At 44.7% G+C, this 72,089-nt stretch overlaps 2 protein-coding genes, 1 non-coding gene and 2 pseudogenes across 3 annotated transcripts; 3 read left to right on the forward strand and 2 right to left on the reverse strand.

The window, feature by feature from the left end:
* The first annotated feature begins 5,416 nt into the window (after positions 1-5,416).
* Positions 5,417-5,525, forward strand: LOC136530025 (small nucleolar RNA R71). Its single transcript, XR_010777535.1, has one exon. It is a non-coding gene; the product is annotated as a small nucleolar RNA R71 (small nucleolar RNA).
* An 8,835-nt stretch (positions 5,526-14,360) lies between these two features.
* LOC136528412 (putative wall-associated receptor kinase-like 16) lies at positions 14,361-23,680 on the reverse strand. Its single transcript, XM_066521367.1, has 4 exons — positions 23,217-23,680; positions 22,601-23,078; positions 22,366-22,476; positions 14,361-15,647 (listed from the first exon to the last, which is right to left on the reverse strand). The coding sequence occupies exons 1-4, from the start codon at positions 23,667-23,669 to the stop codon at positions 14,461-14,463; spliced, it is 2,229 nt and encodes a 742-aa protein (XP_066377464.1). The 5' UTR covers positions 23,670-23,680; the 3' UTR covers positions 14,361-14,460.
* On the forward strand, positions 20,268-21,511 carry LOC136527076 (uncharacterized; annotated as a pseudogene).
* A 4,063-nt stretch (positions 23,681-27,743) lies between the features above and the next one.
* LOC136525387 (zinc finger BED domain-containing protein RICESLEEPER 4-like) lies at positions 27,744-29,001 on the reverse strand. Its single transcript, XM_066518392.1, has 3 exons — positions 28,972-29,001; positions 28,482-28,821; positions 27,744-28,141 (listed from the first exon to the last, which is right to left on the reverse strand). The coding sequence occupies exons 1-3, from the start codon at positions 28,999-29,001 to the stop codon at positions 27,744-27,746; spliced, it is 768 nt and encodes a 255-aa protein (XP_066374489.1).
* Positions 29,002-38,882: 9,881 nt separating this feature from the next.
* On the forward strand, positions 38,883-46,359 carry LOC136525388 (wall-associated receptor kinase 5-like; annotated as a pseudogene).
* Positions 46,360-72,089: the final 25,730 nt, after the last annotated feature.

The following is a 72,089-nucleotide window of genomic DNA, read 5'->3' on the forward strand; positions in this document are numbered from 1 at the left end:
TCATTCTTAATTACAAGTCAAAGCATACATTTAATTAGTGCAATTACACCTAATAATCATTGCTAAGATCATCGTCATATCTACACATGAGGGATATTACTAAGGTAGATTGAGGGCAGAGATTGCACTACATCCGTAATCGGACCCTACATGTGCCTATATTTGAGGAGTGGACTACAAAGGACTCAACTTGAGTGTCACATCCGCGATCTACCACATAACCTAGAATATAGGGTGTATCCATAGGTAAACAATGTATAAGCACCACGCTTACGCAATGTCGACCACCCACCCATGGATCCTTAGAGTGAGCGCTATATGAACTTATGCATGAATATGATAATAACCTAACTATACTAAGCATATAATCAAAGTGGACATTAAATATCATAATGAAGAACATAAATAAGATGAATACTAATATTGTCAAAACAATTATAACTAGCATATAAAAATAATGGAGAAACAAGAGAGAGAGGGGTACAAAGTTTATACTAAACCACACTCTTAACAAGATCAAGAATCCAAGCGAAGTCCTGTTTGCCTCCCTCTAGATCTATCCTAACTAGCTATGCTATGGAGGAGGAGGAGCTTTGAGGAGATTAGGGTTTCTGTCTTCTCAAATAACTTGATGGCTTCTTAATTCCTAGGGGAGGCAAGGGCTGTATTATATAGCCTTGAGGGTCCATTGTGAGCCCTTGGATCAAACCAACTTAAGCAATGACTTAGATGCATCCTAGGAGGTGGTGGGAAACTGACATAGCAACAAGGCTGACAGGTGGGACCCATAGGGGCTAGGCGGCCCCACATGTCATCCTCTTGCTCTCTGCTTCAGTGACATGGCTTATGGATCCTTCTAGAGTCTACCCACGTAGGTACCGCAATGGAACTCCATATTTTCTTTTGACGATTAGGTCCTCCTTGGTGTTTTTCTGATTAAACCCTACTGGAAACACAGATTCACCAAAACTCATAGAATTTATAAGTTTAAACCCCTAATCCTTTATTGGTGATTATATTTATGCTCTTATGCATGTTTAATTGACGGTTTATAATGGTTATTAACTACCGTCAACAACTCCCCCAATCTTATCCTTTGCTAGTCCCTTAGCAAAGCTAAACTTAGTAAATGAATCTAGAGTTTAAGGATTTTGAAAATATTGTAGCAACTCCTCAAAAGTACACATTCGTTTGAACAAGAATTCTCCTCCAGATTAAAATAAACCGATCTTACTTTGAAACTAACCCATATTACCTTCAACCATGGGGCTTGTAGCCTTCACTTTGGTCTTGAGTAATTGAAAGACAGAATGATCAAGTCAAACACTATGTCTCAAGTTCTTCGCTCAACCATTATTCCGGAGTTTTTATAGATTTTCAAAATAAAACTCAGGGCCTCCATTGTATAACACTCCCAAATCTCTCAATATATGTGGTATTTGTGGATCCTTACTAAGGCAGTAGTGATGTTATGCCTAACCTCCTCCAACTAAAGCTTGTGTGGAGCTCATAGGAATGGTGAAAGAGCATACTTGCAATACATATATTGTAAAGTCAAACAACGAATCCAAAGAGAGTTAAGTCATACAATCAATTCAAGATGTGCATGTGTATGGATGTATGGTGGATATATATATTTGGTGGCTAACAAAATTCTACTATGCTTCTTGAAAACATACCTCTCTTTTGAAACTTAAAAACAACTTTGCAAGAAAACAGGGGCTATCTTATTCTCTTTCTTTTTTTTCTTTTTAGGCGGGTATCTGAGTACCCATTGTTTTGATACTTGGACACTCGTCCATTTTTTTCAACTCTCTTTTTTTCTTTCTCTCTTTTTTAAGATGAATAACTTTTGCATAGCCCTATGTTTCTTTTATGCAACAAAACTTTTGAAAGATAGTAATAAGAACTTGGAGCATTTATTTGGTGGATATCCTATAGGGCATATTTTTGGTGTTCACTCCTATTATAGGACTAAAACATTTTTAGGTGGATCTAGATAGAATGGCATGTTGTTGAGCCTACCCCAATGTAGAAGTAGTGCATATTTGGGTGGTGTGTACGTGATCTTGATTTTAAGAGCATGACAAACCTCTCATAAGACATCAACAAAGCTTGACTAAACTCAATGCAAAACAAGCAGCATATATGAGTGGAAGTTTTCCTAATCTAAATATCATATATGGCTCTGGTAGGAATTCAAGCTTTGTCATATAGGAGCTCATCATGTAAGATTTTCATGTTTTTTCAAAAGATAAATCTCTAGAACTTTAGTATCACTAGGAACAAGATAAACAGCAACTCGGACCTTCTCATATCACATCCATCAATTACCTACACTTAGAACAAGCATATGCTATCCACAGGTTTCATGTTCAGAATAAATTCTTATATCAAAACAGTCGCATCCAAAACTCGGGAGAATTCAAGGCTGAAAACTAGGTACCTAAAAGGAATTATGACAGAGCAACTATTCATTATTTCCATTGCAAGAGATTATCCTCAGAGTCTATTTATTTAGCTCCTAAAAATAGAAAACTAGACACACACTTTTTATTTTGTTTTCATTTTAAGATCACACCTTACTATTATATATATATGTAGCTAAGATAAATGTTTATTTTGTTTTTGTTTGTTGTGCATCTTTTTATGACCTTAGCAAATATGAAGCAAACTTAAAAATAGTAAAACCAAAAGAGAAAGAAATACTTAGCTAGATACATGGGGGATGCTCCTTCCTCCAAGCTGGATGTTGTCGTAGTCTTTCTTAAAATCTCTCTCATCCATCCAGAAGTTGTGTTCCTCGTGTAGCGGGTGTAGCAGCAGTTCAAAAGAATGTACTTCGGATGGATGGCTTTACTCTTGATCATCCTACAAAATACTCCAACAAAAACACCAAAACTCATGGCACAGATTAAGATAAGGGGTTAGAGGTCAGTCATTCAAAGATTTATTGTTCTTGGAGGTTTATACAGATTTTCTAATTGATAAAGTTCTAGCTGGATGTCTATTTAATATTTTTGGATTTTCTTATTTATATAAGGTCAAAAGAAAATATGTATGCATGTTTATTTTTATTTTTATGCCACCACGGTGAATATAACTACGGGCTTTTACACAGCATAGATTTATTCACATGGGGCTTTAGGCTTTATGATGCAATGATATAATAATGAAACTTTTTATTTTTCTTTTCTAAATGCAATGCTAATGCAGAAAAGTAAATATACTAGAGTGAAAAGTAATTCATGCAATGCGGAAAAATAAATATGGATAACTACTAATGTTACCTCATGGTCAGGGTTTGGATTTTTAAGTCCTCTGGACATGACTCTTTTCCTATCTTGTTCATTCCATGGGTGCATTAGTTGGTTCTGAGGATGGAGACCTTGATGGCTGCACCTCTTGTGACTCAGGTGACGATGCTATCTTTTCTTTTCATACCTGCTTGGTCTGTGGACTTGACTTTGGCAGAGTGGGTTCATCTTTTACAACTTCTTCAGGTTCCTTAACTTCCTCCCATTCATTCTTTGGAAATTGATTCTTCTGGTTTTGGGATGATCAACGTCTCCTCCTGGAGCGGGACTTCTTCGGCTGCTAATAAATGGTATAACTATTAAAATAACAGCGTACCTTTTCTCCAGGGAATTGGAAGTGGATTTGTCCAGATCCGACGTAGATGATCGCATTGGTGGTATTGAGGAACGGTCTTTCAAAAATGATGGGTGTATCATCTTCTTCTCCCCTGTCCAGAACCATGAAGTCGGTTGGGGCATAGTGATCATGTATTCCATAATATCTTTTGCTATCCCCTTCGGAAATTGGATTGATTGGTCCACCATCTGCAATTGCATATATGTCGGGAACAAAGGTTCATCACCAAATAAATATTCATATGTTACCTTGGACATTATGTTGACACCCGATCCAATGTCGCAGAAGGTCTTGTGGAAAATTCTTTGTCTAATGGTACACTCGATCGTTGGTACGCCTGGGTCATCCTTCTTAGAAAGGAATGGTGAAGCGAGGAGGTGGTCGTACTCTGATCGGAGTGTGTTGATCATGTTGACTGATTCTTCTTGTGGCTGCCTAGCCTTGTTCATCCTCCTTCTCCTATTATTCTTCTTCTTGGTCGTTGTTGTCTCTTCGGGTAGCTACGACGTCTACGGATGTCCGGGAGATTGCAAGATATGATTCTTGAACGAAAACTTCTTCTTTCTATCCTTGATTGTGAAACAGATCTTGGCACTGTCCGCGTATATGATGCCTTTTGCGGTGCTTAGGAAAGGTCGGCCCAAAATAATGGGTGCCCTTATATCTCCACCTGTTTCTAAAACCACAAAGTCTACGGGAACATATGATTGTCCCACTCAAATAATGGCATCTTCGTAAACTCCCTTAGGGTAATAGAGTGATTGATCTGCAAGCTGCAAACACATATTTGTGTACAAAAAGTGTCTCCATTAATTTGATCATAAATTACCTTAGGCATGATGTTGACACTAGCTCTGAAGTCACAAACATCTTCTTGAAAAATGTGCGGTCCAATAGCAATGGGAATGACAGGTCTTCCTAGGTAGCTCTTCTTTTCTGGTAAGGTATAATCTATCCACCTTCCTGTCGATGGCTCCGTGTAGTAATAAACTACATTGTGAATATCGACAAGATTTGTAGTTTCTAGATCTTCTGGTTATCCTAGAATCTTACCTTTGTCGGACAGACAAACAGCAGCCGCCAGCTAAGCTATTTGTGATTCTATCATTTTATTAATACTATGCTAGTTCTTAATGGCAAAAGCAAAGCTATCCATTCTATTATTTATGTTTTCTAGAATTTTATCATTGGAAGCTACCTTTCTAGATAATTCCTCCAAGATAATCCCTCCATAAGTTGGGATTGACCAGCAATTAATTCTCTCAAGGGTGGTTGATTAAAATTATTAAAATTATTACCTTGATAGTTACCTTGGTAGTTTGGCCTTTGTTGCTGGTTCCATCCTTGATTCTACTGAGGACAAAAGTAGTTGTTATTGTTGACAAGGTTCACATCCTCATGGGTCTTAGGATAGCTATTCCCTGAATGCCCAGTGTTTCCACACACTTCACATGTCATGCGAGAATCATGAATGTGCATGACTTCTTGCTTCTCATTGACTCGATCATCAAGCTTCTTCATCAGCAGGTCCATCTTGGCAAATAGCATGTCTACTTCCTTGAGTTGATGTATACCTCCACCTCTTTTGCGGGTTTGAACATGTTCTTCATTCCAACCTTGATTGGAGGCCATCTTCTCCATAAGAGTTGTTGCATCTGGTATGGTGAGTGACAAGGATGCACCTCCAGCAGCAGCATCCATAGCCTCACTGGTACTGTTGGTCAACCCATGGTAGAAAGTCTATATGAGTAGCCAATTCTCCATCCCATGATGGGGACATTCCGTAATGTAATCTTGGAAGCGTTCCCATGCCTTAGGGATAGATTCATCATGTTGTTGCTGAAAGCTTGAGATTCTTCCACGCAAAGCATTGGTCTTGCCTATTGGAAAGAACTTTGCTAGAAAGGCAGTGGAGCAATTATCCCATGTAGTATTTCTATCTTTATTGGCGTAGAACCATTGCTTTGCCCTCTCCAAAAGTGAGAATGGGAAGAGGCGAAGTAATATGGCATCCTGGGTTACTCCTTTGATGGTGAAGGTGCTATAGATCTCTAGGAAGTGTTGGAGATGTGCACTCGCATCTTCATGTGCCTTTCCACAATACTGGTTTGCTTGCACCATATTGATGAGAGCTGGCTTGAGCTCAAATCCATTGTCTCCAACATTGACTGGTGGTCCAATACGGATGTTGGCTGTAGTTGGAGCAGAGAATTGATGGAGAGTCATGTTAGCCATGGCTTCAAATTCTGGTGTGTAAGCTTCACCTTATATGGTTATCTTTCGACTCTAAAGCTAAGACTTTCTTGAGTTTGGCTCTAGTTCTCTTGATTAAAGCTTCTGGATCTTCAACATAGTTTGTCAAAAGGTCAAAACCGGTCATACATTCCCCTGTATAAGATACATGAGTAAACAAAACAATGGTAAGCCTGTTTGAGCAGAGGTCAATGGTTTTCCTCGATCACATCAATAAGTATAAGTTTATCAATACTTCCTTTGTCTAGTAACCTTCCCCGACAATGGCGCCAAAAATGCTTGTTGGTGTTTATTAATGTGGCACTTGTTTGAAGTACTTAGCCACCTATTATAAACCTATATCCCTAACTTTACTAGGTTGTCATCCCTAGTGATGATGCCAGAGATATGTGTTGGTACTATGTAGTATTACTACTAGAATAACACTAAGCAGTTCTTTATTAATGTATGTGACTAGAGAATATATATATATAAATCTATGAATGAAAAGTATCCATAAGTGCACAGATAATATACCATTGTAGCATTTTACCCGAGAGTATTCCAGGTATCGTTATTTATATTTTTACCACTAGAAAGGTCTAGCATGGACATGTATTGCTAACTTATACTATTGAAGGATAAGTAAGCCATAGCCAATATTCTACTCACAATAGGGATAAGTCATAGGATAAGAGATATATATAAGTAATGATAAATCACACAGAGCACTCCTTTCTATAGCATTAGCATGGTTAGGTAGAATATTAGAGGAATAATTCCTAAGTCATTCTTAATTACAAGTCAAAACATACATTTGATTAGTGCAATTACACCTAGTAATCATTGCTAAGATCATCGTCATATCTACACATGAGGGATATTACTAAGGTAGATTAAGGGCAGAGCTTGCACTACCTTCGTAATCGGACCCTACGTGCGCCTATATTCGGGGAGTGGACTACAAAGGACTCAACGGGAGTGTCATATCCATGATCTACTACATGAGCCAGAATATAGGGTGTATCCACAGGTAAACAACGTATAAGCACCACACTTACACAATATCGACCACCCACCCATGGATCCTTAGAGTGAACGCTATATGAACTTATGCATGAATATGATAATAATCTAACTATATTAAGCATATAATCAAAGTAGATGTTGAACATCATAATGAAGAACATGAATAAGATGAATACTAATATTATCATGACAATTGTAACTAGCATATAAAAATAATGGAGAAACAAGAGAGAGAGCGGTACAAAGTTTATACCATACCACACTCTTGACAAGATCGGGAATACAAGCGAAGTCCTGCTTGCCTCCCCTTAGATCTATCCTAACTAGCTATGCTATGGAGGAGGAGGAGGAGCTCTGAGGAGATTAGGGTTTCTGTCTTCTCAAATGACTTGATGACTTCTTAATTCTTGGGGGAGGAAGGGGCTAGATTATATAGCCCTGAGGGTCCAACGTGAGCCCTTGGATCAAGCCGACTTAAGCAACAGCTTATATGCATCCTAGGATGCAGTGGGAAACCGACATAGCGACGAGACTGATAGGTGGGACCCATAGGGGCTAGGGGGGCCACCTATAGGGCGAGCGGCCCCATATGTCATCCTCTTGCTCTCTGCTTCGATGACGTGGCTTCTGGATCCTTCTAGAGTCTTCCCACATAGGTACCATGACGAAACTCCATATTTTTTTGACGATTAGGTCCTCCTTGGTAGTTTTTTGATTAAACCCTGCTGGAAACATAGATTCACCAAAACTCATGGAATTTATTAGTTTAAACCCCTAATCCTTCATTGGTAATTATATTTATGCCCTTATGTATGTTTAATTGATGGTTTATAAAGGTTGTTAACTATCGTCAACAGTGGGCGCCCACGTTCTCCCCCTTCTGGCTCGACAGAGCGGGCCGGCGTTCAGTGGCAGAGCGTGACCCAATATTAAGGGGGGCTAATTCAATACTAAACACTACAGTATTGCCTACTCCTATGTCTCTTGCGAAGGCTTCATCAGCATGCTAAACTAGTCCTTCATGATTTTGCGAAGGCAAGCAGGGGCCGGAGCCCAGTTTCGCCTCTACTGAGCTCTATCCCTGCCAGCGTCGGCATACAGCCGCCATGCGGTGCACGTGGCCTGCCCATGGTCGGCCACGACTGCGCGGCAAAGGCCGGTTTCAGGCTTGATGCAGGTGTCTGAAACCTAATTTTCAACCCTCTAATACAACTGAACCGTGGTGCATTTTGGTAAACCAATTTCACCATTTTGTAGAGCTACACGAGTACTCCAAGTTTCCTTAAGGAAGTTTTGTTAAATTCCAAATTGTTATGATGTGCCTTGGTGAGGAATCATACACCATGGAGCGACTTTAGAGTACCATTTGAGGAGAAGTTTGAGCTATGTTTTCATTTGCAAAAATTATAAAAACTCCAAGTATGCTTGATGAAGAGATAGTGATGACTTGGTGTCAAAGCCGTTCCACTTTTCAACCGCTCAAGGCAACATGGTAGCCACATCAAAATCCACAGGTACGAGGAATGACATGGAATAGCTTTTATACTGGCATCATACCTTTTGAAGTCATGCCTCATAGTTACATTTACTTTTACATGAGGACGAGCAAAGAACAAGTGTGGGGGAGCTTGTTGACTTGCATTTGTTTTTAAAATCAATCATCAACATAGGTGTAGAGGATTAAACTAAGTATGTCCATGAGTTTTTGTGATTCTGTGAATGCAGGAGGGTTTATCTAGAAAATGGACCAAAGTGGGGCCATGCTATCACAACAAATCAAGTCCATTCGACACGAAACCGACTTCACTAGGCTCTAGTCCACCGACCAAGACAAATGACAAAAATCCATGTCGGATGGAGCTAGAAGTAGGGTCGGTCAACCCCACATGTAGGTCGGCTGACCTGCCCATGGACCCCACCAAGTTTCCATTCGACTCTATGACATGTGGGACATGTTCTAGAAGATAGAGGACGGCCTAGAGAGCCCCTGGACCCACCATTCGGTCTCAGATTTCTTCCACTGCCTTTAAGGATCAATCTCCACCATTTATTAAGGTCGGTTCGGATGGAGAGTCAAGATTAAGCCGTGCCACGGATTCATGGGCCCACAGGGTGGCTGGTGTCATAGAGTCAAGATTAAGTGGTATGTTCATTAGTAGATACTCCTTTGTTATTATTCAATACTCTTTATTACATTGTTTCTCTGTCGATAAATACGATAACTGGAATACTCCCGGTGAAGTGCTACAGCGGTATTCAGTGCACTTGCAGATTTATCTATGAACATAAGAAATACAAACAAGCATTTCTGATGCTGTTAGCGGGAAATAATTGGTGTAAAGATTTTGATTATTAACATTGGTTTCTACTAATTTAATTTACCGCTAGCTTTAGTGGGATTACACCTGTTCTGTTAAATTGTTGAACAGACAGGACAACAGACGTCGTTTTGACCTTCCGGTGAATTTCCACAAGAAAAAGAAGAAATATTGAAGAACCCAGGGTGCCTGAATGATCATGATCCATCAACACTGGAACTCTGCCATCTCACAGGTTTGTATAGACATATATATTACTCTAACCATGTGTAGATCGGAGAAAAGATCGCCATCACAAAAATTCAAATCTCATCCCATATGATGAATATAGACGCTGCACTACTCACAAATTCTATCTCAAATTGTGAGCCATGGTAAGTTTGATCAAGAAAGGTGAGATAGTCCTGCTCATGGACTCTAAACTTGATGAGCAATTATCTATTGACGATCGTTAACACCAATTATAAACCATAATTTTGATCTGCATTTATCCTTAAAATCAATCATCAACATAGGTGTAGAGGTTTAAACTAAGTACTTCCACGAGTTTTGGTGATTCTGTAAATGTAGGAGGGTTTATCCAAAACAATGTACCAAAGTGGGCCATGCTATCACAACAAATCAAGTCCATTCAACACAAAACCAACTTCACTGGTCTCTAATCCACCGTCCAAGACAAATGATAAAGATCCACATCGGATGGAGCCAAAAGTGGGGTCGACCGACCTACCCAAGGACCCACCAAGTTTCCATTTTGACTCTATGACAAGTGGGACACCTTCTAGAAGATAGAGGATGACCTAGAGAGCCTGAAGTGGGGTTGGCCGACCCCCTGGACCCACCATTCAGTCTCATATTTCATTCATCGCCTTTAAGGATCAATCTCCACCATTTATTAAGGTCAGTTCGGATGGAGAGTCAAGATTAAGCCATGCCACGGATTCATGGGCCCACAGGGTGGCTGGTGCCCCTATAAAAGGACCCCAGACCCCTCTAGAAAGGCATCCCATCCATTCGTATCCAGACACACCAGGGGAAATAAATCTAGAGCTCTCCAATGTAGTAGATTAGTAGCTCAGGAGTTGGGGTCGAGTTGGGCTCATGCTCAAGTTTCAGATCTAGTCTCGGAGGCTCGGTAAAGTCCTTGTATCCTAACTTTCATATTTTATGAGACTTCATTATTAATATATCATATTCTTATCTACATGGTTACATTTACTTTAATTATAAATCTTGCTTAGTTAAGGTTCTCTTTACTTTTATGCGTGGGTTCACATAGCGCTTGGCCTACTAGTTTATCAATCAGGCTAATTAGCCGAGCCTCGTGTAAGCGTGGTGCTTACACGTTGCTCTGCCTGTGAGTGCACCCTGCTCCCTAGTCGCGTGGTAGGTAGCGGGTGGTGACAGCCCCATCTATCCTTTGTAGTCCAACCCGTGTTGAGTAGGTTCTTAAATCTGTAGGACCGTAGTCACGTCGGCTGAGTTATCCCTTGCAATGCTTTACCTTCTAGCGGCGTCCTAAAATGCACAAGAGTAGAGTTAGCCTTAGGTATAGTCGAGTATATATATATATATATATATATATATATATATATATATATATATATATATATATATATATATATATATATATATATATATATATATATATATATATATATATATATATATATATATATATATATATATATGCTATGACCTTGCAATAAGAATATCATAGGAATCTACCTCACCCGTTGTTCTCCTGAGTTAACTAGTCTATCTTATCTTTATGGATATCTCCTCTGAGTGACATTAGATTATAATTCCTATTAGTACACTTACCCTTGCCCTAGCTATGTTGGTATGTTAATTAGTAGATACTCCTTTGTTATTATTCAACACTCTTTATTCCATTGTTTCACTGTGGATAAATACGATACTTGGAATACTCCCAGTGAAGTGCTACAGTGGTATTCCGTGCGCTTGTGGATTTATCTGTGAACGTAAGAAATACCAACAATATCCTAAAAGGAAACAATCAACTGCTTTAGGTCCAAGCTTGCATTTCTTATTAATTGGTACGCTAACGATGGCCAAACAACCCCACCTACGCATGTAATGATGTGTTGGTTCCCTTCCTTTCCATCCTTCATATGGAGTCATGTCACTATTTTTAGTGGGAACTCCATTCAGAACATGACATGCTGTCAAAACAGCCTCCCCCACCATGCCTTTGCCATACCAGACGTTCCTAACATGGCATTCACCTAGTCCATTAATGTCCGGTTCTTTCTTTCGGCAACCCCATTAGATTGAGGCGAATAGGGAGGTGTCCGTTCATGAATTATTCCATTCTCTGAACCAAAAAGATTAAACTCATTGGAAAAATACTCCCCGTCACGATGAGACCTAACACATTTTATTTTATTTTCTAATTGATTTTCCACCTTAGTTTTATGTCTTAAAACATTTTAGTGCCTCATCTTTAGTTTTTAGTAGAAGCACATAGCAGTACCTAGTTGCATCATCAATCAAAGTCATAAAGTATCTTTTTCGTCCTTTTGTCAACACACCATTCATCTCACAATTATCAGAATGCATGAGTTCTAATAATGTTGTGTGCCTCTCATCTGCAACCTTGTGTGGCTTACGAGGTTGCTTTGCTTGCACACATGCTTGACAATTAGAACCTTTGACAACAAAAAAAAGGAATTAAACTCATGTTGGATAGCCACAACATACAACCAAAATTAATGTGACACAAACGAGGATGCCATACATCAGCCACAGAATTATTTGAATCACAAACATGGGTCACTAATTTATTACAGAAATCAAAAAGTGAAAAGCGGAACAAACCTCCGCTATCATAGCCTTTGCCAATAAATTGGCCATACCTCGAAATGACTACTTTATTTGACTCAAAGACCAGCTTGAATCCATCTTGACATAAAAGGGATCCACTAATAAGGTTCTTCTTTATTGAGGGGCATGCTGCACGTTCTTGAGCCGTACGATCTTTCCCGAAATGAACTTCAGATCAACCGAACCAACACCAAGAACAGTAGCATGCGAGTCATTCCCCATCATGACGGTTGAACCTCGCGCGACCTGATGGAAACATGGAGATATTGGCTCCTGTATCTATCCACAAATCATCAGATTGACATACAGAAAATACTTTAGGTAAATTACCATACCCAGAGCCTCCACTAGGATTGCCAATAGTCACGTTGGCAGATTTCTGCCCCGGCTGATTCTTCTTGCCCTTGTGGTTTTTGCACTTCTCGGCAAAGTGCCCATTCTCACCGCAAATGAAGCAGATAACCTCGTCCATGTTCATCTTCATCTTCTTGAATTGAGTAGTCTGATTAGCCTTTTCTTTTTCCCTTCTGGTTCTTCTTCCTAGCTTGCTGCATCATGTTGGCGCTGGACTGCCCTTCGGGTGCTCTTGGTGGAGCATCCTTTGCCCGAGCCTTCTCTTCAACATCAAGACCTGCCAACAAATCTTCAACGGAGATTATCTATCTTTTATGTTTTAGAATTGTGGCAAAGTTCCTCCATGATAAAGGCAACTTGGCAATAATGCCACCCGCTCAAACTTATCAGGCAAGACGTGTCCAAGCTGTTCGAGCTCCTTCACAATGAGTTGGAACTCATGAGCCTGTTCCACGACAAAACGATTGTCAACCATTTTGAAGTCGTGGTACTGCTCCATCACATACAGCTCGTGCACAGCGTCTAAGGCAGAGAACTTGTGTTCAAGCGCCTCCCACAGTTCTGCAACACTTTTGATGTTCATATAAACATCACACACACAGAGAACGCTAAGGACGCATCCAACGAAAATCATTGTAGCCGCTGTAAATTCCTGCACCTCTTTCTCAGATCCGAGAGATAGTGCAGGAGGATTACTCATGACCCTAAACACACCCATAGCCGGGAGCCACAGCTGGGCTCTCGTCTGCCATCTCTTGAAATTCACACCAGTGAACTTCCCTTGTTTCATCGCATTAGAATAACCAGTCATCACTAAATGCCTATCAGGTTTTTGGATTATTGGAAATAATAGCAATTTAGTGACGAATAAATTAATTCAGGTACTGAGAAAAAGAATAGCAGCATGTATCATAGGTGTGCGATTCAACAAAATCAAACCTATCTCAGCTACATATTCTAGTAGATCATAAATCAAAGACACTAGCACTATGATCTGAGGCAAACTCAAACTCCCTAGTGCTAGTAACAGAAGGAACGCGAGAATGAACAACAGAGAAAGTATAGACATTCTTACAAAAGTAGACGAAGCAAACCGTCGATGGAGACCCACGAACACCGGCATAGAGGGAAGAAGACGTATGCCGCTACCCCTTGCAGGGACACAAAAGGAAGCCAAGCAAGAATTCACCGGACCATTCACGTCGCACGCCCCCACCCGGCGAGGCGAGCGCATGCGTGTGTTTCTTACTTTTCCTCTCCCCGATAGCTTCAACTAGTTGGAGACAACTCAGCTATTTAAGTTCGCTTCACTCCTCCTAGAGTAGCAGTGTGGGACTAAAGTCACTCACCGTACCATGCATGTGTGAGTGGGCCTTTGGAACTTATTGGAATTATTATTTGGGCCCGTCCAAATCTTCTAACAAAGAGTACAACACATATTCATACATATGTTATTGTAACATTATTTTTTCATGGTGCAACGGCACGGGCATTTATCTAGTTTTGGATCAAGGCTTCCCATGACCTCGAACTAGCTGCAGAGAGACAGGGACCATTCTTTTTATTGACAGGAGCTAGTGTATGTGCATGCTTTCATTCAATTCTTCAGCGCTAACGTTTGCTTGAAAACCATAAATCCGTTTTTTGCTTATGCCAGTGTCAATGCAGAGTTTCAATATACAGTTACCAATTTCCCCCTAGCAGGCACAACCGGTGGCCCACCAGCACCTTGCTACGACTCCACATCCTTCGGTCCTACAGAATTGATAATATAGATATTATCTGTCGCGTTCATCAGATTTCACCGTTCCAGGTCGGAGAGACTGGAAATGACGAGTGATGGAAAGAGGTCGCAAACCACAATAGTAAACACTGTGTCCATTAGTTCTACTCAAGTAAATTAGATAACCAAGTTCTCCCAAAGAAATGTAATTATGGAATATGTATATATTACGCTGAAACGAACAGACGTATGTACACATATACAAGACCATCACTATGAATATGTGGTACGATGGTGTCAAGTCTAACGCCCAGACTCCCACAGCCCTTGCACAATCTTCTTCTCCATGCTGAAATTTCCTGTGCCTATCATCTCTAAACTGACCATCGACGACTCCTCGAGCAGGCTCTCCATCTCTTCAGAATGATGTTGCGCAGGCACCCAAGGGTGCTGCATGACCTTGTTGAGCCTGTCCAGCTTCTCGGCCACATCGCTCATTGCCGGTCGCCTCTCGCCGACCATCTCTAGGCACTGACTTGCAAGCTCCGCGACTTCCTCGAGCAACCCCATGTCATTCTCATTTTTGATGCAGTTGTCAATGATGTCCATGAGTCTGCCTTCCTTCATAGCACATAAGAAACGTAGTGAAAGGCTTCTTTCATCTTCAGGCCCTTCAAGGTTGAAGGCCTTCTTGCCAGTGAGAAGCTCTAGGAGAACGACCCCGAAACTATAAACATCACTCTTATTCGTCAACTGGCACGTCAGCATATACTCAGGGTCTAAGTAACCGCAAGTCCCTTGCACAAGTGTGACAAATTGAGACTCATCAGTCGGTGCTACTATCGAGGCCCCAAAGTCAGATACCTTAGGTGCATAGTTCTCGTCAAGGAGTATATTGGCTGATTTGACATCACCATGAAGAATTCGAGGTGAAGCCCATGAATGTAGGTAAGCTAAGGCTACAGCAGACTCGAGGGCAATGTGTAAGCGAGTCGAGAAGGGGATGTTGTGGCAGCCATTGCTACCATGGATGAACTGAAATAGTGTGCCATTGGGGATGAACTCATAAACTAGCATTGGAACCTCTACCTCGAGGCAGCAGCCCAGTAGCTTAACGATGTTCTTGTGGTTGATCTGGGAAAGGATTAGCATCTCTTTGCCAAACTCCTTCTTTTGCTGCTCACTGGTCATTGATACACACCGTTTGACTGCGACCAGACTGCCTTCCTTAAGCATCCCCTTGTAGACAGTGCCATGGCCACCACGGCCAAGGATGTTCCTGTCATCGAATTTGTCCGTTGCATCAATGAGCTCTGCTTCTGTGAAGATGGTGAAAGCAGTTCCTTGCTTTAAGCTTATCTCCTGCAATAGAAGCATCCCGCCATGCTGTTGGAAATACTTCCGCTTGATTTTGGCCAACTTCTTCCTTTCATGGATCAAGTACGTGCAGGTCATGGTTATGACCACAATTGCAACCCCAATGCTTGAACCTGTGTGGGGTTTTCAGACAATTACTATCATTACAAATTTTAACAAGATAATCAACTTCTCCTACATGGGCTGGTTATATAAAAGACATACTCTCTCCGTCTCAAAACAAATGCATGTTAAACTTACCGAGGAGTCAAACTTTTTTAAATTTTACTAGTTATATAGAAAATAGTAGTATCTTTAAATAAGCTTAGTATTAAAATTAAAATATATTTCACGATCAATATAACGATGCTCATTACACATCATAAATATTAATACTTTTATGTATATGTTTGGTCAAATTTAAAAAGGTTTGATTCCTCGATAAGCAAGATGCGCACTTATTTTGGGATGAAGGGAGTAATGTTACAAGTTTACATATAAGTTTGAGGCCAATATACCTAATCAAAACTGTTTATCTTTTCTCTCTCGCTGTTCGTATTCTAACACAATACTCCGACATGTACATTTTTTTTATGGTTGTGATAGGTTTTAGTTACCCATTATTATATAGGCATTTGCATCTCGATTCATAGTTTTATCTTTGCATCGCACAACCTATGCCGTGCATGGTGACGGGGCATCATGCGATTTGAGATAGTTTTTTTTATATTAACAATGAAATTAGTGGGCAATCTAGAATCAAAGATAAACTACTTTTTAGGTAGTTTAGATGAAAATTTAGGCATTACTAGTTTAGATACAAATTTAGGGATACTTTAAATTAGATTGTATTTAATAATGACACATATATGTGGGTTATTTAGATGAAAGTTTATTGGATTACATAGCTTTAGGTGTTTTCCATAATGGAAGAGGTGAGAAATTTAGATATAAATTTAGATGAAAGTCTTATTGGATTACTTAGCTTTAGGTGTTTTTCATAATGGTAGAGGTTATTTGATAGTAGTATGTTCATGCTTCCATGGTAATTTTTATGATTTTTTAGTGTGTTTCATAAGAATTAATCTGGGGCTCCCTTCATCCTATCTACCCTACTAATGTACCATTGTTTTCATCACTAAGGCTACCCCATGAAACATCTGCCACTGAGATAGCCTCTCATCCAGTCACCCAAAAACTGTACCTAGAAAAAAAAAGAAACCAATCATCCAAATTACTTCTGAGTCTTCACTCTCATTACTCAAATCTAACTGACGTTATGGTCCTCCTTACTGAAATCTAACTGACCCTATGCCTGGAAATCATCTGGGCCTTGTTTAGATTGCCTCAAAATTCTAAGTTTTTTCACTCTCTCTTCATCACATCAATTTTTTGACGCATGCATGGAGCATTAAATATAGGTAAAAAAACAACTAATTACACAGTTTGGTTGTAAATCACGAGATGAATCTTTTGAGCCTAGTTAGTTCATGATCGGACAAAGTTTGTCAAATACAAATGAAACGTGCTACAGTGTCATTTTTGCAATCTAATCAAGGCCCTGGTCCGACCAATCAGACCGAAGCCTCCCGCCGACCAGGCAGCTAGCAAGCCTGCAGAACGAGCCCGGCCCACGTTCATTCGCTGGCCCACGTTCGGAGCAAGTCGCAGTTGTAGATCCTTCCCACGCATCCTTCCTGGCAACGCTCTTCCTCTCAGTATCTCCGTACAGGTATGACAACTTCTTTTTTCTTTCTTTCGTTGTTTGTATTCCTTTTTCCTTTTTTGTTTGTTGTGGAATCTTTCTTTTATTTATTTTTCTTCTTTTCTTTGTTTTAATTTCTTTTTCCACTTTTATTTCTTTTATTTGTTGTGGAATTTTCTTCTTTTATTTTTTTTCACTTTTCTTTCTTTCTTTTATTTTCCCACTGTTACTTGATTATTTTTTCCTTTCCTTTCTTTTCTTTCTTTTCATTTATTTTTTCTTCCTTTTCTATTAATTTTATTATTCTTTTATTGTCGTTTATTATTTTTGTTGATCTTATTCCATGGGATGTTCGTATATTTTATTTTAATTTTTCTTCCTTTCTCAATTCTTGTTTTTGTTTTTCTTTTATTTTTCTTATTTGTATTTTTTCCCTTTTTTCTAATATTCTTTTATCTAAATATATCAACATGGCATCTTCTTTTGACCTGGTCGTCGCACGCATCTATGTCGACCTGGTTGGCAACGCGCACGTAGAGCTACGATAGCGTACGTTTCTTTTTTTTTGTTTTCTTTCATTCATTGCTACTATTTTCTTTTCATGTTTCTTTTCTCTTTTGTTTCATGTGGCCTTCTTTTTATTCTTTTCATTTTATTATTTGTTTTTTCTCCGTGGAGTCTTATTCTTATTTTTCTTTCTTTTTCTTTTTATCTTTGTGTTTATTTTGCCGTAATTAAATATTTTGCACATGACATTCGTGTAGTATATATGTGATGTTCTACAATATGTTTTTGGACGTTTACATAGTATAAGCAAGGTGCTCCGTAATTATCTTTGAGTATTCACATAGTACTTATGAGATTTTCTGTGATATATTTATTCTTTGTTTTCCTCTATTACATATTTTTCTTTTTTATTATTTCCGTTTTCCCATATATCTTATTGTAACATTCGTATAATATATATGTTCTTTGATATATTTTGTTATGTTCATATAGTATAAATAGGATGTTCAACGATTATATTTGAGTGTTCATGTAGTGTTTGTGAGTTTTCTTATTTTTCTGTTACATTTCATATAATTGTTTCTTCTATCCATGATCATACCTTATTTATTTTTATATCTTGGCATGATGTTTTCGTTAGATATTCCACGGCTTATTATATGTTATTCACTTAGTATCATACTGTAGCAGGAGATTTAGTATTTTTTTTGTTTTTCTCTATTACATGGAATTTAAACCTCATTTATTGCGTGGCTTTTTTATTAAGTTTTGTCCTATATAATTATTAATCTTGTATTTCTATTTAACATTTTTATTTAATTATTCCTATATATTTCATAACATTTGTTATTTTTTTATTTTTCATGATATTATAATACAGTTCGCATAAACCTAGAATTATTTTATTCTAAATCTAGAATACCGTGCTCCTAATTCGAGAATATTATTTTTGAAAGTAGAACATTATTTCCTAAACCTAAAACATCGTCAATCTATTACGTGCCTTTTTTCTATTATTTATGTTTCGCTTATGTTTTATTCTATCTTTTAGTACTTTAATATTTTTATTTATGTTTTTATTATTTTATTGTTTCTATATATTTCAGAACATTTGTAATTTTTTTTCATTTTCACCGATAATACAATTCCATTCATATGAATATAATGTTTTATTTTACTAAATTTGGAATATTATTTTTCTGAACCTAGAACATTTTGTTTGTGAACACGGAACATTGTTTTCAAAAACTAGAACATCGTCTCTATTTCATAAAAGAAAAATATTCTATCTTTATGAGATAAATGTTTGTAAATAAAATTTTATCTAAACATACCCATGTGGGGTCTTTTTTTTAAGAATTTATTGTAAGAAACACAATGGTGCAATCAGAATTTTATTTAGATGCAAGGTTTAGTAGCTGTAACTTTTTTCAATTCTAAAAAATGAATGACATCAGCATGTCCATAAGCTCCATCACCATGCATGCAGTCTTCACGGAAGCCAACGCTGCTGCGGTGTCGTATTGCTATGTGCTGGGTGTGGCTTTACATGTGATGGCTCGGGTCCAATTAATAAACAAACAAAATTGGCCCGTTACTGCAGAGCGTGCGCATGATTTGAAAAAAAACAGGGTGATCAACGGTCGCCTCGCTGCCACCCTGGTCGGACCCTAGCCTCCACCTGCTCCACCTCCATCACCAACGCGCAACTCTCCGCCCCTAGGCCCCACGCCCCTAGCATTACGGCCACGGTTCGATCCCTCCTGATGGTAAAAAAAATGAAACACCATCTGCGCAGGGAGGGCCGCCGCTGGAGTGAGCTCACTCCTCCATGTCCGGCGGCGCTTCTTCCCCTCCTCCATGCCCAGCCGCTGCAGTCTAGAGTCGGCCCAACTCCCTCGCTCCCACACGGGGCAGTTTGGGTGTCACCCCCAAACCCTAGCAGCCGCCATATCCCCTCCGTCGCGTCACGGGCACGCGCGCGTGCCGTGCGGGCACGGGGGGATTCGTCGTGCGCGAGCACCAGGAGATAGAGAGAGAGAGAGGAGGGAGCCTTGGCCCGGCCCGCAAGCCCCTAGGCCGGCCACGCCCACGGCCATCACTCAGACCACCGCCGCGGCCACCTAGGCCACCGGACGATGAGGCGAATAGCCGGTCGCCCGTGCCGTCCAGGAGGTATGGCGTGCACTTCTCGGCGTCCAGCTTCATCAGGCGGCGCTCACCGCGCTGCTCGAGTACTCCGGCATGCTCCGTCCAGATCCCGGCGAGGCATAGATTTGTCTCACCGGCAGCGGTGCGGGGCGGACGCGGCGGCGCGACGACGCTGCGGCAGGGAAGCGGCGACGTGGTGCAGACGCAGCGCATCGTCGCTGCCGCCGTCTCGGGGGCAGTCAACGAGGCCAGGAGGCGTGGGGCGCCGCAAGAGGCCGGGGAGGACAGGAGGAAGAACACGGACATCGGCACACTCGGGAACCTCTGCGTTGACGTCGTGCTCAGCGTGCCCCAGCTCCCGCCCGAGCCGCGGGAGTAGCCAAAGGCCTACATGGAGCGCCTCGCCGACTCACCGCCCGATCAGTTACGGTCACCCTTCCCTAATCGTGTTGGCAAAACAGTGCTCCGGAGCTATTTGTTGTTTGGACATAGTGTGATGAACCAGAAATGTATGATCGTTGGCTGTGGGATTTTTTATTTGGTTATTACAAATTCCGTTGTTGACCTGAAGGCTTGCATTGTTTCCACTTTATGTCGTTTTTTAGCTGGGTGGAGGATAGGTCGAGCCTTAACAACATATGTTGATGGTTCAATATGGATAAGCTTGTAATCTGTAGCTGTTTTTGTGAGGCTAATCATGATTTCAGAAATGGAACGGCAAAAATGTAGTTGGTAGCTATATTTGTGGTTGCTACTTTCTGGAGAAATGTCAAGAACCAGATTGTATATCAGTATGTTTACTATTCTGTCATCTAAGAACTCCACGAGTGACTTATGTCTAACGCTTCATGAGCCCCACGTAATGCAATATCTGGTTTTTGTATGTTCTGAACATTTTGTATTCTATCACTTTAACAGAAATTTTGCGAGGCTGGTGGAAACTGCAATATAGCCTTTGCTGCAGCTAGGCTTGGCTTGGTTGTTCCACTCTGGGGCATGTAGGAGAGGAAATATATGGAAAATTTCTTCTTGATGTGCTTCAAGCAGAGGGCATTAGTGTTGTTGGGATGCTTGAAAATACCAATGCTACTGCATGCCGCCAGGTCTATGAAACACTTCTATGCTGGGTTCTTGTAGACCCATTTCAGAAACATGGTTTTTACTGGTTAGAACATGCTTTCTTGGAACAAAATTCTTATTCTTGTTTCAATTACCGTTACGAAATTCATGTCAGCCTAATCCTTTCTTTCTGGTTTAATGTGCTTGGTCATTTATCAGTGTTGCTTTCTTTGCAATGACAGCCGTGCAGACTTCAGTGAGGAGCAAGCTTTTCATCACTCCAAAATACTGTTTTGTAATGGCTACGCTTTTGATGAGTTCTTCCCTGATGTGATCGCATCCTCTATCGACTGTGCAATTGATTCGGGAACAGCAGTGTTTTTTGATCCTGGTCCCCGCGGGAAATTTCTCTTACATGGGACCTTGGATGAGCAGCGAGCACTTGAGCATGCGCTGAGGCTCAGTGATGTCCTCTTGACATCAGACGAGGTTTGTTGGCATACATGCTGTATTTTTATTTTACTACTCTACAGTAATTTACGCAGGTGCTCTTTATAGAGGAATAATCAATTGGTCATGAGCCTATGGAAATTGATGAACCTAACGGCCGTGAAATTGCGAGCACTTTTGAAGTGAATTTACCAAGTTTATTAACGGCATGCTAAATCCTCTTTTATCATTTTTTTCAGTATAATAATCGAGGGAGGATTACTGTGGGAGGAGCCCTGCAAGGGGCCGGAACCAGGATAGAAAACATGGACCGGGACAGAAAACATGAAAGACATTAGAGGTATGCTCGTCATCATGAACTGCACTATTTTCATTTACCGTGTTTATTGTTGAATTATTAAGAGTCTCTCTTCAACTGCATGTCTAGCATATATATTGCTTGTGTGAAAATAAGAATTGTATCATCAAGGTGAAAAGAATAGAGTTCATTCAGCCCAATCTATCAGTACACTTTTGATTTGTTGGTCTCTAAAATTTCAAGCCAACAATGACATTTTGCAGTATTGTCAAGATTTTTTCGATAATGATATTTCAGTTCTAATTTGCATATACCTGAATATTGCCGTAGCGTTAGCACGGGCAGTATACTAGTAATAAATAAGTTCTAAATTTTTTTAGATAGATTAAGGACGTTGCCAAACACACATGTACCCTCATCTTCTTTCCTTTCCCGGAGGATGTTTATTGGATTTGGTAGTTGTTGTTTGTATGCAACCATGATTAGCTTCCGCATTAAAAGGCAGTGTTCTATGTTTGTGTAGAATGTTATTTATTTTGGGACATTTTAAACCTTAGAAAGTTATTTAGTTTTGGACGGAGAGAGTAAGTCTCTAATTAATAAGTAATGGTATAATGGCATAAGACATGCAAAGTGAAAACACATTTTTTTTTCTTAAAGATTCAAGAGAAAGTGTGTTTACCCACAGCCAGTGCCACAACGTTCAAGGATCTCGGGGCTGGACAAGAGTAACCTCCAGATTTGTTCTTGCAGCCAGCGCATGGAGGTTGTTTGGCAGCACACTCATCAATATCTGCATACAGGGTATTGTACTTAGAGCTCAAGGATTGCATAAGTAAATATATTCTTTTGAGAAATTCTTTGTTGTACTTGTACGCATGAATCAAAAGGTATACTTGCAATACTGAGTTACTGACCATGGCATCCATCAGGAAGGTACGGATTGCCCTGATATCCTTCGGTGCAGTTGCAGAGGTAACCTGATCCACTGCCGGAATCAAGGCACATGCTATTCTTGCTAAGGCAAGCGTATGAATCATTCTTCATCCTCGCGACATCGCACGTCTCGTTACCCACCACCCAGTTCAAGATCGCTGGGACACGGCCATCGCTCTCATTTATCCCATGAAGAAAGGCTGTCGTGTTCAGATATGTTGTGTTGGACCCGAATGCTGCAGTCTCCATAATCACAGCATAGCCTTGGTACTCTGCCTTGTCTGTAGCGCTTTTGTTGGTATAGTAACCTGTAGTGTTGCGCAGACGATTGAAATACACATAATCGTCGGACATGTCTGCGGTTAGGGCAACCCGACAGTAGAAATCGCCGCTGCACATACCATCTTGTGCCTTGAGGTTTTTGTAGGGCGAGCACTTTGGCACACACCCAACCAGATACTGCATAAACATGAACGACCAATTTATTAGCAGCCTAAAAAGTACCTAGTCCATGGTACTGAGGAACTAAAACATATAGCTAGCAACATATAGCCGCTGTACATAGTAGTTCTTGTTGTACGTGAACCTAATACTTACAGTATTGTCCGTCATGCATGCTAGAGTGTTGACGCCGATAACCGTGAACATGTTGGACTTCCATGAATATGTAAATGGGGTGTTGGAGAGGTCCTGGCCCCAGTAGTCGGTGTCGACCTTCCTGCTGTTGAGGTGGTAAAATATGGTTGAGACGTGTTTCATGATTCGAAACTGGCCATTGAGCACCGATATGTTCAGCACTGGAATTTCGCCGAAGAACGTCAGGATGCTGCGGCCATCCTCAGTCTTGTTGCAATCGAGCTCAAATCCTTTCATTGCACAGCCATCGCCAATCCCAAATGGGTATACAATGTCAGCATTGCCACAATGCTTCGGGCAGCTTGAACCTGGCAAAGCCACCGTCTTCGCTTGGAACTGCAGCATAACTGTGAGACTGAAGAGTACAAGTAGAAGCATCGGTACTGTATCAGTGGCTCTCTTGTGGTAGTACATCCTTTCCTATGGCGTCTCACAATATTTGCTTGGATTCATGAGCACATATAACACATTAGTATCTCTCTATATACTAGTCTATTGATTGCCTAGTTGATCAGTCAGCTTTTCTAGTAATAGCTGATGGCGATTTTGTCCCCCACCCACCGCGTGATGTTGAACCCTATGACGGGGTCATGCATTGGCTCATGGCTGCTTCAGTCCAGAGGGGGGAAGCATCTTCCAAGTTCAACTTCCAAAGCGTGATGTTGAATCCTTTGACTGTGTCATGTCTATAGACTAGGCGTTTATTTTGTCAATCAGCCAGTCATTTTTGTATAAAATGAGATGATTGTTTTGTCCTCACCAAATATGTCACGACCCGGTCGTGACTATAGTGCACTTTCATTAGCATCATGAGCATCATCAACAATTTAAATTCAGTTTCAAAACTTGCATAGCATCATGGGCTCTGCTGTGCTCCCGCGGATAGTTCCAGAGAGTTAATGTCCCTGCGGACAGTTCGGTGTCCGTATGGACAGTCCGCCAGAACACAGCACGCACGAATTTGAGCTGTCCACATTTGGGCACTTGTGGCCCCCACTTGACAGGCCACCTGTCCCCATTTGCAAGAAGTGGAAGTCACCAGCAGCTCACTCTCACTCACTCCCTCACTCTCACACTCTCTCTCTCTCTAATCTCCCTCTCACTCTCACTCATGAACACACCAAGAACACAAAGGAGAAGGAGGAGGAGGATTTGGAGGAGGGGCAGCAAGGAAGGCCATGGAGGAGACCTAGGAGATCCACAAGTTGCTGCTGGGATTGAAGAGGGGGGAGCCCTCTCTCCCTAGCAAAAAGGAGCAAGGAGGAGATTTCAAGAGAAGCAAGAACAAGGGGGAGGAGCTCGAGCTAAGTCCTTTCCACACCACCAAGGGCTTGTGCTGCTACTCTAATCCCTTGGTAAGTTGGTGTGTGGGGGGGGTCTAACCCCAGGTACCCACGGCAATGGACATGGGCCGCGCCACCGGGGGCGGTCCGGCCCACAAGATGAAGACTTGCGGCACACGACACTGTTCGGTGTAGGCCACAAGGCATCCCAGCGATATCCTGAAGATGGCGACAGATCTATTAGGATATGTCGTATGTTAGTTTCCTTGTAACGATTGTATCTTAACCGATTGGACTTAGATCTGATTGGCATGTAACCCTACCCCCAGGATATATAAGGCGGGTAGGGGACCCCCTCAAAACACAAGAAATCATTATGATAGCCAATACAAACTAGCAGAACACAGGACTAGGGTTTTACATCATGCTGACGGTCTGAACCTGTCTAAACTCGTGTCTCTGTTTGCCATCTCCTTCTTGTTCACACGCACCCCTTCGTACAATCTACCATCATGGGCATACCCCTCGGTGGACTGCCGATGATATTCTATCGACAGTTGGCGCGCCAAGTAGGGGTGTGCGTGATGTTCCCATGACAAACCAGATGGTGCGTCTTCCAAGCTCTCCGTTCTCCCCCAGGCCTGGCCAAACTTTCACGGTCGGATCTATTTCCTGGGTCATCAACAACAATGGCGACGGGGAGATCATCTAGTCGGCGCAGGATAATCCTGCGCCGATTACGCTTACACCTGTGTCAGAAGATCTGATCCCGAAACCTATTTTGGGATCACCTTCCTCGCCGAGAGCTTGCCGCTCGGCGCCTCGCCGGCCGAGGAAGCCGATCGATCAAGACGACCTGATCACTTCCATAGATCGGGTCGATAGGGGCTTAGCCGAGTGCTTTGTCGCTCGTAGAGTTGGTCCTAGATCGTCCTCTTTTCGACGATGAGTCTCTGCCGCTCCAACACTCCCGAGCGCCCAGTGCTAAGCGCTTCACTCGGTCTCGCCGTCCTAGGTGGCAAGATGTAGATCTGATCATCAATGCAACTCCAGAAGACGTACTGTCCAGCTCCGACCACTCTCTAGATCTGATCTGCCTTAGGCCGATCAGGAAGCCTCGATGAAGTTCAGCGCCGAGGCCCAGCCTTTTGGGATAGTTAACATGGCCGTTGTTTATCAGGAGGCCATGCGAGATCCCACACCTTGCAAACCGGTCGAAACCTGCATTGACTGAGTTTGTTTCGTGTCATCCCATCCCGTGCGGTGGCTTGCGGCCAGGTCTTCTCTGGCGCCGGCGGGCCTTCCGAGGCGAAAGCTCTCGCGGCCGCGAGTCCGCACAGGAGGTGCCCACAGGTGGCGGACCCACGTGACTCCAAGCCTGTGGCCGGCGGTGATGTTCTGCGTCCACCCCCTGCGACGGTGGCTGAGCATGGCCTTGGCCTGGCATCCGCAGCCTCAGTGCTCGGCCCGCTCCTTTTCCCTTCCGCAGAGCAGATCCAAGCAGCCGTATCTTGTTTGATGCCTGTGAGTGTCAGCCTGGGCGTTCAGTTTTAACCGACGGTTCGGTTCGGTTTTTCTTCGGTTTTCCAAAATTTCGGTTTCCAGAAAATGACCCCCGATCGGTTTGCTAAAATTCCAAAAACCGACCAATTTCGATTCAGTTTTTCGGTTAAAACCGAATAAACCGATGCAAGAAAACATCAGACAGGATTTAGAACTGACAGCACAGCACAGTACAAACTTGCACAACACAGTATATTATTTGAAGACTCAAGACTGTTACAAACTTAACAATTCAATGCTCAAATCAAATATTACAAATTTGCAGTTCATTCTTGATAATAAACCACCATACTCCATCAGTTTTGATAAACAACAGGAAAAAAAACAGGTTCCAGCCAGCAGGCATCAAGAACAGCAAGAGAACAATGCTCTATGGCGCCACCAGGATGTGTCCAGGCGTCCAGCCAACCAACTTACCATTATCAAGATACAGTAGCAGTAGTGCTATCCTTAGAAATGGCCAGGGCACCAATTTCTATAATAAGTGATTATGTTTTAGTTAGTACTCAGTGTAGTCATGTTACTGCAATAAGCTATCAAGATAAACAATAGAAATGATAACAACTTTGACTTAGCATTAAAAATTACCTTCCTCAAGCTTGGCCAATGCTTCTGTGTCCTCTTCTACACTGATGTAGTTGTTTCCACGAAGCCAATCATTTGTACAAACGAGCCGCTCAACCATTGTTGGTGTGAGTGATGTCCTAAAATCATCAAGTGTTCTTCCACCTGAACTGAAGGCTGACTCGGAGGCTACTGTTGAGATAGGAATTGCCAGAAGATCATGGGCCATACAAGACATTATGGAAAATCTAGTAGCATTGTTCTTCCACCATTTCATAATGTCAAAACTTTTACTAAGCTCCTCATTATCTTCTGAAAGGTACTTGTCTAGTTCAGACTTCACAGTGGTATTGGTACTCCCCTTATTGCTCATCTGTTGTGCAATTATGGAGCTCATCAATCCAGAACAAAATTCTGGTGTTTCTTGAGTTTCAGCAGGCACCTTGTCACTTGGAGATGGAGCATATAGTTCTCTGTACTCCTCAAACAAAGCACGAAAATAAGTGTTGACTGTTGCCCACAGTTTCTGACCTATTTCATCACCAAACATCACCATAGTTGCCATCTTGACATAGTTAGAAAGTTTGAACCGAGGATCAATACCAACATAGAAAAAAATAACAATGTTAAGCAATTGATCCCCCTTGTGTTTCTCTCATCTCTTCTCTCTATCCCCCGGCCTTTCTCCATACTTCTCTCCCCAATATTTGTAATATTTTACTAACATTTTCTGGCCCATTTCCTTACATAATGTATCTTCACTGTGACACCATTGTCTCAGCAGAACCAAAACATCAGCAATCTCATGAAAGTATGTGTGAGATGTTGGGCAACTTGTGGCAGAGACACGGAGGGTCAGCTCATAGAAGTATTTAAGAAATTGAGCCATTTTCCTCGCCTTTTCCCAATCTGATTTGATTGGAACTCCTGGTGCTTTCTCACTCTCTAACTCTAGACTATAGTATGGGTCTTCATCACTATACCTTTCATAGGCCTTTTTATACTTTTGTGCAGTTTGTAGCATCAGGTAAGTTGAATTCCACCTAGTGCAGACGTCTGGGTTGAAAAATGCTTTGGTCTAAACCTTTGCTAACTCGGCACATTTCTTGAACTTTACCAACCTAGATGGTCCACTCCTAACATACTTAACAGCAGCCCGAACACGAGCGATTGATCTATCAAATTCTTTCAACCCATCACCTACTATCAGGTTGATAATATGTGCAAAACACCTCATATGAAAGTACTCTCCTTCAGCAACGCAGCCTTTTGATTCATTCAGGACCCTCTGCATGTACTTAATTCCAATGTTGTTTGCACTAGCATTGTCTACTGCTATTGTAAAAACATTTTCAATTCCCCAGTCAGCCAAGCAATTCTCTAAAGATTTTCCAATGTCCTCCCCCCTATGGCCCTTAACCAAGAAAAAACCAATATTTTTTTTGTGCAAATTCCACTCATTGTCAATAAAATGTGCTGTAACACACATGTAATTATGACTGTTATTAGCCATCCATGTGTCTGTTGTCAGGCTAACTCTTTCATAGTTGTCTTTCAAAAATTTCCTAAGCTTTTCTCTCATCATCAAACACTTTCACACAGGCTCTAGTGATTGTTCTTCTAGATGGCAAAACAAAACGTGGGCATGCTTTTGACATAAACTTTCTAAGGCCAGAACGTTCAGATAACACAAAAGGTTGCTCATCTTCTATTATCATCTCAGCAAAACTCCTCTTTAACTCCTCATGATCAAATTTCCAAGTAGATAGAGTACCAACACTACTATTGTTAGGGCTAGGTTGTAGTTGTAAAGTACCTTGATTATCGACTACAGGTTTGTGAGGATTCTTCTTGCAGATTTTCAAATGAGCCTTCATGGAGGACGTACCATTTAACTTTGTGTCACAGCGGAGTTGCTTGCCACAGTACTTGCACTTGGCTCTCTCCTCCCCATTATCAAGTTTGATCTTGCTGAAGTGTTCCCAAACATCTGATCTTAGAACCATGGGCTTCCTTTTCTTGCTTTCCTCATCTCCCACTTCCTCTCCATCCTTGGACTGCTGCTGCTCATCCTGCTTGTCATTCTCCCCATTTACAACTTCATTCTCATTCACTTGAACATTCAGATGCACCACTGTTTCTTCAGTGTCCCCCATCTACAAGACATCAAAACAAAAAACCAGCCATCTAGGTACTTAGTCAGGGTACAAACTAACTAACTAATCAACTCGCATTGTCACAAAGCAACCAATAGGCATATGGATCTATTAGGCATTAAGCAAGAACAAGAAGAACTAAAGACTTACATTGGAGGACTGCTCTGTTCTTGCAGCCATGGTTGAGGAGCTTGACGACGGTCGACGGTGGCGCCGCCGCTGCTGGCCGCCTGGTGCCCTGGCCTGCTGGGTGCGCCGCCAGCCGCCTGCCGCGCCTCCGAAGGGTTAGGGTTAGGAGCGAGAGTGCGTGGCTCTACGTGCGGACGTGCGGTGCGACTCGATTCGATGCGGAGAAGTGAAGTGGTGCGGGTGCGGGGTGCCGTGGTGGACTAGCGGTGGTGGGCAGTGGGCCGGTGCCTGGTGGGCTGGCGCTCAGCGCTCACGGCCTTAGCCTGCCTTACGAGAGTTTCTCGGTTTCTCAGTACTTCGGTTTGGTATGGCATAGAAACCGAAGCCGAAGCCGAAGCCGAACACCGAATTTCACAGAACTGGAAACCGAAACCGAACGGAAAAACCGAACTACCGACTATTCGGTTCGGTGTTCGGTTTTCGGTGAAAAAGTGCCCAGGGTGATGTGAGTGGTTGATTTCCATGTGTAGGGATGTACAAGTTCCTCCTGTATGCCGATTCTTGCCAATGCTATGCTTAATTTTGTCCTCCTGTACATTTTGTCGTTGCGCCAAATTTCTGCAAGTCGTATTCTGTACCGGACTTGCTGAGAAGAGGAACAGTTTCATTCTCTGTGAACCTGCTCGTTTCTGTACAGGGCTTGCTGTGATGAAATTCAGCTGCATGCACGGTGTGCTCTGTTTTTGTCACTGACCGAGAGAGGAGATGAAACTGAGGCACAACAGCAATTTGATATAGTGCAGTCGAAAGGAATAAATCTGAATATTTAACTGAATATGTGCTGATTCCATAGTGTTACCTGAATCTGAATGCTCGGCTAACTGACTGTGTTTTATTCTTCCTTGCAAGAGCTTATTAGATTGACTTACGTTGCATTTCATTTCATTTTAATATGCACATATTCTAAATTGTTTGAGAATTTCAGGGGTTACCCACCAGGTTATCTAAGTTTTTTCAAATGGCTACAGAGTTCACTTGGCATATTTGATCACAACAAAACACAAGAATTAAATGCTACAACAAGTCTATGAAACTGCAAAATAAAACTATATATTGAAAGAGGTTGTTTCATATCCCAGTTTTCAAGACTGAAAGTATTGGAAACAGTGATATGAAACGTTGTGTTGAGACTGGCCTTAGGTGGTGTGAAATTTGATTAAATTCCACACAACTCTACAACACATTTGGATTAAGATAGATATACATGCATCCAAATAAGATCTAACTATATCATCGAGGCTGGGAGTGATGGGCTGGGATTGGAGTTTGAGGAGGACATGAAGCACTCCATTGGCTAGCAGCACACTGCCCCACTTATGCGCTCAACTTGGATGCGATAAACGATGTCAACTAGTCTTCTTCAACCCATTTTGGTGAGTTGTCCATGTCCCTCCACCTCCTAGGGTTAGTTCGATTTAGGTTGAATCTGCTGGATAATAATGCAGAATGATGGTTCGATTTGATGCCTTTTTGTTACTTCATTCGTTCTAAATTATAAGACATTTTAGTTCTTTTTTTAGATACGTTGCATTTACTATGCACATAGATATACACTAGACAAGTCAAGGTATATAGTAAAAGTAATATATTTATAAAAACTAAAACGTCTTATAATTTAGAACGGATTGAGTAGTTTAAATCTGAAATTGATGTCCCTCCTTACCAAGTCGGATTGGGCCATTATTAGTTAAGCAATGGTGCTGCGCCGTAGGCATAATGCTACTGCAAGGCCTAAGGAGTGTTGGGGTCTAAAAAACACGAGTAGAAGGTTCTTTGGCTGCGCGCAAGAGGTCAATGATCCGTTCTTCGTTTTGTACGTCATGGTATTGATGCTATTGTCGTCATTCTGCCTTCATTGATTGCTTTACTTTTGATAACGACAGGATGAAGATGAAACATATGACTTTGTCATGTGGGTTGACGATGCTTGGCCGAGGAAGATCCATATTGTCGTCAATGATCCGTTCTTCGTTTTGTACGTCATGGTATTGATGCAATCTCTCAGCAATTTGATATATGTAATTTTTTAGTTGTAGGTACTAAACATGAACACCTAATGTTTATGGTTTTCAAAATTCAAGTCCATACCGAAGCACGGGTTGATTTGATTGACTAATACTTATAGCGTGAGGTACAAGAGGAAAACAGGATGGAAAGCAAATGAAAGCTTGATGGAAACCATCCTAGTAGTGTCCATTTTTGAAGTCACAGGGAAATGGACTAGTTAGACTAGTCTATACGCGCTGCTAACTTTCGATCCTGGACTGGAGAGCAGTCACGTTCGCGAGAATAAGCGAGAGCAGTCGTCACATCGACCATCTAGCTATCAACTCGAAGACGAAGCATTAGTTCTAGATAAAAAAAAGATGTTTGGTCTTTAGTCGTTATTTAATCGTTCTTAAAATTTATGTCACATCGAATATTCGAATGTTAATTAGAAGGACTAAACATGAGCTAATTATAAAACTAATTACATAAATAGAGGCTAATTCACGAGACGAATCTATTAAGCCTAATTAATCTATCATTAGCACATGTTCACTGTAGCATCATATTGTCAAATCGTGGACTAATTAGGCTTAATAGATTCGTCTCGCAAATTAGCCTCCATCTATGTGATTGGTTTTGTAATTAATCTATATTTAATGTTCCTTATTAGTATCTAAACATTCGATGTGACATGAATTTTAAGAGCCGCCGACAAACCAAACAGGGCCTAATAACAAAGAAAAAACTGGCGTCCAAGGGTTGACACCTGCCAACAGAAAAAGACCCAGTAAAATGTTAAAGGTCACCCTTTTTTACTTTTCCATTACTTGAGCGCGCGAATAGTCTTCACCCTCTTCCCGCCGATTGAGCATAAAGTTACACCTTTCAAAAAATTAAAAAAGGGTTACATCAGCTGTGCATTCGTCATTCGCCATAGGATGCAGGTTATTTGTTCTTGTAGCTACGAAGGGATGCAGGTGTGTTTCTCGCGAACCCGCAGGATGTAAATATATGTGTTTTTAAAAAACCAGTTAAGAGTAGAGAAGTTTAATTTAGGACAAAATCAAAATAAACTTTATATTTTGTAATGGAGGCCGGTGGGAGCAGCTATAATGCTTATATATTACTACCTCTGTCCCCAGAAGAATGTAATTGTGGGAACCGAGCCGGTTAAAGCTGACTTATGTTTGACCAACTTTATACTAAATAGTATTAACATTTATGTCTCTAAATAATTTTACTATAAAAATATATTTTATAACTAATATAATGATACTTATTTTATATCATGACTGTTTGTACTTTTTTATGCAAATTTAGTCAAAGTTCAAACTGTTTGGCTTCTCGAAAAACAAGAATTGCATTATCTATCTTAGACTCCAATTGAAACGTGATATATTTTTCTTGTTAAAATGTATCGATTTCTACAAAAATTTCCTATATAATTGCTGCGTAACTCTTGTGTTTTAGAGTGGGCGTTAGCTAAAGGTAAAAGAAATCATGCCTATGCATGAACAATCTGACTTCTACGGGTTGGTGCGTTTTTTTTGCCGGTTTCAAATAATTTCATATTAATTGATTTATTTATCCCCTATCTTGTACCTCCTGGCCACCAGTTGCAGCACACTTAGGGGGTGTTTAGTTACCCAAATTCCAAACTTTGGCACTATGCAAAAAGAAGATTCTCCGTCATATCAAATTTACGGTACATGCATGGAGTACTAAATGTTAACGAAATCAAAAACTAATTGCACAGTTTGGTTGTACTCTGCGAGACGAACGTTTTGAGCCTAATTAATCAACGTTTGAACAATTATTACCAAATACAAACGAATGCTACCGTAACTTTGCCGGCGCCGAATTCGGGCCGAACTAAACGAGGGCTTAACGGGAAGTTTCTGGCTTTTACGCCGAAGCATCCTGAACCCCTGTGCCGTGTACAGTTCCCCGGCGTTGGCGACTCCGACGTGGGCCATGTTTAGGTAAACGAATTCAGCGCCGCCGGATTACTGTGCAACACTGTAGCATACTGCAGCATTTCGTTTGTATTTGGTAATAATTGTCCAAACATTGACTAATTAGGCTTAAAACGTTCGTTTCGCAAAGTACAACCAAACTGTACAATTAGTTTTTGATTTCATCAACATTTAGTACTCCATGCATGTATCGCAAGTTTAATATGACGGGAAATCTTCTTTTTGCATAGTGCCAAAGTTTTGGTGGAACTAAATAGGGCCGTGCCTGAAGACGGTAGGTGGATGCTTAAATAATCTCGTTGCAGTAGCGGGCGATTTGGGAGCACAAAAGCTATCGTGTGTGAAAGAGTCAAACCTTAGATAGTAAGATTATAGTTTATAAAGCAGCCAAAACGTCACTTTCTCATTCTCAGGTCTCAGCTGGAGTCTAAAAACAATTATCTTTTCTAACTGGAGGGGTGTACATACATATATAATGGTGCTGATACTTCCTTTCCTGAGGCATGGAGGCCCGCGGTCTGTGAAACTAGAACTCTATGATAAATAGCAAATAGTGGCCATGTGAGGCGTGGAGGCCCACGGGTCTGCGAAACTAGAACTCTATGATAAATAGCAAATAGTGGCTCTGTTCGTTTGTCTTATAATTCATACTTTTTCAGCGAACGAACAATATTTTTCTCTCATAACAAATCAGCCAACGGTACTTTCAGTCATGGCTTATCAGCCAAGCGAACGGGATCAGTATCATCCATTTCTTCTTGTATACAACTATTACAAATACCATATTTATAGGAAAGCGAATAGTCCCTATTGTACCTAATACATTATTCCCAGCATATTTGGGAGTGTAAGGACCGAATGGCTCCAGAAAGGAAATGAATTGAGGCTCTAAAAAATTGAAGTGACAAAACCTTAGCCTATGCAAAACTATCAACCCCATTGGTGGTTCTTTCACAAGGACTCAAAAGATTCACACTAATATCAGGTCCTTATAACAAAGGGCACACTAAGATATTGACCTTAGTTGTGGAATTAAGCCACGTAGCTAAGCTAAGCACACTCTAGCATGCAATCCTAGTTGTCACACACAAAGTTCTTGCACACAAACTAGCACTAACTTATAAGCTAGAACAAATAAGTAAGCAAGACATAAAGAAGGCAAAGAGGAAACCGGATTTATCTCGTAGTATTGATCGCCAAAACGCAACCCCTAGCTACGTTGGAGTTCCATCGAGGTATGCTCCCGGACACCATGTCTCTTCCGCTCATGATGTTTGCTACCAACTAAAGGCAATGGAGTCACACAGTCTCCCTACTCCACTCGTTTGTTTCGATCTTGGTGTTGGATTCCACCCAATCAAAGACACCGTTGAGAATCATAGAGTCTCACCATTGACACCACTATCATCCAAAATGGTTATGGTGTTGGATGACAAATCAAAGGAGGCTCGAGTCACTAAGTCTCACTTCCAACCAACACCCGGTTTTCGGTCACCTTGGCCCCCACACACCGATACATTGCCTCTGCACATTGTAAGGAAAATAGACCCTTGGCCCATTTAGTTTGGATTTAGGTGTTTGATGATCAACATGACCATTTGGACTAATGTTGGTTGCTAGTGTTTTTGGATATAGTTCAAAAGATGCAAAATGGACTTTGACTTAGGCGACGTGGTGATCCGGATGATCAACACCTCAAGTATAACATTAGAAGACATGTTAAAGACCTACAAGTACAAGTAAGAGTCCAAGACACAAGGTGTAAAGAAACCCGAACGATGACTTGCGAAGAATCTATGTGTAGCTGCAACTGCAGCATCGGACATGTTCGGTGTATGCGTAGGGGACACACTGGACGCCTATGACGTCTACGATGAAGCACCGTATGGGTGCACCGGATTAGGGTTCTAGAGAGGTTGCAAAGTGATTTGTAGACCGTATGCGTACACCGGATGTGTCTGATATAGACCGTATGCATACACCGAATGTCTACAGTACTCCAACAGTGACATAGCTTCACCGAACGTGTCCGGTGTATACGTAGAGGCTGAAGTTCAGCCTTCAATGTCTAGTTTCAAGATGGGGCTATATATATGACCCCCAACTGGCCATTTGAGGTGTGGATGAGTGAGAAAACATATCAAGGGTGTTGCTACACCATTTTAGTGCTCTCCACACGCATAGTGCTTAGTGAACCACTCGGTGATTAGTGTAGGTGCTTTGCGAAGTGCTTATGCTAGTTAGACCACCGCTTATGCGCTTGCTTTATGTTTAGGCCTAGTGTTTAGTGAGGTTTGCATACCTCTTACCACTCGGTTCTTGCGCGCACCATTGTTCTACACCGAAGAGGCTAGTAGTCTTATGAGACCACACCAACCACGTTTGTGGTGTGGGCGCCACCGTGTACCGAAGGGAACAAGGCCCGCGGCGGTTCGGTCAAAAGCTTGATAGTGAAGACAGTGAGGAGCGATCCGAAAAGAGGCATTTCAGAGATGCACTTGCACGTGGGGAAGGCCCAGCGCTATCCACCGAGTTACACGACCAGGAGCTTGGCCCTTGCAAGGGGCTCCAACGAGGACTAGGGGTAAGCTTGCATGCTTCTCGATACCTCGATAAAAATACTGGCATCATCAAATGGGAGTTTGCATCTCTATGGCCCTTTACATTGTGTACATTGGTTGTATGCTTTACCTTCCTAGCTTAGTTGATATGATTGGAACTTAGGTTGCATAGCTCTTTTGCGGTAGAGATAGCAACATACCTAGCAAAACCTTAGTTGCACATCTAGATAGTTTATTTATTGCATATGTTTTGCTTAGGTTGAAATTAGAGGCCATAGTTTAAAAATAAAATTTTAAGTTGCCTAATTCACCCCCTCTTAAGCGTCATGGTCCTTTCACTTATCACCCTTTCGAGGGTCGCCACCATGAAAACACTACCTTCACCAGAATATCACACATGGTCTCAAGCTCTCTAGCTCACGAACCTTAGCTCTCATGGCTGCCTCACACCTCCAAATAGGAAGATCGGTCTCGTATGTGTGTCTCTCATGCCAACACATGACCCGAACACACTACATCGCATACTTGATCCTCACATATACTCCTTTCCCTAAACTCCATAGTCCCCTCTACTAAACTCATGGCCAAAAGGCACCAGGAAGATCCCTTGGGGAGTGGGGTATTTATAGCCCAAACTTTGGGAGAGAACCGTTAGCAAACAATGCCAAAAGTGCTCTAACAATCACCCGAGGAATACATAGATCGGATAGTCCGCAAGCCTTGGTCGGATAGTCCAGTGCATTCATTTGCACAACACACCTCCAATGGCTAGTTCTGACACTTCAATGGCTAGCTGACATCATCATCGTGACATTATCTAGTGTTCACATTCTTCTCTTGGCCAGACTGTCCCTTGAACATACTTCTACATAGCAAGTCTTCAATAGTCAAACACCTCTCTAGTCTCTGCCAATAGTCCGGCACTCATAATTCACCCAGCCAGACTGACTGATCAAGTCACTTTTATCAGTGCCAGCAAACCCTAGCTCCTGTCATTGTGACCATGATTGTTTCGTGCACTCAATTTGTCCTGGCCGGACTGTCCGGTGCATTCATTTACACAATTCCTTTTACAGACAGACATTGGTCAGACTCCACTGTCCAATGCCCCGATGCTTGTAATTTCTTCGCCGTTGGATTGTCTACTAAAAGCACTCTATTTTGCTTTAAAATCTAACTTCTTCATTTGAACTCTGATTGAGGCGAAACTTGTTTTGTTGGATTTTTTTATTGCACAACCAAGCTCTCTGGACCATTTCTTGTTCAAGATTTCACCACCATGCACATTGAACACTTGGTCGAGCTTTTGCATACTCGAATCCCCTTCTTATTGGTGATCCTAACTCTTGAAAAGTCTTTAACCTTGAGTTTTCACTTGGAATACTTGACTCTTCCATGATCCACTTGATCTTGAGTCCTCGATTGCTTTGCTTGACTCTTGATTGCTCTTCATCTTTAATCCTGAGTTCTTGATCATCTTATCATCAACACTTGGGGATGTCTTCACCTTCATACATTGTGGCTCAACGCATTAACACTTGAATCTCCAATCCATTTGCTAGCCACACATGACAAGTTGTGCTCAATTTGCTTCTTCATTAATGCTTAAGGACACTTCTTCATCTTCATGCTATGTGACATGACAGTAACATGTTTCTCCAAAACACACGTTAGTCACCAAATCATAGTTGTTATTAACCATCAAAACCACTTACTTGAGGGGCCTAGATGCTCACAAGGGGCACAATGATCTTCTGCTCGAATTAGCGGGCTCCGTGGTGCCCACTCGCTTTGCTCTTCATGTCTTTAGTCCGTGGTGTGTCTTGAGCCTTTGGGGAAAACTGAAAGTTCCTCTCTCCATGCTTGCCGTGTATCTTCGGGGCCTTCACGGGAACCTTTGAATCTCGTGTAGAATTCTTCAGGGGATTTCCATCATCATGCCATTCCAGAATGACCCTTCGCTTTCTCTCCTGTACTCCTTTTACTCCACGAAGCTCCGCGTTACCTGTAAGGATGTTGAACACAATGTACCTTTGTGGATGAAATGGAATGAGGCAATGAACGAAGCGGGTGGCATCTCTGAAGGTCTCAGCCCCAGTAGGTGCATTCTTCGTTTTTAAGGTAAAATTTGATCAAAATAAAGATAGTTGTTTCTTAGATAATGGTCTCTCTCTTGCCTCTTACTTTTTCTCCGTAGCAACAAAATCTGATGGCAATACTATAAGACGACTAGCCTGGATCATTATAAATGACCTTAGGGCGATGCCATTTTCATATTGTAAATAGAAAAAATACCAATATATAGATTTTTTTAAGTCTCCATTACGTCAATACCCAAGTAGCCGTCATTGGGTCACGATCGATGAATATTTGTGCCGGGTAGGAGGAAAAAAGTATTAAGCTTGCAAACTTGCAATGCAAAATTCACTGACCGAAAATGACACTATGCTTCCGGTCAACCTCCACAATACAAATACGGCCAAAGTTACAATCTACAGTCTAGCGTGGAACCTTTTTTTGGTTGAAATGTCAACATTTTGTAAAAATTTGCCCATTATTATTAATTAGGGTGTACCATGGAATATATTTTAGTTCACACCTCGACCTTTTGATTTGAAAAGTTGGAACATCTGTTGCGATGTTTGTTAGGAAAAACAGAAAAGTGATGCATAAGAAAATTTCCGTCTCTCATAAACTGGAGTTCGGAAAGCCACGTGATGTAGGAGAGCATAGCTCAGCTGGCTATGTTCTTTATTGTGGAATTTGCCTATCATCCCTTCCGAGTTAAAATTCTTGACTTGGTACTTGCATTTTTTCTAAATTTATTTAAGGATTTAGCACTGTTTTTATTTTAGTGGTAAGCGACGTGTTCGTTAACATTTAATAACAACAGTTAGTGAGGCGTATGTGATGATTTCATAAACTTGGTGATTTGCCGACTTAGTCTTTCGCAGATTTACCATGTGATTCGCAAAAATAAGTGTAGGAGCATATCTGACCGTGTCATGCTGACGCCCTAAAGTTGGAAAGGGCAAGTATACAGTGGCTTCTCTTGAGGGGGGGGGGGGGGGGGGGGGGGGGGGTGTCACTATCCGATGACTTCAATTCTTCGTATAGCAGTTGCGTGGACTTGCGAAGTTGAGCTCGAAGCCAGTCTCCCCCTCTCTAGACACGATAATTATAGGCTGCTGCTCCTAAGGATCTGTTCGCTTAAACTTATCAGCTAGAATCTATAGTATTTTTCTCTCACAATAAAACGGTTTCAGCCAACTTTAATACCAGCCGAACAGGCCCTAAAAGGGCAAGGGCTGACTCATGGCTCCTCCCGGCAAGCAACAGCTAGACCAAAATTAGTGACGGCTCAGCTCTGTCTTCTCAAACGTACATGTATACCGTCTACAGAAATACGCAGGCAGGTGTAGAATAGGAAATGCATACAATGGGATACATGGCGTCACCGTTATGTGCAGGTAAGAGTTTCTTGCTACTCCCTCACAAGACCACATCGATCTGTAGTCGTCTCTGAACGAAGTTAACATTGCCTATTATTCATATCTTCACTACTCTAGTTTTCATGCATTTCTTTTTGTAATTCAAGTATCATAAGCGCAATTGAAGTCCTTTAGTTGTGCACTCAAGGACTAAACATATTCATTGTTCTCTAGGACTTGAATTTATTAATTAGTTACGTCTTTGTCCGTGTGGAGAGTAGAAACAACACACTGACGATGTCAGTCCGAGAGAAAAAAAAACAGGAATTTGTGGAGTTTAATTTGAATAATATGTACTTCCTCCGTATCAAATTATAAGGCGTTTTGACATTTCTAGATTTATAGCTTTTGCTATGTATCCAGATATAACATATATTTAGGCGCGTAGCAAAAACTATGAACCTAGAAAAGCCAAAACGTCTTACAATTTAGAACAGAAGAAGTATCTCTTTTAGATAGTGCCCTAGCCCCTAAAATATCTTTTTTTCTGGTGTATCTATAATGGATCTTGTGAATACCTCTCCGTTAGCTGTGAATACCAAATACATGTTTTTAAAGTTGCCCGCCACCACGAGCCATGCCACAAGTAAAGCTGCCACACCTATCAAATCTGCTGTTTGGTTGATTAGTAAAGCTTGGTAGGCCATAATTTTTGTACTAATCCGTAGTAGCAATTTTCGCCACAATTGCCGCCATAGCTCTGTGGCAGAGGTTTTTGCCGCCACAGCTCTGTGGCAGTCATAGACTTGGCGTGGCAGACAAAGGCTGTGAACTAAACAGCCCCTATATACTTATGGCCAGCATGCCAACACAAAGTGCTCCTTCATTATATACTAGAAAATATAACGTGCATTACTACAGACGAAAGCCATATACGTATATTTTGCATTTAATCCATGACCAACTAAAAACAGTACTTAATTGAGATGATTAACCATTTGTTTAAATACATTTAGAAAAATAATTGCCAAATTAACAATAATAACATCTTTTGCAAAATAAGAATATACACAAGCATATACTTAATAATCCATTAAAACATAGTCCAAAATGCACAATATACAATACAGATACATAAAACATCATTAGCCAAACATGGTATAAACACAAGCATGTTGATGCTAAACTATATATTAAAATACTACTCCCTCCATCTTAAATTATAAGATATTTTGGCTTTTCTAGATATATTGCTTTTACTATGTATCTATGTATCTAGATATGGAGGAGTAAGTAACTTAGAGGTTAAAAAGTAAAATAGTCATCAAAAGACAAAAGTTAATAAAGAATAAAAGATAACACACCGTTGGGCCAAGACAATCTCAGCTTTAGCCTGTAGCTGGTTCAGGTCCATTTAGCCCATGCGGACCAGGGCTGCCTCAACTTGGGACTTGGTTCCAATTTGGCCTAGGTGAAAAGCATTTCCATGTGTTATGACTTCATGACTCTAGATTTTGGATTTTTAATTTTGATATTGAGTTGCACTATAGTATATATATTTTACCTCTTATTCAAAACTCTCTTTTTTCAACTATATAAATTTTAAGTTCTGAATTATACTGTTTGTTATGTAAATTGCAAGAACGGGTATTTCAGCTTGTATCACAACACTCAAGGTCTTGAATTTCTTTTATTCAAAAATTATGAGCATAGTAGTATACTCTTGCTTACAAGTGAACTATTAGTGTGGATATGTTATACTCCATCTATTTCAAAATGTAAGTCAGGTTTGTTCCAAGTCAAATGTTTTAACTTTAATCAAATTTATACTAAAATATATTAACATTTACGGTACCAAATAAATGCACCATCAAGACATAGTTTAAAGTGGATTCAATCAAACTAATTTAACATTATTGTAGATGTGGAGTGCATATTTTATAAACTTGCTTAATCGGAGAATGGTGACTTATCATAAAACTAAAATGACCAACATTTTCAAACAAAGGAACTAACATTTCTAGTCATGTACAAATTATCTAAAATAGCTACTAATATTTTATTTTCATTGAGTATCATTATCATTTAAAATGAATTATTGGTACACGATTCGTTAAAAACATTTTCTTTCTAAACAATGGAAACATACACTTATTGCTCATTCATGCATGTATACATCATGTTGCATGCATGGTAGCACAGAGTATGTGCGTTTACTTTGATGAGTTAGTTTTTTATTTATATTAATCGTCGTAGAATTGGGCACTTTAAGCATATAACGAGGCACTATATGGTAATTTTTCATAATAGCATATGTGAGCAATTGAGATGTAGATGGAGGGTTAGTTTAGTTTATTTTAATAAGTTCATGATTTATACCTAAAATAAGGGTAACCTTTATATTATCTTTTACAAGGGCATGTGAAGGGACCATGATGCCTAAAAGGGGATGATTAAATTAGATAATTTAAAAAAAACTATGGCCAATTAAAACCTACTTATCAAAACCTAAATAAGTCTATCTAGATGTGCACTAAGATTTTGCTTAGTGCTGCTACCTCTAATATAAAAAGAGTTTTGCACCCTAGGTTCTAATCCTATCAACAAACCCAGTAAGCTAGACTAGGAAAGGTAAGTACACATCAACGAATGCAAAGTAAATGCGAAAATGTAAATGAGTTAGAGAATGCAAACTCCCGTATTGATTTTTTTCCTGAGGTATCGAGAAGATTGCGCTTTTCCAAGTCTTTGTTGGAGCCCCTCATAAGGCCCATTCTCCCGGTTAGGAAACTCCATGGATCGTCCATAGGCCTTCCCCACTCACAAACGGGTGTCCGTGTGACCTTCTCCCAGATCACTCCCCGCCATCTTCACTATCAAGGTTTTAGGCCAAAATGCCAAGGGCCTCATGTCCCCGAGGACAACAACGGGAGACACTCCATGAGTTGGGGGTCTCACAAGGCTACAAGACCCGAGTGTACAACACTTGTTGTGTGCAAGCACCAAAAGCTTATGCAAACCTCACTAAATACTAGGCCTAAACCTAGAGCAAGTGCTAAAGCAACCTTTAACTAGCCTAAGCACTACACATAGTACTTTTGCCACTCGCCTAATCTTCTCTTAAGCACTTTTGATGGCTAGAGCACTATGGATGAGACTCAACTCAACAACGACTTCCCTGAGCTCCAAACACATTCAAATGACCGGGTATGGGGGTATATATAACCCCAATGCATCAAACTAGTTGTGCAACTTGGGTTGGCTGAAACAACACTCACCAGAAAGCTCCTCCAGTGACCCCGTCTGGAAGTTCCAGTGATGCCACATAGACTAACCGTCGCAGCCGATCGTCGAAGATTTAAGCTTCAATAGGGAGCTCCGGTGAGTGTTAACTCCACCACCAATTTCTCCAACACTCTCATTGTGACTAACCTCCGGTGCACCTCTCTGGTGACCCACCAAAACATAAGGTGAGGATCTTCACTTCTTCAGGACCAGGCCTGACTAGGAAGCTCCGGTGCTTTATGAGCTTCATTTCTTCGCGTCTTTTCATCCAAGCTTATTCTACTTGATGTCTTTAGCTTCTTGTTTATCTTCTAGGGTCTTCATGATAGCTTTTTGACCTTTGTTTGATGTGTTGATCACTTGATCTCCTATGTATAGCATTGCTCAAGTCCATCCTTGCATCCATAGAACTAAAACCTTGTATATAGCAAATAACATTAGTCCCAATGATGATATTGTCATGGCAAAATCACTAATGGCCCTTGCTAGGTGCCATTTTCCTTACGACAGGAATAAGTAATTTAGATATAAGTTTAGAGATTTTTAGTTATTTTTTATAATGGCATAGGTGATAAGTTAGGTTTAGATTTAGTGGTTTGCTCTACTTTTTTTTGTGTTATGACACAAGCAGTTAATATAATAAAAATATAGATAATGTATATTAGTGGCAAAAAATTATGATTAAACACATGCACTGTATACTATTAATTCGTTGTCCCAGAGGGTAGACCTAGAACTCTATAGTAGTCTATACTCTATAGTAGAAGGGACTCAAGTCATATCTTTATTAATAACGTTTATTACAACTCCTTTCTCTCTTCTGTGCAGTGGCGGATCCAGGATGAGCATCTCAGGGGGGGCTAATCAATAGAGATTTAGAACAAATATCGAAGATTAATGATGAAATCACATTTTTTCTACAGTAATTCTACAGTAATATCAATGCAAAATCACTCTCCCGGGGGGGGGGGGGGGGGCTGCAGCCCCCCCAGCCCCCCTGGATCCGCCAATGCTTCCGTGTCTATAAGAATTATGATGAACTCATGGGGGCTCTATTGTGGTGAAGATGGTAGTAGGGAGCCTCTGCCCTACCATATCTATAAGAATTATGAGGGACTCATAGAGGCTCTATTGTCGTGAAGATGGTAGTAGGGAGCCTCTGCCCTACCGTTAGATCCGCCCCAGCATTGCTGAATTAACGAGCAAATTAAATAAACCAAGTAGAAAAAAAAAGATAAAACTGAAACTACCGCTGTATGTCTTTTCTGATACAGGCTTGGAGCACACTTATTACAGGCAAGAAGAAATTGCTGCTAGCTGTAGCGGCCACACTAATCTTGCAATTTAGTACTGCAACTGATGGGGCTGGTACCAGCCTAGCGAGAAACGGTTGCCCTGACAAATGCGGCAACGTCAGCATCCCCTATCCGTTCGGCATGGGGAAAGCAGTCTGCTTCTTGGAAGGCTTTGAAGTCAGCTGCACCTCAGATAATGTCCCAGTATTAAACTCTACAGGCACACGACTATTGGAAATCAATTTAACATCTGGCGAGGCTCGCGTTGAAAATAAAAACATATAGTGGCCTGTAATCTCAGTCACGAAGAATCAAGTAGCGGTCCATTCCTTCCAATTGGCCGTTCTTTCATGGTTTCCAGAACCAAGAACATATTCACAGCAGTTGGCTGTTCTACCATTGCACTCATCGCGGGGGATATACTGACACCCATTATGGAGGATAGTACGGAGGAGTACACTCACCGTAGGTTCTACAGGGTCAGCGCATGTGGAGTATTCTGCTTTGATGATAGCAGCTCTAGTAAGACGGATTGTTCTGGCAGAGGTTGTTGTCAGTCCGAAATTCCAACAAACCTGAGATCGTTCTACCCCTGGTTCGACAATTACGACAACGCTATAGGTGGTCAGAATTTCACTAACTGCAGCTACGCATTTGTCGCCGAGTCAGACTGGTTTCAATTTGATCCTAACTACGTCAAACCACATGTCTTTGAGAAGGAAAAGTTAAGTGGACAAAGGCCCCCCTTGGTTCTCGATTGGGTTGTTGACAATACAACCTGTGACGCCGCCACCAAGATGAGATCATCATTATGCGCTGACACAAACAGCGTGTGCGTCAATGTGACCAGTGGGCATCGCTGCATCTGCCCTACAGGTTACGAGGGTGTCAATAGGGCCCGTTTAGTTCTCAAAATTTTTTACGCAGTATCTATCACATCGAATCTTGCGGCATATGCATGGAGTACTAAATGTAGACGAAAAAAATTAATTGCACAGTTGGGTGAGAAATCGTGAGACGAAACTTTCGAACCTAATTAGTCTATAATTAGACACTAATTGCCAAATACAAATGAAAGTGCTACAGTAGCCAAAGCCTAAAAATTTTTGCATCTAAACACGCCCTTAGCATACATATATCTCCGTAATCATTTCTTGTCCTCTCTTGTACTGATTCGCTTCATTAATTATGCTTTATAATTATCTTCTCCACCCATCACATAATGTTGATTTCACTCACTTATATGTTTGACAGACATCAATGAGTGCCATTACCCGTCCCTGTATCCTTGCATGAACAATGGTACCTGCACCAACACCATTGGGGGCTACAACTGCTCATGCCCAGAGGGAACTCAGAGCGACGATCCCAAGAAAATGCCCTGCACTCCAATTTCTAAGAAGCAGACTCCAATGAAGGTGTTCATAGGTATATTCTGCAGATTTTGATTTCTAAATGGGGAGGCATGAAAGTGAATAAAAGAGATAAGTTGCAATTAACTGATAAAAAGGATGGAAATGACCCTCTTTCTTTTTAATTTCAAAATGTGTCCAATGGCCGTGCAACGAGTTGAACCAATGACAAGTTGATAACAATATATTTTCAGGTATTTCTATCGGGATCCTGTTCGTCATCGTCTGTGTCTTTTCTCTGCTGATTGAGTATCAAAAAAGAAGACTGGCAGAAGAGAAGGAGAGGTTCTTCAAACAAAATGGCGGTCCTATACTATACCAGAACATACTCTAGAAAAATTGATACAGTGATAATATTCTCGATAGAAGATTTGAAGAAGGCAACAAACAATTTTGATATAAGCAGAGAACTAGGTACAGGAGGCCATGGTACTGTCTACAAGGGCATTCTAGGGGATAACAAGGAAGTAGCTGTGAAGCGCTCGAAGATTGTGAGTCTGATCCACACTGAAGAATTTGTGCAGGAGATTATTATACTTTCACAGATCAACCATAAGAACGTAATCAGGCTTCTCGGCTGCTGCTTGGAAGTTGAAGTACCGATATTAGTGTACGAATTCATCCCAAATGGAACTCTCTTTCAGTTGATCCATGATAACCACCACACACCAATTTCTTTAGAAGATCGCCTCAGGATCGCTCAAGAATCTGCTGAAGCATTGGAGTATCTACATCTTTCCATCAACCACCCTATTGTTCATGGAGATGTAAAATCTCTTAACATTCTTTTGGACGACAATTACGAGGCAAAAGTGACTGACTTTGGAGCCTCGAGGATGCTCCCTAGGGATGCAGTCCAGTTCATGACAATGGTGCAAGGAACTCTAGGTTACCTAGACCCCGAGTACTTGCAAGAGCGAAAACTAACAGTAACAGAGAAAAGCGATGTTTATAGCTTTGGAGTCGTGCTTCTAGAGTTGATCACAAGGAAGACGGCAATATATTTTCAAGGCCATGAGGAAGGAATAAATCTTGCAACATCGTTCCTGCAAGCGCTTAAGGATAACAGAGTGCAAAGTATGTTAGACGCTAGCATAACGTATCATGGAACAGAGGAATTGTTTCAGGAGGTTGCTGAGCTTGCTAGCCAGTGCTTGAGTATGAAAGGGAGCGAGAGGCCTTCCATGACCCAAGTGGCTGACAAACTGAAGGCTATACGAAGTACATGTAGTGGTATACTGTTGCTGAAGCACGAAGAAACTCAGCGCCTTGCTGAGCAGCGGGGCACAGATTCAGTTGGTGACCTATCCCCAAGCATGTACTGGACGGCACGAAATATGGGGTTGGATATTGAGACACCACATGTAGATCATGCTGGTACTACTACCAACATGCTATAGCTAGGAATAATACTGAGAAACCACTCTGGAGTGTTACAAACATGGATCTTATGTACATGTAGTCATTTTGATCACACCAGGTTTAGCATGTAGGCGTCACATAGTCTTCTTCTTGTAGATATAATCGGTGGGGTAAAGCAGAGGTAGAGGCAATTACTGTAAGTGCATCTAACCCTGGATTTTGGATGATTGAATGGCAACATGATTAAAAGACTAACAAGTTTGCTAAGTGTTGAACAGATAATTTAATTATTATGGCCCTGTTCGCTTGTTTTATAATCCGTACTTTTCGGCTTGTCTTTTCAGCCGGAACAATGTTTTTCTCTCACAACAAATCAGCCGGAACAGTGTTTCAGCTTGTTTTTTCAGCGAAACGAACGTGCCTATATGCAAACTTGATGATGTTCCATATTGTGTTGAAATGTAAAGCCAAAATGATGTGTTGATTGTTAAGACAATCTAGTTCTAGAACAAGACAACAATACAAATGAACTTCAAGTAATGGCTTATATATATTGAGGCATCTACTGTTCATATGAAAGCAAGTATATTTAAATTGTTATATTAGACATGAAGTCTTGCATATGGAATGGTCTCATTTAAAGAGCTTGCTATGATACTCAATTTTGATGAAGATGTTTTCACTTCATGGAATTCAATGTATGCTTATTGTTGATTCAAATCATGGTATGAGTTGAATTGGCTTGTGAGGGTGAAGATAGCAAGAAAAAGGCTTCGAAGGGTCAAGCGTAGGTGAAGGGCAAGTGACGGCTTAGGCACCAAAGGACCATGGCTGTGGTGAAGAAGACACTGCTTGCATTCTAGGGCATAACAAGGAGGCCACGACACTGTCTACAAGGGCATTCTAGGGGAAAACAAGGAAGTAGCCGTGAAGTGAAGCGCTCAAAGAACGTGAATCTAATGCAAACCGAAGAATTTGTGTAGGAGATTATTATACTTTTACGGGTCAACCATAAAAACGTAATCAGGCTTCTAGGTTGCTACTTGGATTACAGGTCAACCATAAAAACGTAATCAGGCTTCTAGGTTGCTACTTGGAAGTTGAAGTGCCCATCCTGGTGTATGAATTCATCCCAAATGGATCTCTCATTCAATTGATCCATGAGAACCAGCAACATGTTTCGTTAGAAGACCGTCTCAGGATCGCTCAAGAATCTACTGAAGCATTGGAGTATCTACATCTTTCCATCAACCTTCCTATTGTTCATGGAGATGTGAAGTCTCTCGACATTCTTTTAGACAACAATAAAAATATGCATTAGTCCTATTGACTATACATTGTGCACCAATAGTCTTATTAATTAAAAATACAACAAGCCCTATACATCGTTAAATAGTTTAAGCAGTTAAATAATTATCATTAGAAATAGAAATAATTTCACTACAGTTAATCATTAGTCACATATATAAGGGTGTGGGTGATTTTATACCTGATGGTGGGGGCGGGTGTGGATGTAAGCCCCCACCGGGTTTCGTACTTGTTGGTAATTCTTACGTTCACACATAAATCCGCAAGAGCAAGGAATAGTGCTGTAGTATTTCACCGGGAGTATTCCAGGTATTGTATTTAACCACAGGAAAGCAATGGAATAATGAGTATTGAATATTAACAAAGAAGTATCTACTAATTAACATGCCAGCATAACTAGAGCAGGGGTAAATGTAATGATAGGAATTATGATCTAATGACACGTAGAGGAGACATCCATAAAGAAAAATAAACTAGTTAACTCAGGAGAACAACGGGTGAGGTAGATTCCTATGATATTCTTATTATAAAGTCATAGAATACCATTATATATATACTTGATTATAGTTAAGACTAACTCTACTCTTGTGCACTTCGGGATGCCGCTAGTAGGTAGAGCATCACAGAAGATAACTCAGCCGACGCGACTATGGTCCTACAGATTTAAGAACCTGCTCAACACAGGTTGGACTACAAAGGATAGACAGGGCTATCACCACCCGCTACCTACCACGCGACCAGGGAGCAGGGTGCAATCATAGGCAGAACAACGTGTAAGCACCACGCTTATACGAGGCTCGACTACTCAGTTCGATCGATCAACTAGGAGACCAAGCGCTCTGTGAACCCGTGCACAAACGTAAAGAATCTTAACTAAGCAAGATATATAATCAAAGTAAATACAACCATGTAAATAAGAATATGATATATTAATAATGAAGTCTCACAAGATATCAAAGTGAAGATATAAGGGCTTTACCGAGCCTCCGAGACTAGATCCAGAACTTGAGCACGAGCTTGACTCGACCCTAACTCCCGAGCTACTAATCTACTATATTGGAAAGCTCTAGACTTGTTCCTCGTAGTGTGTATGTGGTTCTCTTCTGAACGCCCTTCTAGAGGGGTCTGGGGTCTTTTTATAGGGGTCTTCCGGCACTCTGTGGGCCCATGAATCCTTGGCACGGCTCCATCTCGATTCTCCATTCCAAACCGACTTGAATGCATGGTGGTGATTGATCCTTGGTGGCTGTGGAGGATCCCCGTATCATGGCCTGGCAAGTGGTGGGACCAGGGGGTTGGATGACCTATAGGTGGGGTAGGCCGAGCCCCCCTTGGCTCCTCCTCCGTCAATCTTCGTCAGAAACTCTTAAACGGTGGATTAGAGTCCAGTGGAGTCGGTTTCATTGTGGATAAACTTGATTTGTTGAGATAGCATGGCCCACTTGGTCCGTTTTCTGGATAAATCCTCCTGCATTCATAGAATTACCAAAACTCATGGAAATACTTAGTTTAAACCACTACATCTTTGTTGGTGGTTGATTTAAAGGATAAATACAGGTTATATTGACGGTTTATGATTGACGTTAACAACCATCAACAGTACCCGTTGCCATCTCTAAGCTGCACTGCTGCTACATAGATGAACATTCAAGAGAGTAAAGTCAAGCATAGAGGCCACTTTGAATATAAATGATGTCAATATCCATCCATACATTTGTATCACATATGGGTCTGAATTTGGATATTGAAAAATGATGAAAACCTGAATTCAAGTGCACCTGTATTATTATTTATTTTAGAGTCATATAATTGATGCCGAGATGGAACCTGGATCACACACCAATGAGGGCTAGCATGCTCGCGGTTGCAATCAACCGTGATCGCAGCGAGAACGCAAACCGCTGTGCGCGTAGAGCTTTGCGTTGAGGATGAAAAGGACCACCAGAAGCAGCAGAACAAAAGAGGGACAAGGGAGTGATCTCCTAAACAGGAGTATCAGCTGTTGAGGTGTGTCTCTGACTAAGGACCAGTTACTAGTAACGGGCACAGGTTAAGAGTCATCAATCTGTGTCATCAATCGCTAGTAACTGTCCCAGAAATAATTGCATTAAACAGCAAAACATTTCATCTCATTGGAGCACGTCCTGCCGGCCATGGCCACGGCCACAGCCACAGCGTGAGCGAGCGCGCGTGTGTGGCAAACTAATCTCCTTTTACTAGCTTCACAAACGGTGTACAAACAGTCCACCAAATAAGTTGGTTAGGATTCTCCTCAGTCCTCAACTACCCATGTGGGATTTAAATGGTCTGTAACTCCCTAGCATTAACTAGTGAGCCTTTTAATTCTTATTTGATTAATTGAAATACATGGGCCTAGCCCAATTAATCCAACACTCTCTTCGTCTCTACATCGACTTAGACGTTCTAAGTGGCCTTAACAAGCCTAGGACAACCCTAGGTGTTCTCGCCCTGACAGGTTCCCTCCTGGACGAGGGTTCTTAGGTTTCTACACCGAGCTAGCAGAAACCAATTTTGGTCTATGTGATGCGCAGATCAGCGCTCCAACAATCCTGTGCGATCATGCATTTGTGTAGCGGTGCATTATATTTCGGTGCCAACAGATACCAGAATACACTCTATGTAGAGCTTCTGTAAGTGGGTTTTAATTTGGTGCAGTGGTGGTAGAAGAAGAGCCATGCATGGTAAGGTAAATCAATGACAAAGCCAGAATGATACAATGGTACATGGACACTTATATTTTCTGACAGATACAACACAGTAGGAAGATGATCGCCTTGCACGCTACACAATGACACAGCGCATGGAGCTCAGCTACCAGGTGTTGGTAGGAAAGGGCCTAGATGGTACATTAGAAGGAGAACATGCATGATGAACTGTCCCCCGTTGCTTAGATGCTCGTAGTGGAAAGCACCCCCGCAGCGAGGCGCGATGTAGTAAAGCATCTCTGACCACACCGAGGCGATGAGGCCCAAGCGCTCAGTTTCATTCTCGATACCAATGAGCACCTGGTCCACTTCACGTGCACGTGGCAGCACTGGAGAATAAAGAGCTTCCTCAATGCTCCGCAGGAGCTGGTGATCACGTTCTTGTGTGAACACACAGGAAGGGAAGACGGCAGGGACAGACGCAGAAGTCAGTCCTACTATGTTATCTAGTCACTGTTGCAGCAGGGCAGCTGTACCAGGACTAGATGAGTAGAGTTGTATATATAGTTTGTCACTGCAACTCAACAAAGAGAGTTCAGATTTGCCATCTCCTATACAGAGCTCTGGCCAACGCTGGTGTCTCTGTTGTGTGTGTATGCTCTGTTCTCCCTCTTCTTCTACCTCTGACCATAGTGTGTGGTCGGACAGCGTCTGTCGTGCTCGGCCGTAGCCGGCAAGACTGGTGAGTGGTTGACTCACCTGAGCCGGTGATCCTATGGGCTAACAAGTGGTATCAGAGCCGTACAAGCGCCGTCGCCGGACTAACCGCTAGCGATGATAGACGGTTCGGAGATAGGCGATAGTAGTGGCACTGCTGTGGCTGTTCAGCCACGATAGGAGGTCGTTGTTCGCACGGTGCGGAAGGTCAGTGGCACCAGTTGGCCGACGCTGACTCGCACCAACTATGAAGAGTGGTCGGTGACCATGAAGGTCAAGCTCAGAGCCCGACGGCTCTAGAATGCTGTTGATAAAGGCACCGACAATGAGAAAGATGACATATCAGCGTTGGAGGCTATCCTTGCTGCTGTACCGATGGAGTACAGGGAGCCGTTGGGGACGAATAGCTCTGCTAAGGAGGCATGGGAGGCTATTGCAGCGATGCGCGTCGGTTCTGACCACGCAAAGAAGGCGACGGCCCAGCTTCTGAAGCAGGAGTACGCCAACCTCAAGTTCAAGGATGGTGAAATGGTGAAGGACATCTCCCTCCGCCTGCAGACGCTCATCAGCAAGCAGAAGAGCCACGGCGTCACCATCGACGAAAAGGAGGCGGTCTCCAAGTACCTCCACTCCGTGCTGGCAAAGTACATCTAGATCGCTCTCTCCATAGAGACGATGCTAGACTTATCCACCCTCACCATTGAGGATGTGACAGGCCGTCTACAGGTGGTGGACGAGGGCCTAGAGTAGGTGACAGCAACGAAGGACAGTGACAAACTGCTGCTGACAGAGGAGGAGTGGGCTGCTTGGAGGAACTCCAGGGTAGCCTCCTCCAGCCACGGCGGCGATGGCAAGCGCCACGGCAAGGCTTCTTCGAAGAAGAAAAGCAGGTCGACCCCAACGCCTGTCGGTGCTGTGGGAAGACGGGCCATTGGGCACGGGAGTGCCCAAATTGCAAGTAGGAAAAGAAGGCTGAGGCTCATATGGTGCAAGTTGCTGCTGCTGATGAGGCTACTATCTTGATGACGACGTTCTATGCACTGCACGACATCGAGGCCGAGGAGAAGGGAGAGGTGACGACGGCAGAAGGACCTAGGAAGGCCCTGAAGGCTGTCAACCTCGACGAACCGCGCGCCCAAGTCCACCTCAGACGTGTGGGCGCCGACCAGGAGCAGCGGTGGTATCTGGACTCTGGTGCTAGCAACCACATGATGGGCTCCAAGGCAGCCTTCTCCGAGCTCGACGACGACGATGTTACTGGTACGGTGAAGTTTGGTGGCGGCTCAAGGGTGGCAATCCAAGGGCGCGACACCATCATCTTCAGGTGCCAGAATGGGGAGCACCGCGCGCTAACGGATGTATAATACATCCCGTAGCTGCGTTCAAACATCATCAGCATTGGTCAGCTGGATGAGCATAACAGCGAGGTACTAATCAAGGATGGAGTCCTCAGGATTAGGGACCGGAAGCAACAACTTCTTACCAAGGTGAAGAGGTCCCTGAACTGGGTGTACCTGCTCGACCTGAAGGTAGAGCAGCCGATGTGCCTGGTGGCAAGACACACCAAGGAACCATGGCTGTGGCATGCCCGGTTCGGATATCTCAGCTTCGACGCACTGGGTCTGCTGGAGAAGATTGTCCGAGGGCTACCCCACATCAAGCACGGAGGTGAGTTATGTGACAGCTGCCTGGCCGGGAAGCAGAGGAGGCTACCATTCCCAAAGGTGGCCAAGTATCGCGCGAAGGATGCTCTTGAGCTCGTCCACGGCCACCTCTGTTGGCCGATCATGCCAGCCACAAACGGTGGTCAGCGGTACTTCCTCCTACTCGTAGACGATTGTAATCGCTACATGTGGCTACAAGTCCTGACGAGCAAGGACGAAGCAGCGGCGGCGATCAAGAAGTTCAAGATACGCGTGGAGGCCGAGAGCGCCAAGAAGCTCCACATGCTGAGGACTGATCGTGGCGACGAATTAACTTCGGTGGAGTTCGCTGCGTACTGCGCGGATCAGGGTGTGGTGCGACCCCACACCGCGCCATAGTCACCACAACAGAATGGCGTGGTGGAGTGATGGAACCAAATGGTGGTCGGCATGGCCCGGTCTATGATGAAGGCCAAAGGCATGCCGGCAAGGTTCTAGAGGGAGGCGGTGACCATGGCGGTGTTCATCCTCAACCATGCTCTGACCAAGTCCCTGACGGGCAAGACGCCGTTTGAAGCTTGGTATGGACGCAAGCCGAGCGTGTCCTTCCTCCGGACATTCGGCTACATCGGCCACGTCAGGAAGACAAAGCCGATCCTCACCAAGCTGGAGGACAGGAGCACACCGATGGTGTTCCTAGACTATGGGGAGGGTACCAAGGCGTATCGGCTCTACGCCCCACGCGGAGACAAGGTGCTTGTCTCGCACGACGTCGTGTTCGACGAGAAGGCAGCTTGGGACTAGACCAGTCCGAGCACGAGGGAAGCTGGCGGCTTCACCAGCACCTTTGTCGTCGAGCACTTGGTCATCCACGGTGGTGGAGACGGTGGAGAAGAGGTGCCGAGCACTCTGGGAGGGGTGCCGAGCACTCCAGCAACAGAGCTGAGCACTCCTGGGGCGGTGCCGAGCACTCCTAGAGGGATGTCGAGCATGCTAGAAGTGGTGCCGGGAGGTTCTGTAGTGGTGGCGACCACTCCAGGATGGGTGCCGAGCACTCCTGTCGGGTTCATAAACCCAGGGTCCCTCGGGGACCGGCTTCCACGCCAAGGCTCAAACCAAGAGTCTAAAAAACAACAGGGCAAAGGGACGGCCCAGCAGCCGACCAGAAGGTCTAGCCCAAGAAGAGCGACACCCGCTTGTCAACTTCTTCGGCCCACCTATCTGACCGGAGCACTCGCTCTAGGCTCCAGCCGCCTCCGAACGGCCTCTCCAATCGGAAGGCCTGCCTCGAGCCCTACTTCTGACTCTGACCCCGTGTCTCTCCGACCGAGGTACGTAAGAACACTGCTTCCTACTCCGACCCCGCGTCTCCGGCCGGGACCCCATAGGAAGCCCGTTTACCGCTCTTCTCCGACAGGCGTGGCTAGGGCTGGTTGGGGCCATCCGACCAGGGATGCCCGCTCAGAAGGAACCAGGGGCAAACAAAGAAAGCAGTGCACAAAGTCAAACCACGATATCGGGACCATACCCTGGACGCCTGCGGGAATAGTGCTCCACAACCGCCCTGACACAAACAGTATTGTAGGCGCCGACATTTGTTTCTACAGTATTGTAGGCACCATTGAGCTCCCATACGGCAAAAAGCCCCCAATGCCTCTAGGCATCGATAGTGGGTGCCAGGTTTCACCATACCTGGTGCACGTGGTAAGGGCTCCTCACATAACAATAGTATTTTGCAGGTACCGACATCCACCCTTCCTGAAGACGCCAACGCAACCTCCTATGTGCACCTGACATTCTACAGTGACATCAATAGTATTGTGGGCGCCTACCATCATCGCTACCCTCGTCGGCGTGGGCAACAAGGCATAGAAACATCCGTATTCTCTCCCTCTCACCTGTAAAGACATCCCCTTTATCTATAAAAGAGGATGCGCTCCCTCCAACAAAGGAGGTCGACTTCTTCAAGTTCAGACTCACTAGATCGATAGCTCACAACCCCTCAAGCACACGCTTGGACTTCTAGCTCATAGCGGAGTTCCGGTCGCCCTCGGCCCTTCTGGTCAGACCCGACCAGGCCTCTTGAACACCCCTCCTTTCTTCTTTCTGTTTGTAACCCCACTACAGACTTTGAGCACCTGGGCTCAGGAATAAAGTCGCCGACCGACCCAAACTGGACGTAGGGCATGTTGCCTAAACTAGTATAAATCCTGTGTCATTGAGTGCTAGGCCACCTCCGATCACAACGTACAGCAAAACTATAAATATTTACTAGTTGGTCACTTTCTGTACCGACAGTTGGCGCCGTCCATGGGGAAGACGCTGTACGTTCAACACTTTTTGGTCATCGAATGGCCCATTTTTTCACCACCCCCGCCGTTACAGGCTCGGGCGATACGATTCTCTTCGGCTCGTTGGAGTTTCCCGCACTCTCGCCCGCCGGGATGTGGGTTCCACCCATCATCGAGCCATCCCAGGCCTTCCTCTTCAGAAGCCTGGACTTCGTCGCCGACCGACTTGGCATACTCCACCTCCGTGAGGAGGCTCGTGACCTGGCACCCATCGGAGGGATGTCCTCCATTGACTCCGAGACGTGCGATCTCAACGGCGCGGCGTCTGCGCTTCATTCCGAGCAAACTCTCTGCTCAAACCCCACTATAAGTAATACGCGTACTTTTATTCGCCCTTTATTTACTACCTCCCACTGATCACCCGAGGGGACTACACCACAAACACCGTATGGTCAGTTCCCCTACTGCCTCGCGTCCTCTGTGGATGCTTGCGCTCAAGGGCTCCGAAGGGCGCTGGCATGATCCCCACTCACGTCCGAATTCGTAGGAATGGTAGGCTTCGCTCCTGTCGTTTTCCACGAACTCTCAGATAACGAGGGCGAGAGAGATGGTTCTAGCATCGGTGATGTGGCGCCCTGCCACCATCCGTCCCGGGAATGCACTATGGCGGACAATCTAGGATAGCCGCTGGTGGTTGTGGAGTGCGCGCAAACTCATGCCCCTCCGGACCCACGTGCGGAGGCCCTCGCGTCTACGCAAGCGCACGCCGAGGAATTACGACAACGGCGGCAGAGCCAGCCCCCGCCTGTGCTGGCACGGTCGGTGTGGCACGTTGCGCCCCATGCGCATGGCCTGGTGGGTGGTGCCCAGGGTCGCGCTCGTCAGGTCCAGCACGACATCGTGAACGCGGGGAATGATGTCCCACAATTCTCTCGGGCCAGCCAGAATATCGCTGCTGCAGCAATGCTTCTATGCGGTGTTCCCAAGCCCATCGACCCCCCAGGAGCGAGCAGTCTACCGGAACCTCCGGGTTCTAGTAGAGGCCACCGCCGTCCAACAGGCAAAAAGCTCCGCATCGTGACTCTGACCCGCGCCCTCTCTCCCCACCGAGGGGATGGGGACGCGCCAGCCGGATCGCTCCGTTCGCTCGCCGCTGCAGCCATCAGGCTCAGCTCGGGGTGTGGCAGTCGTGCCATGATCTGACCGGGCACCTGCTCCACACCGACCGCCGGTACGCAAGCGACCTGATCCACACCAGGATGCTCATAGCATCATCAGCAACCGGCATCGGGCCCGACACGACAACGATGTCCGCCATACGGCAGTAGGCGACACGGATCCCGGCCAAACCATCAAGGGAAGCAGTGAAACGTGCCCTAGGCATGGTCATCGGCCGGACGACCGGAGCCCCAGCCCTGAGGGCCTAGGGCCACGGGCCTTCAGCCAGCGCATCTGGAGAGCACCGTTCCCACAACATTTCTGGTCTCCCTCCAACATCACCAAGTACACTGGGGAGACAAACCGAGGCATTTGGCTCGAGGACTTTTAGCTCACCTGTCAAGCCAGAGGAGTGGATGATGACTATTTCATCATCCAATATCTTCCTATTTGTGTGGGGGAACATGTTCGGGCATGGCTTGAGTTCCTTCCACACGATAGCATCCACGACTGGGTGGACCTCAAGAGGATCTTCGATGGGAATTTCCAGGGAACGTACGTCCGTCTAGGAAGCTCCTGGGACCTCAAGAGCAGTCAGCAGGAGCCTAGCATGTCCCTACGGGATTACATCCGTAGGTTTTCTCAACGATGCAACTCCCTCCCTGATGTCGTCGACGCAGACGTCATCAACGCGTTCCTTTTCGAGACAAACTGTGAGTCCCTGATCCACAAGCTTGGCTGCCTCAAACTCTGTACCACCCGTGATCTTCTCGACGTTGCCACCAACCACGCCTCTGGCGAGGAGGCGGTCGGAACGGTCTTCAGCGGAGGCCGGGACAAAGGCAAGCCCAAGCACACGGATCCAGACGAAGGCCCCTCAACTCAAAGGGGCAAGAAGAACAAGAAGGATCGGCGCTGGTCGGGCAACACCGCGTTGGTCGCCACGACAGATCGCACACCCAGGCAGCCCCAACAGGGACTGCCTGACCACTTCAACAAACTCATGGATGGACCATGCCCCAACCACGCCTATCCCGTCAAACACATCTACAAGGAGTGCGAGCTCCTCAAACGTTTCCTCCGATAGGCCGGCATGTCGAAGGAGGGAGACAGCAAGGAGCCGGCAGCCAAGAGGGGAGGCACGGTAGGCAAGGACAGAGATAGTTTCCCCAAACCTGAGGAGTGCATCATGATCTTCGGCGGGTCCAACACTATCTGTACTAAACGCCAGCACAAGGTACGCTACAGGGAGGTGTGCGCCACCGAGACAGCCGTCCCCTCCTTTCTCAGCTGGTCAGAATCCCCAATCACCTTTGATCAGAGGGACCATCCCTCCTATGTCGCAAGACCGGGATGCTACCCTCTCGTCATTGACCCCATCGTTCGCAAGAAATGCCTCACCAAGGTGCTGATGGACGGGGGCAGCGGTCTCAACATCTTGTACATCGACACCCTCGATGCCATGCGCATCCCCCTATCGAAGCTCCACCTGGCGGGCTCCCCCTTCCATGGGGTAATCCTAGGAGCATAGGCATACCCGCCCGGATAGATCGATCTACCCGTCACGTTCGGTAGCCAGGCCAACTTCCGCTCGGAGGTCCTCACCTTCGAAGTGGACTTTTCGGGGTCCTACCATGCCATCTTGGGGCAGCCATGCTACGCAAGATTCATGGCGATCCCCAACTACACCTACCTCAAGCTGAAGATGCCGGGACCAAACGACGTCATCACCGTGAGTAGCGCCTTCTCACACGCCTTCGAGTGCGACCACGGGCACTACGAGCTCGCCACCACGGTCATCAACTCATCCGAGCTCCTGCAGCTCGAGGAGTCGTCAACCCCAGCAGTCTCAGACTGCAACAAACCAACCTCCTCGACGGCCTTCCACCCGCTCGAGGAAACCAAGGTGGTGGGTGCCAACCCCACCAACCCAGCCAAGACGGTGTGAATCGGGACCCAGCTCCCGGCCCAATAGGAATGCCTGCTCATCGACTTCCTGCGCGACAATCACGATGTCTTCGCATGGCAGCCTTCTGACATGCCGAGGATACCATGGGAAGTCACCGAGCATGCACTATGCCTTATCCTGGGCTCAAGGCCCACCAAGCAACGCCTGCATCGTTTCGACGACGAGAGGCGCAGGGCCATAGGCGAAGAGATCGCCAAGCTCCTGGCAGCCAGATTCATCAGGGAGGTTTTTGATGGCGGGGAAACGGGTGGCTATGACCCGCCTCCGCGTCAGCAGAGACAAATTTGATTTTGGTTAAATTTAATTGGAACAAAAGAAAAAGAACAGGTATTGCAAGTCCATACTTCCATAATTCTTATATTTGCATAAAAATTATGTTAATTACATCTCCGAAGAGAACACCCCTCATTAAGAGTTCCAACATGAGTACATGAAAAATTAGATTACATCATATGGCTTCCTATTACAAACTACAAAAGAAAACAAAGTCTTCGGTCTTGTAGCTGCAGATGGACGAATTTGTATGCTTGGCATAAACTTGAACTTGACGATTGTCATTTTATTAAACATGACATGAATTCATTTGTCGAGGAGTAATATATATTCCTTATATGATTGGTTGATAGCGTGTTTAGCTTCTTAGCACACCATGATATACATGTATTTAATTTATACACTATATGATGCAACACGCATATATGTCAGCTAAGAGAAACTGATTTGTTTGAGTGATACACATTTCTTTGGTGCATTGTCATGTATGTATGCACGTAATTTACTTTGCAGACTAAATTTGACGTAGTCTTTTTGGATCATTTAAGATCATGATTTAGCATGTTTTGATATGCATGTTCATGGATGCACTCAGCATTTGGTGTAATATTTTATTTAGGCTAAGACAACATATTTTGACCTTGCTAAGGCTCAAAAGATATGTTGCAATGCCTAGCTCGGCCGGGGAGCGTGTAATTAATTCATTTTATCAAAGTTAGCATGCACACTCATGGTATGGCGTTTGGCCAGGGATTCGCATGCACGGTGCTATATGATCACATTTAATTTGGTTTGCCCTTTTTAACAACTTGGCTAAGCATGAGCATTCATGGATACAATTAAGCTAAGATGCAATATTTAATTTATCCATTATATGCATGGCACTTGGAAGGCCTATGCTGGGCATGGATGATGCGCCTGGAAATTATGATAAATATGACAATGCTTATTTGACTTAGCTGAGTCTATATCGATGTTCATGACATTTTGGTTATTCTAACCCTGGTGCCGCAGCAAGTTAATTAGCATGGGCGATCATGGTATAGAATTTGATACGATGAAATCAATTTATTTAAGTTTATTTATATGGTCTAGCCGTAATTTAAAACGGAGTAATTTCATCTAATGCATGATTAGACATATTTGATTCCCTGGCATGACCATGACATGGTGTGCAGGTTTTCTTATCTGCTTCCTAATTTTAATTAGGTCAAGACCATGGTAGTGGCTATTTGAGTTTATCACTGCATAGCCGTGTTGATTTTGATGCAACACTAATTGGCTTTGTCTATGTGGTATAGGCGGTTTGATCATGCCGCCGTTCATGCAAGACGGAGCAGGCAGCATGCAATGAACCGACATGTTTTTATGCAAGCAAAGTATAATTTCTTTTGTTTTAATTATATACTTTTATTTACTTGCTGATTGCCGGAAGCTGGTGCTGTGGGTGAGTATACCAGAGACCTACAACGTCATAGTTTTTTTATTTAACTGAAATGCATTAATAACCGTAACCTATTCATTACGTGGAGAAGTGCAATATGAGTTTTGTTTATTTATTGATTAAGACGCCATTGACAAAGGTCATGACTGTGCAACATGCAAAGTATTGTTTGCGTGCATGTAGTTAGACCAGAAGGCAATGTTAATTTGCATATGATCTTTATTTTGTTTGCAGACATAGGACATGCAGATGCCAACCGGCTTTGCATGACAGCCGGTGATTTGGCGGGGGACTACTACACATTTTCATAGCCGCAATTTAGTTGAGTGCATGATTTGCTTTTTATCATGGTTGCCAGTGCAATACATGCTGGTGTAATGCATGACTACAGGAGGCGTGCAGACGCTAAGTAAGTTAACTTTGTGCACAAGACACTAATTAACACGCTAGCGACGCTCAAGGCATATATGCATGGACTGAATATGCAGCACATTGTCAATGTCTTGTTTTTTTATATAATTTCGTTTGCACATATGATTGTTTCTTTGATTTGATAGAAACCCATGCATAATCTTTCTTCATGGCAGTAGCATGCAAGTTCTTTATTTTCTTTGATGCATGATAAGAACGGGCCGGCGTTGCCGTGGCCAAAACACATGTAGATTTGTTTAGATATGGAGCCGATTCGCGTCCATATCAAATTTACCATGAACATAACCGGGGTGGAGCCAAAGCGCGTCTGACCCAATTTTCAACCATGGGATGGAGCCAAAACGCATCCAAACCCGTATTTCACCGAGGCATATTTGCTGCCTTTTTACACCTTCACCGGAGCATATCGCCCATGCGCAAAGCGCGGTCGTGGCACTGTTGGCCGACCTTTTACCGGGGCTTGCAGCCCATACGCATAGCGCAGCCATCACCATTTCTTTTACCTTTTACCGGGGTAAGACCTACGTGCACTGCCCATCCGCAATGACATAGGCCAGCCGTATACCGGGTCACGACAAGTTGCCGATGAAGATTTGGTTGCCGCCGAGCACTGTGAAGTCGTGAAGATGGAGAGAGAGGAAGCAAATCAGATGAACACCATGATGCGCCTCTCACCTTCCCTGAAACTCCAACTGGTGCAGGAACGGCGTCGTAGGCTTCTGGCCTCTGGTGATGCGGCAGAGAGGCAGCCAGGAGGCACTGTGATCAGAGAGCGGGTGTATGTGTGTATGTGGCAGCGGCCTGGCGGCACTGTGATGTGTGGGAGAGCCGGGGGTCTTGAATGATCGCCGTGGCCTGCTATTTATAGAGCAGAGCGAGCAGCCGTTCCTCAGCAATTTGGCGCTCTTTTTCATTTGATTATGCGGCGCGGGCGCCTTTGTTTGAATTGCTGAGCGCGCTGATCGTGCGGACGTGGAAGTTGCATATGACCCGGTCTCGCAGCAGCGAATAGGAGACATGACCGGCGCTTGACTCTATTTGAATGTGTAAAGCGCGCTCAGGAGCTGCCTCCTCGCCTGGCAACTGGCATTTGGACCATTTGTTTATTCTTTAACTGAAGTGATTAAGGAGAATAGGAAATAGCTTATTTCCTGGCCGGCGTGCACGTACGTGATATACGCTTGCTGTGTATGTACCACACACGTACTTGCATGGCCATGTGTTTGATTAACCCATGTGTATGTATATGCGGCCGAGCGTTTTTAATATGACATGTAATAGCTGTGCTTTTGTCACTATACTTTGCCAAGGTATAGTCATGCTCATGCATATATGCGTATATGTCCTCCTTTCTTTATTCTAGCTTTCTTTTCTACTTCGTAATTTTCCACTAATCACCACATCATCTTTTGACATTGAAAATGATTGATTATTTTAGTGAATCAACAAAGTATTTTATTTTCATATGTGCTCTTCGGATGATTTGCCAGCCGGCCACGTATTCACATGAGTACATGGTATTTGATTTACACAAATGAAATACACGAGCATACACCTTTGCTTGTCGTGCATATTTGTATGCACTATATTTCATAGCCAACCTCATATATATATATATATATACATACATACATACATTATAGTTTCATTTTCTTTCCGGGCGTGAACACGCTCATGCATATATGTACATGTGTGTACCCTTTTTCTTTTTGCTCCATCTTCTTTTCCTCTTTAGCGATATTATATTATTTCTTATTTGCCTATATCATATTCATATAAAACTTGATCATCTATACCATTTTATTTAATATGGTATAAATGTTCACACATTTTTGGGTATGCCAAAATTGGTGTCAACAGTTTTCCACTCCGACTGGCTCACCAATCCCATCCTTGTCAGAAAAAAGACCGAGAAGTGGAGAATGTGCGTCGATTACACCGGACTTAATGAAGCGTGTCCGAAGGATCACTTTTCTTTACCAGGCATAGACCAGATAATTGACTCCACCTCGGGTTGCGAGATCCTCTCCTTTCTGGATGCCTACTCAGGCTATCACCAGATCGCGATGAAAGATTCCGATCAGCTCGTGACCTCGTTTATCACCCCGTATGGTTCGTACTGCTATGTGACCATGCCTTTTGGTCTGAAGAACGCTGGCGCCACCTACCAAAGGTGCATGCAGCAATGCTTCGCCGACCAAATCGACCCACCTGATCAGCTTGATCAGGATGAACGGCCGAAACCAACAATCGCCGTCTATGTTGATGACATAGTGGTCAAAACGACTCGAGCTTGCGACCTGATCGCAAACTTGGCCGCAACGTTCATGAACCTCCGAAGGTTCAACATCAAGCTAAATCCTGAAAAATATGTTTTCGGGGTTCCGAAGGGAAAGCTGCTTGGATACATCATATCCGAGCGCAGCATCGAGGCCAACCCCGAAAAGATCGCAGCCATCTCCAACATGGGCCCCATACGCAACGTAAAAGGCATACAAAGGCTCACCGGCTGCCTGGCGGCCCTTAGTCGCTTCATCTCTCGGCTCGGTGAACGGGGGATGTCACTTTATAAGCTCTTCAAAAAGACGGACGCCTTCATCTGGACTGAGGAAGCCCAGCAGGCTCTCGAAAGCCTCAAAACATCCCTGACGTCAGCCCCGATCCTCGTCGCTCCCAAACGAGGAGAACCCCTCCTCCTTTATGTCGCGGCAAGTAACCATGTGGTGAGTGCCGCCCTGGTCATCGGAAGGGAGGAACCGGTACACCAGCTCAAGGTATAGCGGCCCGTATACTTCATTGGAGAAGTACTCACCGACCCCAAGGTCCGGTACCCCTAGGTGCAGAAACTCCTATACGCCGTGCTGATGGCCACTAGGAAGCTCCTACACTACTTCACCGAACACGAAGTCATAGTCGTCACTTCATACCCACTCGGAGACATCATCCATAACCGCGACATCGCGGGACGAATCTCTAAGTGGGCCCTTGAACTCATGGGCCATGACATCAAGTATACCCCCCGCACCGCAATTAAGTCTCAGGCTCTCACGGATTTTGTCACCGAATGGATGGAGGTCCAGCTACCGGCCCCGGATGTCTCCCATGAGTACTGGACAATGTACTTTGACAGGTCCATAATGGCGCCTGGCTCGGGGGCTGGAGTGGTTCTAATCTCCCCAGATGGGAGTAGGCTCCACTACGCCATCTGCCACCACTTTTTGGCTTCAAACAATGCCACAGAATACGAGGCCCTTATCAATGGACTACGCATCGCCATCGAGCTCGGTGCTACGCGACTCTACGTTCGCGGCGACTTGGAACTAGTCGTTGATCAGGTCATGAAGGAGTCCTCCTACAAAAGCCCCCTCATGACAGCATACTGCCAAGAGGTGCGTAAGCTCGAGGACAAATTCCAGGGAATCGAGCTACAGCACGTCCCTCGAAGGGACAACGACGCCGCTGATTTCCTCGCAAAACTAGCCGCCAAGCGGGATCCATCCCCGAGCGGAGTCTTCATCAACGACATCCATGAGCCATTCGCCCGCATCCTAGAAGGTCCAACCCACACACACCCCAACGGCCAGCCGGTGCTCGGGGGCTCCGATCCCAGTACCTCTATAACGACGTCACCCATGGACGTCGCCATATTGGCACTCGATCAAACCGACTGGCGAGTACCACTACTCGCCTACCTCCTCGAGGAGGTTCTCCCACCTAAAAGAACTAGAGCCTGATGAATCGCTCGATGCGCCAAGACCTTCATCGTGCTCGATAACGAACTCTACAAATGGAGTCCGTCAGGAATGCTCATGAATTGTGTTCCCACCAGCCGGGGAAAACAGATCCTCCTCGAGGTCCATGCCGGGATCTTTGGGCATCATGCGGCCCCAAGGTCCTGGTTGGAAAAACCTTTTGCCATGGTTTTTACTGGCCCACCGCGCTACAAGATGCAGAGGAGGTCGTCCGCAGGTGCGAAGGATGCCAGTTCTACGCTCGGCAAACCCATTTACCGGCGCAAGAGCTCCAAACCATCCCAATCACCTGGCCATTCGCGGTCTGGGGCCTCAACATGGTAGGACCCCTCAAGAAAGGCCCAAGCGGTTTTACTCACCTACTCGTAGTAGTCGACAAGTTTACCAAATGGATAGAGGCCAAGCCCATCACCAATCTCCGCTCGGAAGAGGTGGTCAAATTCTTCCTCGACATCATCTACCGATTCGGCGTTCCTAACTGTATTATCACTGACCACGGGACTAACTTCACCGGGAACAAATTCCTAGACTTTAGCAATGGATACGGCATCTGAATCGATTGGGCTTCGGTCGGACATCCACGAACTAACGGTCAGGTCGAACGCGCCAACAGCATGGTCCTCCAAGGACTCAAGTCGCACATCTTCGACCGACTCAACAAACATGCCGGGCAATGGGTTGCAGAGGTCCCAGTGATCCTCTAGAGCCTAAGAATGACCCAAACCGATCCATGGGATCACACCTTTCTTCCTGGCCTACGGAGCGGAAGCCGTGTTGCCCTCCGACCTCGACCACGGCGCACCAAGAGTAAAAGCTTTCGACCATGATCGAGCCACGGAGGCTCAACAGGACGCACCCCGTACGTAACCCTGTTCTTACTCCCAAACCAAACGCACCCCGCCTTTCCCTACGGATACGAGCAACCGAACCTCACGAGCAACCGAACCTCACGGGCCTACGGGACAAATGGGTAGGTACGAGAAAGAAAGGATAAAAACAAAGGTTATGCTAGGACAAAAACAAGGAAATAGGTATGGTGGTTTCGTCACAGGGGCAATATGGTTGTATTCATTGATATAAAGAAACTTTTTACACGGGGACTTACCCACAAAACTTAACTATTACATTTTCTATTACTATTGCGGCCACTCGACAACTTCGCCTGAACGTCTGAAATCACTCGGTTCCGCTCCTTCAAAACTTCGGTAAAACACAACAGGTACCTCAAGGGCATCGCACCTATAGATGCTCATCAGAAGAACATGGAGCTCCTGACCTTCTCATGCAGTCGAGGCAGCTCATGAGTGGGGGCACCGCTACCGAGGTAAGGTCGCCATGGCTGGAAGAAATCTCATCAAACTTTATGAACTGGCCAACTTGAGCAGTTGTAGGCATGGAACCCTCCACCGTCATAGTCGTGACTAACCTCCCCTCCGATGAGGCTCGCCCGGTAAAGATCCACCAGAGAGTCTACACACGGCTCCATCCCGAAGGAGGCCTCTCAGACCAGATCCAGCATCCCCACCAGTCCGACATCACTCTCCGGGTTTGCTAAAGGATCCTTAAGTCCTCCCCCTCGCTCACTCTCCCTCTCACTTAGGAACCGCCGCGGCATACAGGCACTCTCGGTGAGAAAGAAGAAGGAAGAGAGAGCGAGAAATCTCCGCTAGAAGAGACCACCGGACCTCCTTGAGTCGATCGAATCACCCAGCAGGGAAACCAGGCGACAGGTAAGGAGCAAAGGGATGCCTCAGGTAGGCCATGCCGACTTCGTCTCGAATGATGAGCATGGGTCCTGGTTGGACATTTCCGACTGAAGCTCTCCGAGCCCCGTCACTCCAGTCGTCAAGGTAAACATTACCAAAACAACCTCTATTTCTTTACAAATCATTCATACATCCATACGCGCATTCATCTCATACGCCAGAACCCCCCGGACGGTTAGGGCATGAACCGCCCGGGGGCTCGGGAACTAAGCATCGCACGTGTAGCGAAATGCATCACAATGCTCCGTGTTGCGTCACGAAGCAGCGGTTTGCCTCATTTGACATGAGCAACCAAACAGAGCCAGGGGAGAAAACCGTAGATGAGCACCATGCGGCCCTAGCCCGGTCTGGGAGACCGGGTCATCTCAACCTTCTCGTTCGATCCTGAACCTCTTGCCAGGCCCATAGAATCTCCATTGAAGGGGAGGCCGTTAGGCCACCCGGGTCAGTCTCCGAAACGACCTAGGCATCTGTCGGGTTGTAGGTAAAGGAGTAGTGGAATGTCACAAGAGGGCTATGCCGACCCCGTCACGAACGACGGACCTAGATTCCACTCGATCACACCCGTTAGCGAGCTCACTGAGCTAGTCTTCGAGCCTGAGCGATCGGGACAGGCGACGAAACTCAGCTCCTCTGGTTGTGAGGAACCGGATGGGGTAACGCACAATACTCACATCGACCCCCACGAAGGCCCGATAGGGCTCGGGGGCTCAAGAAAAATGCCAAGGACGGCGACCTCGAACTCGCCAGATCAACGACTACGACTCGCCCGGTCCCATGGATCCACGAGCACCGCCTCGTCTGATCTTTAACTAAACTAACAACATCTTCGTAAACGGCTTCACTTCCGACTGTGCTCCAAAGAAACCATGGGACCACGACCCCGAACTCGCGTCGACAGGATCGGCGACATTCGGCTACGACTCTTGGGACCGCGACCCAGAACTCGCGTCGACAAGATCGGCGACATCCGTCTATGGCTCTTGGGACCGTGACTCCGAACTCGCGTAACGGCTTCACTAACTGAAACTAACTAAAACTAACCCTCTTGATCCACGGCGCACACCGACACCTGGGTCTACTCGCGACTCCACCTCGCCCGATCCCATGGCGTGCACCGACGCCTGGGTCTACTCATGACTCCACCTCGCCCGATCCCACGGCGCGCACCGACGACTGGTTCTACTCGCGACTCCGCCTCACCCGATCCCACGGCGCGCATCGACGCCAAAGATTAGTGAGCTCTGTCGCATCCAAACTAAGCTGTCTCCATTCACGGCGCGCATCGATGCCAGGGTTTGTCTCAAACCAAACTTCCTCGCCCGATCCCTGGCGCGCACCGACGCCAGGATCAATAAGTTCTGTCTCGATCCAATCCCCGTGCCTAAAAATGCCTCGGCTGCACAATGACGCCGTGGTTAAACAAAAATCCGTTTTAGACTAAAAACACGCACACACACTCCAAACACCCCTAGACGGTTCTGCCCGAACCGCCCGGGGCTCGGGGGCTACACCCACGGGTGTGCTCGCGTGCACTCACCAAACAAAAACCTCCACCGCTGGCAACATAGAAAACCCCTCGGCCGGTTCTGCCCGAACCGCCCAGGGGCTCGGGGGCTCCTGTCGGGTTCATAAACCTGAGGTCCCTCGGGGACCCGCTTCCACGCCAAGGCTCAAACCAAGAGTCTAAAAAACAATAGGGCAAAGGGATGGCCCAACAGCCGACCGGAAGGTCTGGCTCAAGAAGAGCGACACCCGCTTGTCAACTTCTTCGGCCCACCTATCCGACCAGAGCACTCGCTCTAGGCTCCAGCCGCCTCCGAACGGCCTCTCCGATCAGAAGGCCTGCCCCGAGCCCTACTTCCGACTCTGACCCCGTGTCTCTCCGACCGGGGTACATAAGAACACTGCTTCCAACTCCGACCCCGTGTCTCTGGCCGGGGACCCTATAGGAAGCCTATTTACCGCTCTTCTCCAACTGGCGCGGCCAGGGCCGGCTGGGGCCATCTGACTGGGGACGCCCGCTCAGAAGGAACCAGGGGCGAACAGAGAAAGTAGTGCACAAAGTCAAACCACGATACCGGGACCATACCTTGTATGCCTGCGGGAACAGTGCTCCACAACCGCCCTGACACAAATAGTATTGTAGGCGCTGACATTTGTGTCTACAGTATTGTAGGCTCCATTGAGCTCTCATACGGCAAAAAGCCCCCCATGCCTCTGGGCATCGATAGTGGGCGCCAGGGTTCACCATACCTGGTGCACGTGGTAAGGGCTCCTCACAAAACAATAGTATTTTGTAGGTACCGACATCCACCCTTCCTGAAGAAGCCAACTTAACCTCCCATGTGCTCCTGACATTCTACAGTGACATCAATAGTATTGTGGGCGCCTACCATCATCGCTACCCTCGTCGGCGTGGGCAACAAGGCATAGAAACATCAGTATTCTCTCCCTCTCACCTGTAAAGCCATCCCCTTTATCTATAAAAGGGGATGCGCTCCCTCCAATAAAGGAGGTCGACTTCTTCAAGTTCAAACTCACTAGATCGATAGCTCACAACCCCTCAAGCACACGCTTGGACTTCTAGCTCATAGCGGAGTTCCGGTCGCCCTCGGCCCTTCCGGTCGGACCCGACCGGGCCTCTTGAACACCCCTCCTTTCTCCTTTCCGTTTGTAACCCCACTACAGACTTCGAGCACCTGGGCTCAGAAATAAAGTCACCGACCGACCCAAACTGGACGTAGGGCATGTTGCCTGAACGAGTATAAATCCTGTGTCATTGAGTGCTAGGCCACCTCCGATCACAACGTACAGCAAAACTACAAATATTTACTAGTTGGTCACTTTCTATACTGACAACTCTCGTAGCGGAGCCAAGAAGTCTTGTAGTGGTGCCAACCACTCCAAGACTGAGGCTCAGCACTCCTACAGTGGTGCCGAGCACTGCAGGAGTTATGACGAGCTATACAGAAGTAGTGCCGAGCACGACAACCGTGGTGCCGAGTACTACGGGTGCTGTGCCAAGCACTCCAGCGGAATAGGAAGCTCAATTGACACCGATTGAGTTCGCCTCACCTCCAAGTGACATCACTGAGTTCGTGGATGCCTTCCACGAAGGTGAGGAGGTGTGGTTCCACATGTTGGATGACATCGTTGGCGGCACAGGGCCCTTAGTCCTGGCGGGTAGGCTGCTCAATGACCCAAAGCTACTGTTCGTCAGTGCAGAGGAACCACCCACGTTCGCGCTGTCCGAGAGCGATGGAGACTGGCGACGGGCGATGCTGGAGGAGATGAAGGCGATAGAGGAAAACGAGACATGGGAGCTCGTCGATCCACCTCCAGGATGCCGTCCGATCAGCCTGAAGTCGGTGTACAAAGTCAAGCGGGACGAGCTCGGCGCCATTATCAAGCACAAGGTGCGCCTCGTTGCCCGAGGCTTTATTCAGCGAGAGGGCATCGACTTTGAGAAAGTCTTTGCGCCAGTAGCGCGCATGGAGTCTGTTCGTTTGCTACTAACCTTGGCAGCAACAAAGGACTGGTGCGTCCATCACTGGATGTTAAATCGGCCTTCCTCAACGGTGAACTGGCGAAGACGGTCTTCGTCAGCCAACCTCCAGGTTTCGCCGTCAAGGGAGCGGAGCACAGGGTGCTCCGACTGCGCAAGGCACTCTACGAGCTGCGGCAGGCCCCACGAGCGTGGAACACCAAGCTTGACACAACGTTGGGTGAGCTTGGGTTCACGAGGTGCGCAACCGAGCACGCGCTCTACATTCGGTGACGGGGAAGGAGGAGCTTGTCGTCGGCGTGTATGTAGACGACTTGATCGTCACCGACGCGCGTGCGGAGGACATCGGCAGCTTCAAGCGCGAGATGGCGGCACATTTTTGAATGAGCGATCTCGGCGTACTCTCCTACTACCTCGGCATCGAGGTGAGACAGGGGAAGGAGGAACTCATGCTCGGTCAGAGCGCGTATGCCTCGAAGCTGTTGGAGCGGAGCGGCATGGCTGAGTGCAAGTCATGCGTGACTCTGATGGAGGAGCGGCTAAAGCTGACAAAGGCCAGCACCGCGACGAAGGTGGATGCAACACTCTATCGGAGCATCGTCGGCGATCTGCGCTATCTAGTCCACACGAGGCTAGACATTGCGTTCGTCGTGGGCTACGTCAGTCGCTTCGTGGAGGATTCTCGAGAGGATCACTGGGCTACGATGAAACGGCTACTGCGCTACATCAAAGGGACGGTGGATCAGGGGATCATCTTCCCTAAGACTGGCGGGAGTAGGCTGCAGCTCACTGTGTTCAGCGACCAGAGCAAACACATCGACGTGAAGTTCCACTTTCTCAGGGACTGTGTCGATGGAGGACAGATTGTCATCATGTTCGTCGAAACTGATCGGCAACTCGTGGACATCCTCACTAAGCCGTCCGGACGTCTTCGACTCACGGAGCTGAAGGAGATGATCGGCATGGAGGGGTACAAGGGATAACAGTAGGATTAGGGAAAGAATTGTTAGATAATCTACTGCTTCATTGTGTGAACACACAACAAGGGAAGGCGGCGCCGAAAATGCTCCCTGCTGTTGTACTATAGCCGCTGCAGGGGCAGGCGCCGAACGGCTCACCTGCCTCACTGTAGCCACGGCAGGGACAGGCGCAGAAGTCAGTCCTGCTGTGTTATCTAGTCACTATTGCAGCAGGGTAGCTGTACTAGGGCTAGATGAGTAGAGTTGTATATATAGTTTGCCACTGCAATTCAACAAAGAGAGTTTAGATTTGCCATCTCCTATACAGGGCTCCGGCCAACGCTGGTGTCTCTGTTGTGTGTGTATGCTCTGTTCTCCCTCTTCTTCTACCTCTGACCATAGTGTGTGGTCGGACAGCGTCTGTCGTGCTCGGTCGTGGTCGGCAAGACTGGTGAGTGGTCGACTTACCTGAGCCGGTGATCCTGTGGGCAAACGATCACTGCCATAAGTATTAGTGGTGGCATCAACAATATGGATGCCTGCTGACGGCTCCTCATTCTTGGCTTCAAACAGCTTCCTGATTGCATCCTTTTCACCTGGCCTATGCTGCTGATCTGACAAAATCCCGTTGATTTCATCATGAGCTTTGTCATGTACAAGCTGTGACTGGCTAGTAAGCATGATACCACACTTGAAGACAAGGTACATTACATAGTTTGATAGTTCTCTGCTCATCTGCTTGTGCTTCTTCATTTGGTCAGAATCAGTAGTTCTGTCATCATCGTCGTTATCTCCAAAGTAGCAACACATGTCCGTTGCAATGTGCCAGATGAGCACGCTTGTTGGGAAATCAGCACTGAGGCCATAGTCCAGCACTTGTTTTCCTGGCCATGATCCAGAACCTGAAGAGCCAGCTAATTCTTCTTGTGTTTCCATCCACTTTTGAAGAGCCAGCTTGCCACGGGAGCTGGCAATGTTCCACTCTTTTCTTGGTCCCAAGCGCAACAAATTGTCAAGGATGAACTCCTTGATGGGTGTGTGATCCTGTGTGACGGGCGTCTGAATAAACTCAAGTAACCCGATAGATGGTCCGAAGAGCTGGCACAGTACAGCATGATCAAGAGGCACACCGTGCAAAATACTTCAGGCATGGCGGCGTCCATACGCCAATGGATCGGCAGGCGCTTGGGTGGATGAGAGCCTCAAATTTCTTTCAAAATATACCGTCGCTGTCCCAAAATCACCTCAAATAGCAAAACCGATAACCGTGTGTCCTCGACCCAACTGGTGGGTGGATGCTCCGTAGAAACACAGTGGGGACACCACAACAACCAAAAACCACTCCCGATCCGGAAAAAACAAAAAAAATGAGATACTCAACTCCTACGGCGGAGCTGGGCTGGAAATTCCGGACTGGAATCTTCAGCAGACAAACCGGAAGAGACAGACGCAGGTGGAGGGGCTGCTCTCCACCGTGCTCTGCAGGGAGATCCAATCAGCGGGGAGCATCTCAAGCAAAAGGAATTAAAAAATCAAGCAAAGATTGGGGACTTGTTCGGCAGGACTGAAAAATACTGTTCTGCCTGATTGTTGTGAGAGGAAAATATTGTTCTAGCAGGACATGAATAGTGATTCCATGAGTTGGCTGGCCAGCCAGCCGGCCGGCTTAAAGCCGGCCGAACACGCCCTAGCTTTGAGGGAGAATTAAATATTTCAATCACTATCGCTTGATTGAGACGTCTCCAAAAGCTTGGGGCGCGTTTAGTTCGGTAAAATTTGCATCCACAAACTTTGTATAGTGCACGATTCTCTACTATAGCATTTCGTTTGTATTTGTGAATTATTGTCCAAACATTGACTAATTAGGCTCAAAAGATTCGTC

Source organism: Miscanthus floridulus, chromosome 19 (genome assembly GCF_019320115.1).
Source record: "Miscanthus floridulus cultivar M001 chromosome 19, ASM1932011v1, whole genome shotgun sequence".
Lineage (NCBI taxonomy): Eukaryota > Viridiplantae > Streptophyta > Magnoliopsida > Poales > Poaceae > Miscanthus > Miscanthus floridulus.

Coding starts and splice junctions, on each gene's coding strand:
- LOC136525387 (XM_066518392.1), bottom strand. CDS start 29,001: ATGGCTGCAAGAACAGAGCAGTCCTCCAAT. Junction 28,822..28,971: donor GAACAGAGCAGTCCTCCAAT/GTAAGTCTTTAG, acceptor GATGTCTTGTAG/ATGGGGGACACTGAAGAAAC. Junction 28,142..28,481: donor ACCTGTAGTCGATAATCAAG/GTACTTTACAAC, acceptor TGTGTGTTACAG/CACATTTTATTGACAATGAG.
- LOC136528412 (XM_066521367.1), bottom strand. CDS start 23,669: ATGTACTACCACAAGAGAGCCACTGATACAGTACCGATGCTTCTACTT. Junction 23,079..23,216: donor CATGCATGACGGACAATACT/GTAAGTATTAGG, acceptor ATGTTTATGCAG/TATCTGGTTGGGTGTGTGCC. Junction 22,477..22,600: donor CCTTCCTGATGGATGCCATG/GTCAGTAACTCA, acceptor CCCTGTATGCAG/ATATTGATGAGTGTGCTGCC.